Genomic DNA, 59,856 nt, shown 5'->3' with positions numbered 1-59,856 from the left:
GTGGGAGGGTCGCTCTCCGCTCGGTAGGATTTTCAAATACTTAGGCGAGTACAGGACTGCAGCTAAGCCCCCGAGTGGGAGGGTCGCTCTCCACTCGGTAGGATTTTCAAATACTTAGACGAGTACTGGACTACAGCTAAGCCCCCGAGTGGGAGGGTCGCTCTCCACTCGGTAGGATTTTCAAATACTTAGGCGAGTACTGGACAGCAGCTAAGCCCCCGAGTGGGAGGCTGGCTCACCACTCGGTAGGATTTTCAAATACTTAGGCGAGTACTGGACTGCAGCTAAGCCCCCGAGTGGGAGGCTGGCTCACCACTCGGTAGGATTTTCAAACACTTAGGCGAAATGGGTGAAAGTGCGTTATATCGACTAGAGGGGGGGTGAATAGGCGATTTTTATGAAAGTCTTCAAAACGTGGAAGTTATGAAGACAAACAGTAGAGATATGCCTATTACTATGCAGCGGAAGTTAGACTACACTAGGCAAGCCATGGTCAAGTATCAACAGAGTGAAAGCACAATGACAAATAGCTGTAGTGTAATTAGGATCAGGTAGGAAGATACTATGAAGCCAAACAGATCATACACTCACGTTGTGAAGACAAAAGATAGAACAGACACGCAATGACTTCACAATGAGTGATCAGTAAGTAAAAGGAAGTGAAGATGAAACTAGTGACTCGTTGAAGACAATGATGTGTTGGACCAGTTCCAGTTGCTGTGACAACAGTACGTCTGGTTGGAGCGGCTAGGTATTTAAACCTTAGGACACACAGTCCCGGACACCCAGTCCTGAACACGCAGCTCAGGACACCAAGTCCTCACCGTATTCTCCTTGAGCTAAGGTCACATAGTCCTCGCCCAATCACTCTGGTAAGTCTTCAAGGTAGACTCCCAAACCTTCACAGACTTCGTTCACTGGCAATCCACAATGTCTCTTGGATGCTATGAACGCGATGCCTAACCATCTGGGGATGCACAGTCCTCAAGTGTAATAAGTCTTCAGATCACACAGACAAGAAGACTTAAGTGATGCCCAATGTTCTCTGGCTCTGGGTGGTTAGGGCTTTATCCTCGCAAGGAATTCTCTCTCTCAAAGGCTTCGAGGTGAGTTGCTCTCAAACGACAAAAGTCGTACTCTCAATCTGAGTAGCTAACCGTTTATGGTTGTAGGGGGTGGGCTACTTATAGCCACTTGGCAACCCGACCTGATTTGTCTGAAATGACCCTGGGTCACTAAGGAACTGACACGTGTCTCAACGGTTAGATTTCGTAGTTTTTTTCCTCAATGATTCTGGCAGTGACTATGGCAGCAGAGGAAGAAAACTCAGAGTCTTCAAGAGATGGAGTCCCCAGCAGCACAGCTCTTCGAGGAGGTGTGGAGTCAAATTTGAATCTCTCAGTGAAGCCATCCTCTTGAAGATCAGCTTCAGAAAGCATCATCATTAGCCCTTTCCATGTGCGGCGACAGGTTTCATGGGCAACGGAAGCATTCTGGGTGGCAAGATTTCGGATGCGATTTACATCCACCAAGAGGCTTTTCATCTGTCTCTTCAACCAGTCATGATGCCTATCCTGCTTTTGATGAAGGGCCACAAGAATCTCTCGGTCGTTGAGAACACGAGCGCGCTTCTTGGGTCTTGAAGCAGTGGCACTGTCAGTGGCTTCAGTTGAAGCAGGGTGTGGTGCACGTGTAGTGCCAGCCAAAGGATACACCCTGGAGAAGGCTTCAACACCTTCAACGTTTTGAGTGAAGCTCTGGTGTTCTGCATTCTGAAGACTCAGAGGTTGCTTGGCAGGTTCAGCATAGATGGCTTCAGCAGAGGTATCCACATCAGGCAAGAAAATCCGATGGTTGCAGGCTGAGGGCTGATACGAGATGGCAGAGTGAAGTTTGATCACCCTCATTACCCAAGGAGCATAGAACTTTAAACCAAACAGATCTGAGCCTGATGCAGCTAGTTGGCGTATGAAGAAATCCTGTGCGTTGAAGCATTTGCCATGAAGGATACAGAATATCAGAGTCTTCATTGCACCCTCGATCTTGGCATTTGGAGAGTGTCCTTTAATGGGCCAGAGAGTCTTCCGGATGATGTGATAGATGGTCCTGGGCAGGTACTCAAGGTCTTCAACAAAGAACTCTGTGGGATAAGGAGCATCGTGGGGCAATGGCTTCATCATGGAGAGCATCTGACTCATATTTGGTTCAGGCCTCTGAAATATGCTCTCAATAGCTTCAGTGTGTAGCCGACGTCTTGCTCGAAGAATTCGCCTGGAGTGGGCAGGCCTGTGAGCTCAATGATATCAAATGCATTGCTTCATGATGAACGTTGCCGGTCATCCACTCCAGGACCCAAGTCTTCGGATCTCTGTTGTATCCTTTGATGTGCAGTGTGGCATAGAATTGTAGCAGGAGCTCTTCGTTCCAATGTTCCTCATCAGTAACAAACTGTAGCAGACCCTCTTGTTTGAAGCAATCCAACGCTTCCTCTAGACAGGGCAGACCAGCAATAGCTTCAACATCAAGGCGCTTGTGTGGGAAAATGCGACCTTGGTTGTACAGTATGCAAGAGTAGTAGCTGCGCCGAGGATAGCTCCAGAACCTATCTGATGAAATCCTTTCCCTTGAATAGGGGTTCTTGGAGCTATTGAAGAAGGTATTATCTGCCCTGAAGCCATTGATGTTGAAGGAGCCAGGTGCTGATGCAGAACCTGGAAACCTTGGCAGTCTGGGGATTGGCTTCTGGACCTGAGGCCTGTGCTCAACATGATAGTTGAATTGGAGACCTGCAGCAGACTCAGGAACAGAAGTTGTGGGTTCAGTGGCTTCGCTGTCTTCTGAAGCTGTTGCTGGAGAGGGCTCCACATTAGCTTCGTTGTTGGTTGTGGCAGCCTCAAGATTTTCATCCTCCGCTTGACTAGCTGGAGGGTCGGTCACAAGCACGTTCTCCTGGAGAACTGCTTCTTGGTGTAGCAGAGAAGTGGGCTCTTGTGGTGCTTCTTCTGCAGCTAATGCAGCCGGAATGTCTTCAGCACAGACTTGAGGCCTTGGACCTTTGCGAAGCCCGCGGAACACAGACGACGCCTGTGGGGTTGGAGTGGGCTGGGCCTCATAGTCTTCTTCCTCTTGAGGGCGATCCGCCCATGAAGCCTCCTATGCAATTGGCGTCAGTGGACGGCCAATGCTAATGAGTTCACTGTGTTCTAACTGAGGAAGGGCTGCATCATCTTCTACATTGTCACGATGACCAATGTCTTCAACAGCGATGGGATCAGCTGCTGGAATGTCTTCAACTTCAGGAGCCTCTGTGGAAGCAGGCTCATGAACCGTCAGTTGACGTTCTGCGTTAGGGTGAACCATAGAAATAGGTTCAACTATCAAGGGCTCTGTGGGAGCAGCCCGAGATTTCTTGGTCTTTCTCTTTTTCTTGCTGGGGGTAGTAGGAGAGGCTTCAGAGCTTTTCCTCTTCGTGGCTTCAGCCTCAGCAGTTCTTGTCTTCTTGAGCTCTGAAGCTGTTGACCGGCTCTTTGGCTTCGAGCCAGTCGTTGCAGTTTGGAAGACAAGTGGAACTGCTTCCTGTCTTGGTGCCTCTGGTTCAGCTGGAACAGTCTTCTTCTTTTTCTTTGCGGCCATCTTGGGGTCGATGCCAGGACGCCCAAGTGCCTTGCGCTTCTCAGCCTCATTGTAGGCTTGCACACATCTGTCCGCCAGAGACTTCATCCGCTCACGTGAACCCTGAGCTTCTGCGCGCTTCTTTAGAAAGTTTTCCTTTAGCTCATGCAACATGATCTTGAAGCTCTTCACTTCTTGCACGCTAAGCTTGGCCATATTCTTCTTGAACTGAGCCTTTTCATGATCAATTTTCTGCTTCAGTTCAACAATGCGCTGGGCAATGGCAAGTTTTGAAGCAATAGCGCCTTGGAAGGCGACGCTGAGGCCAACGGGCAGCTGTAGATCTTCAAAGTTGATGTCTGGTGTGGCAAACCACTCGTCAATGAAGTTGTGGATGATGGCGACATCAAAGAGAGGCAGATTGTTGAAGATTTCTGCTTCTTCTTTGCTCTTGATGAGTTGCTCAAGAGCGTCATCTCCAAGATCTTCATCACTTGACAGATCAATGGCTTCACTGCGCAGGATGGCAACAGCTGTGAGCTCTTTGCCAGTGTGAGACTGAGGCATCTTGGCCTTCTGATGCCTTGAGACGCGTGATAAATCTTCAGACTGCACACTGTCTTCAGGAGGTGCAGTCGCCAATGGCTTCGCCTTTGAGATTTTTGGTGAAGGGGCTGGCTTTGAAGCTTTTGGCTTCTTCAATTGCTTCGGCTTCGGCACTGCAGGCACTGCAGGTGCTTCATCAGACTCAGTATCAGCTGCAGGCTCATTCACTGCAGTCCCTTGAACCAAGATGTAGGTGATGAGGCCTTCAAGGTTGGCATACGGACCGATGACATTGGGTTCTGCTTCTCGTGTGCCATCTGCCCTTGGTGCTGAGGGACCAGGGTTGAAGTCTAACCCAAATTTCTTCTTGTTCTGCTTCGCTGAGTTTTGGGCGAACTGGAAGTTGCGCTTGAACAGATTGTCGTCACGACACCAGAGTAGTGACGACGGATGTGCATCATCAGGCTGTGGCCCACGAACCATGCATGGATAGAAGCTTTGGGCAATAGCTTCATCTCTGGACCTGGGTACAAGGTTCTTGTATAAGATGTCTCCCCACGGTCTTTTGATGGCACTTTTCTCAGCATACTCTTGGGTTGTGAAGCGGTATTTGAACCATTGTTCTCCCCAATAGCGTCGAATCCATTGGATTCGGGTCTTGCGCTGACCATAATTCTCTTTAGGATCTGTTTTATACATTTCTGCCAGTTCATCAGGCAGATCTTTGGATGTTCCTCCACGTCGCTGTCTGCCCCCCTTCCTTGCTGCTGTTTCTGAAGCCATAAACCTTAACTTGGAAGGCTTCAAGACGTTCAAAGGCTTCAAAGGCTTTCTTTTGCTGGACCAATAGGAACTGGCTTCATGAGAATTTATGTGATGCTGTAGGAATTCTGCAAATGAATGCAGACTATGAGAACCAAAGGATTCTCCCACGGACATGTACCTGTGACAGCATTAAGGTGCGAGGGAAGGCGAAGAGGTCATATGCATTCTCAGAAGATTTTGAAGATAAATCAGTTTAGAAGACATTGACCTCATCGTGCGAAGACATTCACTCATAGATAAGAAGTTGGTTCCAGATTTGTACGAATCCACAGATCAGTACAAGTGAGGAATCTAACAACTTTTTGAAGCACAAGTGAATATTCTAGGCATGTTATGAGATGCAGTTTGAGAGAGATCTAGTTTGTGTGAGCAAAAACTGCTTGTGGTAGAAAGTGACGGATCAATAGGATCAACGGTGCTGTAAAAAGGCAGTTTTATTTACCACATTGAGAACTGCTAGACGGAGCGAGTGATGAGGCCGAGCAGTTCACTCGTCCATGCCCTAACTTGGCGACGGAGGAGACCTACGGCGACGGCGGAGAGGACGATGTCCGTGGTCGGCGTGAAGACGGCGTCGGAGAGGTTGCGGCAGCGAAGCGCTTCGTCGCCGGCGTCGTCGAGAGCTAGCGGTGGCGCTAGGGTTCGTGCGAGGGTGGAAGAAGAGATAGTTACCGCAGTGAGTGTGTAATTATAGGCACAAGGGCGGCACTGTGCTATTACACAGGTGCCCCTGGCGACTCGCATCTGAGGAACGCGTGGCCAGTTTGCGGAAGTTTGGGGTTTGTTCCACGTCCCACGCACGCCTGGATTGTCGGGTGGTCGTTCCTGCTTCTCCGGATTTTATGTGGAGGAATGAGCATTGAAAACGGACTTTATGGTTGTCTCTATATCTTTTGCTGACAAGGACGCGGTGAAGACATTCGATAGTTCAATAGAATGCATATGACTTGGAGAGATAGAGTTTGAGATAGAAAGCATAGAGAAGTTGGGGTCCGATCACATTCACTTAGTTCAAAAGATTCAACACGAAGATATAGCTATAAGTGAATGCTGTAGAGGACAGAACACTAGCATATATATATATATATATATATATATATATATATATATAATCAACATAGTGAAGATAATCATGAAAATATGTTGAGTTCCAAGCCAAACCAAATGTGAAGACATTGCAAGGTAACGCCATGAGTGAAACACTTCAAAATAGAACGTTTGGTGGTGGCGTTACCCACCGTATAGGAAGTATTAGACCCAGATACGACGCACAATTATCGTGGCGCTCCGAAGTCAAATTCCACATTAATGTATTCACACTTAGAATGTATGTCTTCATTGATTGAAGATATACTTTACTTTGTGTGTTGCACATCTAAGTCATCATATGCATAAGTGTTAGGATGTGTGCCTGATCACTGGACATTTGAGGATTCCAGGATATTTAGCTCACACCGTAACTTGCAAAACCTCTTCTCATCCAAGGGCTTGGTGAAGATATCTGCCAATTGCTCTTCAGTGTTGACGTGTATGATATCAATGTCTTCCTTCACAACATGATCTCTGAGAAAGTGATGAAGAATTTCAATGTGCTTTGTCTTCGAGTGATGAACTGGGTTGTTAGCAATCTTGATGGCGCTTTCGTTGTCGCAGTAAAGTGGCACTTGCTTCAGATGAATGCCATAGTCCTTGAGTGTTTGCTTCATCCACAGAAGCTAAGCGCAGCAAGATCCAGCAGCAATGTATTCAGATTCAGCAGTGGAGATACACAGTTCTGCTTCTTTGAAGACCAACATACAAGTGATCGTCCCAGAAAGTGACATGTGCCTGATGTAGACTTACAATCAACTTTGTCACCAGCATAATCAGCATCCGAGAATCCAACCAAATCAAACTCTGAGCCCTTTGGATACCATAATCCTAGAGTTGGGGTGTGAGCCAAATATTGAAGAATTCGCTTCACAGCTAAGTGATGCGACTCCTTTGGTGCCCCTTGAAATCGAGCACACATGCAAACACTAAGCATAATATCTGGCCTAGATGCACATAAATAAAGTAAAGAACCAATCATGGAGCGGTATACCTTTTGATCGAACTCTTTACCATTGTCGTCAGGACCCAGATGGTGTTTGGCTGGCATTGGTGTTGTGAAGCCTTTGCAGTCTTGCATACCGAACTTCTTCAGGCAATCTTTGAGATACTTCTCTTGAGATATGAAGATGCCATTGCGTTGTTGTCGTATTTGAAGACCAAGGAAGAACTTCAGCTCCCCCATCATGGACATCTGATATTGCTCTTGCATCATATATCCAAACTCTTCACTGTACTTCTGATTGGTGCAGCCGAAGATAATGTCATCCACATATATTTGGCACACAAACAGTTCACCATCATATGTCTTCGTGAAAAGAGTGGGATCTAGGGAACCAGGTATGAAGCTTTTGCTCTTCAGGAAGTATTTGAGTGTGTCATACCAGGCCCTAGGGGCTTATTTGAGGCCATACAACGCCTTGTTGAGCTTGTATACCATGTCAGGATGTTTTGGATTTTCAAAGCCAGGCGGTTGTGCAACATACACTTCTTCTTCAATCTTGCCATTGAGAAAGGCACTCTTCACATCCATTTGATATAGAAGAATGTTATGATGATTTGCATAGGCCAGCAGTATGCGTATGGCTTCAAGCCTAGCCACAGGAGCAAATGTTTCATCGAAGTCAATGCCTTCCACTTGAGTATATCCTTGAGCAACGAGACGAGCTTTGTTTCTGACAACTTGACCATGCTCATCTTGCTTGTTGCAGTATATCCATTTGGTGCCTATTATATTGTGCTTCCGTGGATCAGGACGCTTAACCAGTTCCCATACATTATTCAGCTCAAACTGTTGAAGCTCTTCTTGCATAGCTTGAATCCATTCAGGTTCCATGAAGGCTTCTTCAACTTTCTTGGGTTCTGATATTGAGACGAATGCGAAGTGCCCACAGAAATTTGCTAGCTGAGTTGCCCTTGAACGAGTGAGTGGACCAGGTGCATTGATGCTATCAATTATTCTTTCAATCTTCACTTCATTGGCAACGCGAGGATGTACATGGCGAAGACTTTGCTCTTGCTGTTCACTGTCGTTGTTGGAAGGAATGTCTTTAGGCTGAGCAATGTCTTCATGTTGATCAGGTGCTGAAATGATTAGTTCTTCTTCAGGATGAGCTTCAGAAGGTATAATCTCTCCAGTTCCCATTAGCTTGATTGATTCACTGGATGGAACTTCATCTAGCACACTTGGCAGCTGCTCTCTTTGTGATCCATTGGTCTCATCGAACCACACATCCACTGTTTTAACCACTTTGTAATGAAAGAGATTGAAGACTCTGTAGGAGTGCGAATCCTTTCCATATCCAAGCATAAAACCCTCATGTGCTTTTGGTGCAAATTTTGAGGTGTGATGTGGGTCCTTGATCCAGCACCTTGCGCCAAATACTCTGAAGTAACTGACATTTGGCTTTTTGCCAGTAAGGAGCTCATAAGATGTCTTGTTCAAAAGCTTGTGAAGATAAACACGATTGATTGTATGGCATGCAGTGTCAATGGCTTCAGTCCAGAATTTTCTTGGAGTCTTGTATTCACCCAGCATCGTTCTGGCCATCTCAATGAGTGTTCTGTTCTTGCGTTCGACGACGCCATTCTGCTGTGGCGTGTACGGAGCTGAGAATTCATGTGTGATGCCCAAGGTATCAAGATATGTATCAAGGCCAGTGTTCTTGAATTCAATGCCATTGTCACTTCTGATGTGCTTTATCTTGGCGCCAAAATTGTTCATAGCTCGATTGGCGAAGCGTCTGAAGACATCCTGCACTTCAGTCTTGTAAAGAATTATGTGCACCCAAGTATATCTAGAGTAATCATCAACAATGACAAAGCCATAGGGGCAAGCAGTAGTAGTAAAAGTTGAGTAGTGAGTGGGACCAAAAAGATCCATGTGAAGCAGTTCGAAGGGTCGAATAGTGGTCATGATTGTCTTCGAGGGATGTTTTGCCCTCGTCATCTTCCCTGCTTCACAGGCACCACATAAGTGATCTTTCTTGAACTTGACGCCCTCGATGCCTATGACATGTTTCTTCTTCGCAAGGGTGTGGAGGTTCCTCATGCCAGCATGCCCAAGCCTCCGATGCCAAAGCCAGCATTCTGAAGCTTTTGCAAGAAGACATACTGCAAGTTGTGGCCCTGCTGAGAAATCTACCACATACAAATCATCTTTCCGATAACCTTCAAACACTAGAGACTTGTCAGATTCCATTAGTACCAGGCAACGATATTTTCCAAATATTACGACCATGTTCAAATCACAAAGCATTGAGACATACATTAAGTTGAAGCCAAGGGATTCAACAAGCATGACTTTATCCATGTGTTGATCCTTTGAGATTGCAACTCTACCTAGACCCAATACCTTACTTTTACTAGTGTCAGCAAATGTGATGTGGCTCTTGTTGGATGGACGTAAGGTTGAGTCCATAAGAAGGCTTCTTTTGCCAGTCATGTGATTTGTACACCCACTGTCAATAATCCATTCTGAGGACTTTGAAGACGCTGGTGTCATACCCTACAGTGCAGTTAGGGGGATAGGCTTCACAAAGAGAATTGTGAAGCAAAAACATTTGACGAACCAGTGGGTTATGAAAACTTAGGTCCAGATTAGGACTAATAGGGAGAGTAGCATGCGATTCAGGAACGAAGTACATAATGATGCCATTCGGGCATTTTATCTTGTGCCCTACAAGATTTTTAAGGTCCCCAGCAATAGCGTCTGAAGATTTTGTTTTTCTGCTGGAGACCTTTCCCTGCAAAAGAGAGTTAAGCTTTCTTAACCACCCACATCAAGGGTGGCTTAGAAGCAATAAGTCTAAGTGCAGCATCTGAGAATTTTGGTTTTAGAGCCCTAGCAAACAGTCTAGCAGGCGGACAATAGTACTCATAAGAATAGGTAGAATAGTTTTTGGTCATATGAACATGACGGTTTGATGAACCGCTCTTATATTCATATGCCTGAGTATGGTTTCCCTGCAAAACATTTGCGTTAGTGCGACTCAGGTGAGTCCTCTGTCTGTATGAAGCCTTTAGACCGTATGAAGCCTTTGGTATGAGGTTTGTCTTCTTCATGTGAGGTGTCATGAAGACATTCACAGGAAGATTTTCCAGACACTTTTTTCGGAACCCAGATCTTCTTCATAGGCGGTCCATTCCTGCAGTTAGTACCAATGTACCTGGCAAACACTACACCATTCTGATTTTTAAACAGTACATAGTTTGCATCAAAGGATTCATCAATGATAATGGGGTTAGCACAAGTGAAGCCACTTAGATTGGATGGATCTGCTGAAGGTTCCTTTGCAGCAACCCACATGGTTTTGGGGTACTGCTCAGGTTTCCAGTAAGAGCCATCTGCATTCATTTTCCTTACGAACCCAACACCCTCTTTCCTAGGGTTTCGGTTTAGAATCTGCTTTTTGAGGACATCACATAGTGTCTGATGCCCTTGAAGACTTTTGTACATCCCTGTTTCAAGCAATGTCTTCAACCTACCATTCACATCAGCAATAGCGGTGGTATCCTCAACAGAGGGGTTAGTTACCGCATCAACAGTTGAAGATATTGCAACAGCAGTAGTAGTAGAACATTCAGCAACAGAAGTAGCATTATCACGCTCAATGCATTTAAGACATGGTGGTTCAAATCCTTCCTGAGCGGGACTGATCTGTTTGGCGCGAAGTGACTCGTTTTCCGTTTGAAGATCTTCATGAACCGCTCTCAATTTCTCAAGATCTTGCTTCCTTTGAAGATAATCATAGGAAAGCTTTTCATGAGTTGTTGAGAGAGTTTCATGACGATTTTCAAGTTCCTGATATTTAATGTGAAGATTTTTTATGTCTTCAATTAAGGATTCAGATCGAGTCATTTCAGCACCCAACAGATCATCGCTTCTGTCTAACAGTTTTTGAATATGTTCCATAGCTTTTTGTTGTTCAGTTGCAATTTTAGCAAGTGTTTTGTAGCTAGGTTTTGAAACACAATCAGAGTCATCGTCACTAGATGTTTGATAGTGAGTAGTGCGTGTGTTTACCTTGGCACCGCGTGCCATGAAGCAGTAGGTGGAAGCGGAGCAGTCCTTGTCATTTGCATCGGTGTCGGTGATGAAGTCATTGTCTTCAATGTTGAAGATGGACTTAGCAACGTATGTTGTAGCCAGACTTGCGATGCCTGAGTCAGATTCCTCTTCAGACTCCACCTCCGCCTCCTCAGAAGCAGACTCCTTCTCTGAATCCATTTCCTTGCCAACAAACGCACGTGCCTTGCCAGATGAGCTCTTCTTGTGTGATGAAGACTTTGAGGAAGACTTGGAAGAAGACTTTGAGTATTTCTTCTTCTTCTTCTTGTCGTCAGAGTCATATTCCTTGCTCTTCTTCTTCTTTTTGTTATCATTGTCCCACTGTGGACACTCAGAGATGAAGTGGCCAAGTTTCTTGCACTTGTGACATGTTTTCTTCTTGTAGTCATGAGCAGGAGCTTCATCATTCCTTGAACTTGATCGGGAAGACTTTCTGAAACCTTTCTTCTTCGTGAATTTTTGGAACTTCTTGACAAGCATAGCAAGTTCCCTTCCAATGTCTTCAGGATCATCAGAACTGCTATCAGATTCTTCTTCAGATGAGGAGACAGCTTTTGCCTTCAAGGCACGAGTTCGCCCATAGTTTGGACCGTAGATATCTCTTTTCTCCGAAAGATGAAACTCATGTGTATTGAGCCTCTCAAGTATGTCAGATGGATCGAGTGTCTTGAAATCAGGACGTTCTTGGATCATCAGGGCCAGGATGTCAAACGAACTATCAAGTGATCTCAGGAACGTCTTGACTATTTCATGTTTGGTGATCTCAGTGGCGCCGAGGGCTTGAAGCTCATTTGTGATGTCAGTGAGTCTGTCAAATGTGTGCTGGACATTCTCATTGTCATTTCGCTTGAAGCGGTTGAAGAGATTGCGAAGGACACTGATTCTTTGATCTCTCTGGGGTGAGATGCCTTCATTGACCTTGGAGAGCCAGTCCCAGACCAGCTTGGATGTCTTCAAAGCACTCACACGGCCATACTGTCATTTGGTCAGATGACCACAGATGATGTTCTTGGCAGTAGAGTCCAGTCGAACGAATTTCTTGACATCAGCAACAGTGACACCTTCTCCAGCCTTGGGAACGCCGTTCTCGACGACATACCATAGGTCGACGTCAATGGCTTCAAGATGCATACGCATCTTATTCTTCCAGTAGGGATATTCAGTTCCATCGAAGACGGGGCACGCAGCGGAGACTTTAATTATCCCTGCAGTCGACATAGCTAAAACTCCAGGTGGTTAAACCGAATCACACAGAACAAGGGAGCACCTTGCTCTGATACCAATTGAAAGTGTGTTATATCGACTAGAGGGGGGTGAATAGGCGATTTTTATGAAAGTCTTCAAAACATGGAAGTTATGAAGACAAACAGTAGAGATATGCCTATTACTATGCAGCGGAAGTTAGACTACACTAGGCAAGCCATGGTCAAGTATCAACAGAGTGAAAGCACAGTGACAAATAGATGTAGTGTAATTAGGATCAGGTAGGAAGATACTATGAAGCCAAACAGATCATACACTCACGTTGTGAAGACAAAAGATAGAACAGACACGCAATGACTTCACAATGAGTGATCAGTAAGTAAAAGGAAGTGAAGATGAAACCAGTGACTCGTTGAAGACAATGATGTGTTGGACCAGTTCCAGTTGCTGTGACAACTGTACGTCTGGTTGGAGCGGCTAGGTATTTAAACCTTAGGACACACAGTCCCGGACACCCAGTCCTGAACACGCAGCTCAGGACACCAAGTCCTCACCGTATTCTCCTTGAGCTAAGGTCACATAGTCCTCGCCCAATCACTCTGGTAAGTCTTCAAGGTAGACTCCCAAACCTTCACAGACTTCGTTCACTGGCAATCCACAATGTCTCTTGGATGCTCTGAACGCGACGCCTAACCGTCTGGGGATGCACAGTCCTCAAGTGTAACAAGTCTTCAGATCACACAGACAAGAAGACTTAAGTGATGCCCAATGTTCTCTGGCTCTGGGTGGTTAGGGCTTTATCCTCGCAAGGAATTCTCTCTCTCAAAGGCTTCGAGGTGGGTTGCTCTCAAACGACAAAAGCCGTACTCTCAATCTGAGTAGCCAACCGTTTATGGTTGTAGGGGGTGGGCTACTTATAGCCACTTGGCAACCCGACCTGATTTGTCCGAAATGACCCTGGGTCACTAAGGAACTGACACGTGTCTCAACGGTTAGATTTCAAACTCTCATGGCAACTTTACTTGGGCTACAAGCAAAGCTGACTTGTCCGGCTCTGGAGAAGATTCGCTCTCATTGTGTTCACTCGAAGACATAGGTTTTTGGTTTAGGCATCACTTCAGTCATTCTGACTGGTTCTCCTGGACCCCACTTATCAGTACGGTGGTTCCTATGACTCAACACAAAAGAAAAAAAAACTACGAAAGATCTAAGTCTTCGAGCTCCATAGGCTTCATAACGTGTCTTCTTTTTTCATAGTCTTCAATGTGAATATCTTCATATACCACCTTTGGCTTCAATATCTTCATACATTTTTAAGGGTCATCTCTGGTAGTAAAACCGAATCAATGAGGGACTTCTAACTGCGTTATCCTGCAATTCTCACAAACACATTAGTCCCTCAACTAGGTTTGTCGTCAATACTGCAAAACCAACTAGGGGTGGCACTAGATGCACTTACAACGGGTTCGCAGCTAAGTCCCCGAGTGGGAGGCTGGCTCACCACTCGGTAGGAAATTATTTTTACAAACTTAGGTGAAACAGATTCGCAGCTAAGCCACCCACTGGGGGATTTCTCACGCAAACAAAAATAATAACAATCACTGGGAAAATTATAACGCTCTTGTCTTTGATAGATAAACTACATAAGTTTTTCTTATTACATCTCATCCGAGTGAGAATTCAAGTATAAAAGGGGCGGAGCAGCTCCGCATTCCAGGCTCGTGGCTCATCAATCTGGCGATCGACATTATAAAGGTGGTACGCTCCATTGTGGAGGACTCTGGTGACTATGAAGGGGCCTTCCCAAGTAGGAGCGAGTTTGTGTTGTTTCTGTTGATCCACTCGGAGGACCAAGTCTCCTTCTTGGAAGGCTCGACTCTTCACATTTCTGGCATGGAATCGACGCAAGTCTTGCTGATAGATGGTCGATCGGATCATGGCCATTTCTCTTTCTTCTTCCAGGAGGTCGACTGCGTCCTGCCGGGCTTGTTCTGCTTCATCTTCAGAGTAGAGCTCGACTCGGGGTGCGTTGTGAAGCAGGTCACTCGGGAAAACTGCTTTGGCTCCGTAGACCAGAAATTATGGGGTTCTTCCAGTTGATCGGTTCGGGGTTGTCCTCAATCCCCAAAGAACCGATGGAAACTCGTCGACCCATGCACCTGCTGCGTGCTTGAGATCGCGCATCAGTCGGAGTTTCAGTCCTTTGAGTATTAAGCCGTTTGCTCTTTCCGCTTGTCCATTCGACTGGGGGTGAGCGACTGAAGCGTAGTCGACTCATGTGCCTTGAGAGGTGCAAAAGGCTCTGAATTTGTAAGAATCAAAGTTTGACCCATTGTCAGTGATGATGCTGTGCGGAACTCCATATCTGAATATCAACTCTCTGATGAAACTGATAGCAGTGCAAGCATCAAGGTTCTTGATAGGCTTAGCTTCAATCCATTTGGTGAACTTGTCGACTGCTACTAGCACATGAGTGAAGCCGCTCCTGCCCGTTCTCAGTGGTCCAACCATGTCCAGTCCCCAAACAGCGAAGGGCCAGACGAGTGGAATGGTTTTCAGGGATGACGCGGGTTTGTGCGACATATTGGAGTAAAACTAACATCCTTCACATTTGTCGACTATCTCTTTCGCCATTTCATTCGCCCTTGGCCAGTAGAATCCCGCTCGGTATGCTTTAGCCACAATGGTCTGAGAGGACGCAATGATGACCACAGGTCCCCGAGTGGATATCATCAAGTATTATCTGACCTTCTTCTCGTGTTATACACTTCTGACTGACCCCAGTCGCGCTTTCTCTATACAACTGTCCCTTTATGACTGTAAAGGCCTTGGATCGACGGACGATCTGTCGAGCCTCTTCTTCGTCCTCTGGGAGTTCTTTCCTTAGTATGTACGCGATGTACGGTACCGTCCAGTCGGGAGTGATGACCAAAACTTCCATGATCAGGTCGACCACAGCTGGAACTTCAACTTCAATCGGATCCGTGGCACTTTTTGGCTGCGGGGCTTCTTCAGTGAAGGGATCCTCCTGAACTGATGGTGTGTGGATGTGTTCCAAAAACACATTGCTGGAAATGGCTTCTCTTTTAGAACCTATTTTCGCCAAATCATCAGCTGCTTGATTTTTCAGTCGAGGTATGTGATGAAGTTCTAACCCCTCGAATTTCTTCTCCAGCTTTCTCACTGCATTGCAATAACCAGTCATGGCCGGACTTCTGACGTCCCACTCCTTCATCACTTGATTAACCACCAAATCTGAGTCGCCATAGACCATGAGGCGACGGACGCCGAGTGAAATGGCCATGCGCAACCCGTATAAAAGTGCTTCATATTCTGCTTCGTTATTGGAGGAATCAAAGTGGATTTGAAGAACATATCTGAGCTTATCTCCTCGGGGGGAGACCAATACTACCCCGGCACCAGAACCATTCAGCATTTTAGAACCGTCGAAGAACATGGTCCAATGCTCCGAGTGAACCTGAGTCGGCAGTTGTTGTTCAATCCACCGTTGATTTTTTAACTCTTTTTTTGCACGCAGGTGGGATCGCGCGAGACGGTGATTTTTTTCCTTCGATCGATCATTGGTGTTACGAAGCGAAGCAAAACGAACACGGCGTATAGACTTCCTCCAATGGTAAGGAATAGTAGACATAATAGAGATTTAATAATAGGGACATGCAGAAGATAAAAAAGATATTTACCAGCATATCAATCTTCTAAGCAATGTGACAAGATATCAATAATCTTCATCAATTCTATGGATGCTTGCTTGCTGTAGAACTTTGTCAAAGAGAAACATGTAAGAACTTGTTGCAAAGGGAAATATATAATGTAGCCACAAATATGCCCGTGTTTTGCATGGAATATCAAAAAAAAATCATCATGTGAAAATTATTCTAATTTGGGAAATCATAGTCGAGCATGTATTTGACTTCCATTTATATAGCGACCAATGGAGATTCACTTTTCTTCTTGGCAGTCATCATGTCTCCGTAACCACACTCTCCTTGAAATTGTAAATGTCACAGTCGGTTTGCAATTCTAATGTTTTCGGTTGGCCCTCCGGGCGAGGTCCCTGTGCAACACTTTCTTTTTTGTGTTAGATTGAATAGCAATATTTCCACATTATGCACTGGATCTCATCATCTGCTGAGGTTCACCTCTGTTCTATATATAGATCTAAAGAGAATGAAATGTTGAAAGTGGGTGCATCAACTCTGTTTGTCATAGAAAATGCATGACGTACTGACATGCAGGCGGCGTCAGTATGTTTTGCTCATGCAATGGGAAACTATTTCCATTAAGGATAACTTATAGTTAATTTTGATTGAATTCCTATTGGAAGACAGGAGATTCGTATAAGAAAAGATGTCAATGCTTTTGAAACTAGCAAATATTTACAAAGTTAGTATCTTTCTTATCGATGTCATGGTCATGATCGTGGTCGTGGTCACGACGGGAGGTGTCGGGGTCTCCACACTGCCACCCCTCTCCTTCCGAATCTCCACCAAGTTCAGAGGTAGTGCGGTGGTGGCGGAACCGTCACCGGCCTTCAGGTCCGTCAGGTTTTACGCCGGCCAACTTCGGCCCAGGCTTCGATTTCAATGGTTGCACGATGGCCGATACCTCGCTCTCACTCAGAAAAACTGTGAAGGCCACCATTGACCATGCCCTACCCATTAGCATGGTCTCCATCGCTGGCATCACTTTCCAATCCAGCCCGTAGCTAGCCGCCGCCTCTCCCGTGACCCCTCCACAACTGTGTGGCGGGTGCAGCCAGCCAACCAGTGATGGAGGGCAGAGCTAGCCACAGAGGGGGAAAAGGGGGAGGGCCAATGGCAGCCGGAGCATGACTGGTGGCGGAGTGTGTGTGAGGAGGGGACTCATACGGGGCGGCGGCGTGAGTGAGGCGGCGGTGTGGGGATGGAAGATTGGAAGGTGTTGATTGGAGAAAGGTTGCTCGAGGAATCGAGGGTGGAGTCGGCATGCATGTGTGGGCTTCCACCGTTGATTTTTTAACTATCTTTTTGCACGCGGGTGGGATCGAGCGAGATGGTGATTTTTTTTCCTTTAATCGATCATTAGTGTCATGAAGCGAAGCAAAACGAACATGATGTTATATACTTCCTTCAATGGTAGGGAATAGTAGAGATAAGAGAGACATCTAGAAGATAAAAAAAGATCTTTATTAGAATATCATTCTTCTAAGCAATGTGACAAAATATCAATAATCTTCATCAATCTTATAGATGCTTGCTTGCTGTAGAACTTTGTCAAAGAGAAACATGTAAGAACTTGTTGCGAAAAGAAATATATAATGTAGCCACAAATATGCCCGTGTTTTGCATGGAATAACAAAAGAAAAATTCATCATGTGAAAACTATTCTAATTCGGAAATCACAGTCGAGCATGTATTTGACTTCCATTTATATAGCGACTGATGGAAATTCACTTTCCTTCTTAACCGCACTCTCCACGCAATTGTAAATGCCACCATCCTTTTGCAATTCTAATGTTTTCGGTTGGCCCTCTAGGCGAGGTCCCTATGCAACACTTTCTTTTCCGTGTTAGATTGAATAGCACTATTTTCACATTATGCATTGGATCTCGTCACCTCCTGAGCTTCACCTCTGTTCTATATATCCAAAGATAATGAAATGTTGAAAGCGGGTACATCAGCTTTATTTGTCATACAAAATGAACGACATGCCGACGTACCCGCGGCGTCATTATGTTTTGCTCAAGCAATGGGAAACTATTATCATTACATAGAAAGGATAACTTATAGTTAATTTTGATTGAATTGCTACTGGGAGACAGGAGATTCGTTGCACAACTTGGTAATATGGCACTAAGTTTGGCTCAATCTGCAGAACAAAATACTGATCCCTACGTAAACTAATATAAGATCTTTTAGATCACTAAAATAGTGATCTAAAAGATCTTATATTACTTTGCAGATGAAGTACTATTGTACATACCACCAAGATAATGTCAGCTATTATTGTATTGATTGATAGACCAATATATCTTGTTTAAGCAAATCATATTATTATGCACCCATCTTCTCAGAATAGTACAATCAATTTTAAATATTAATATCAATGCACCAATATTCACTACAACCTGCAAAACAAAATCACAATAGGAAAGAGATATAAGAGTAGTAGTCCAAGTTATCGAGGGATTATCAATGAAAAAAACCTCTGCAATTTGAGATTGCCTAAACAATGTGATTTATAGCCCTCATCTGCAGATATATACATGCACCAGATATATGTGAAGTTAGTAAGCAAAATTAGATTTGAGGTATGGATGACTGAAGCACGAACTCTGCATTTTGTAATCAAAGCGAACGAAAGGAAGCCACGGCAAATTGGTAATACAAACTTATTATAAACAGATCTGGAGCATGTATGTTAGCACACAGACTATCTAAAATTATTTTGCATCTTCTTGGAGAAAATTTTGCCATGCATAATCAGCATAAATTAAGCTACAAGATTGTATGTTGGCAACACACAGCCACATGTACCTTGGATCTTCTCCGAACTTTTCAAGCTAGCCCACCTACAGCTCAGGAATTAGGCCGGACGCCGCCTACACGACGCACACATCCTCTCTGCCACGACCACGGTCACCGTCTGCCTCCATCAAATTTGTCGCCAACGTCACGTCCCGGCCTTGCTGACGCGATAAAGCGGTGCAGCCCGTGCATGCACGCACGCTGGGCACGAACTGCACCTCCTTCTTGCCAGCGATATTGGCAAACACAGTTAAATAAATCTCAGGCCCCTGTCACGTTTTCAGTTATCTCAGTTAGAACTTCGGTTTTTCGTCAGGTTAGGCTCGAACGCTTTCTTTCTGTTAGCTAGTTTAGCTGGCGGGTCTAACAGCCTGAGCGACTCTCACGCCTCGTCGGTATGCTCGTGGATCATGACGGCAAAAGCCGGGTGCGTGAATCCCTGTTTCCGTTCTGTAAGTCCGAATAAATAGAAGAGAAATAGAACAGAAAAGCTCTGAAGTTTGTGAGCGAAAAATACATGTGTCTTCCTTCTTCCTCGAGCAATCTCTAGTTCGCGTGTGTTCGCTCGAAGGGCACTTCGGGTGCAGACAAACACGTCGGTGAACACATACACGTCGGTGTGCCGCATCTTGCTCCCCAGGAACTCGAAGTCGATTTCATCATGGTCGTCCCCCACAAACGATGTCTGAATTTGCAATCAATTGATGCACACACCGTTAGTATTATAGTCACCTTGATTGCAGTAAAAGCTCATCAGTAATTTGAAATTGGAAACGACGATGCACACACCTAGTATGTGCTGACAGTGACGGTGCCGGCGGGCGGCGGAGTTCCCCGGGACGAGCTTGATGTATGTAGAGAAGAGACGCTACCATAGATGAATTGGTTCTTCGTCAGGAAACTTCGGTCCGGTCCTGTCCAGACCGGTCGCGGCGCTCGGTCAGGGCGCCCAGACCGTGTCCACCCTGAGGAGGCCGCCGACCGCGTTCCCAATGACATCCACAGCCTCTCCCCAGCTCTTGGTCACGACTCACGACGCGGACAACATTCACAACCATGGTGCCGGCGCCACTCTTCGCGCTCCAACGATGCAGGCACACACATCCACTGCCCCATCAGCGTTGCCCCCGGTCAACCGCCCTATATCTCGATTTCGATCTGGAGAAAGAAAAGGGTGAGAGATAAACGACCCTGTGGGATAGACTTATACGGCCACCTTCTGCTTGCCGCCGCCGTCGTCCCATTGCTGGCACTCCCCTGCCGCTGCTGCTAGGAGGGAAGGGAGAGTAGGACTGGGGCGGCGGTGGAATAGATATCGTGTGTTTTCTTTTTCTTAACAGATCGTGCACGGGGCTCTGTACGAAAGAAAGGGGAGGAGGAACGGGTGGGGTGGGCTGATTTTCGGGAGTTCGCTTTGGCATAAAACCGAAGGAAAGATAAAAATGAGAGGTGGGCTATCTTTGGAAACCATCGATCGAGAGATCGGTCATTCGGTGGAAAGAAACAAACGAAACGAAACAAACAATTGAGCAATTTAAGGTAAGGTTAATTAATTTAGATTTGATCTTTAGAGAATGATTGTGATCGATTCTTTCACACAAAAACATTACTAAATAATTTGCGCCAGCATCGAAAGTTCTGATCCGTTCAATTTTTTTTATTGTGTGAGAGGGTGACACGAAACTAAACCGGTGGGGTGAGGGAGGGGACGAAAAAAACTAGTTGAAAGAAACCAGACGAAAGTGGTGGGACAAAAAAAACCTGGACGCAATCCTACCAACTGCTCCATTAGAAGTAGAGATAATTTGCGCCAACATGAAAAGTTCTGATCCGTTCATTTTTTTCGTTGTGTGAGAGGGTGATGCGAAACTAAATGGGGTGAGGGAGGGGACGAAAAAACTAGTTGAAAAAAACCAGATGAAAGTAGTTGGACGAAAAAAAATCTGGACGCAATCCTACCAACTGCTCCATTAGGAGTGGAGATTTGGATAATCTCTCAGGGTGGATCTTGAAAAGATATGAATGATGTCCCTCCAAACCGTGGGTACAACTTTTATCGAACATGGGTTTCTGTGGGATTCTATAGGGATCTATGACATTGAGTATGGCTAGCATTCTTGTGGAGTTATTACAGTATCAAATCTCTCCTCATGTACTATTTATGATTTGGATATAATCTGATTAGATCATTAAAGATAGAAAGATTTTCCTCCATACCGTATGTACATATGACTATTGTCGAATACTCCCTCCGTTCCCTAATATAAGACATCGTAACTATTACATTTGAATAAAGCTCTCAAATATTTCCCTGCAAAAAAAACTATTACAGAATATTGACTACATACATACTAAAATGAGTGGACATACATACTAATATGTGTCTAGATATACACGAATCAAGAAAAAGTTAAAAGGCCTTATATTAGGGAATGGAGGGAGAACCTTTTTCGACATAGTTTTTAGGGAGCTTGGCTACCCAGATTTGATTTGGTTGATCTCTCGATGGGCTTGCGGCATTGAAGAGAACGCGTTATCAATATTCGGTCTGGTCAAATCTATGGGCATTATTGCCCGTGCCCAAATCCACTATAAATCCCTCCGCTTGGCTGAGCGGCCCAACACATTCTCGGTTTGAGCTGAAGCAAGAGTGGAACAAATTCTCTTTGTTCCAACTGTTGTTCGCCTGCCGTGATGGAGTCACACGCCATGCCTTACCGGACCAGCGGTGGGTTTAGGTGGCGCGCATGCGCCGCCGTCTTGGCCATCTCGGCCGTGGCCGCGCTCCTTGTCGCCCACACGCTCACCGTGGCCAGGGTGTCCAGTGACGGGCATGTCAGGGCCCGTGTCCTGGCAGAGACGGAGAGTAGCACGGGGGAAGGTGGCGGCGGCAACAAGGACCGGTTCCCGTGGAGCAACGCCATGCTGCAGTGGCAGCGCACAGGGTTCCATTTCCAGCCGGACAAGCACTACATGAACGGTCGGTGACCAGTATTTCGGTTTATTTTTCTCAAGGTTTGATGTATCTATGGAGAACGAAGCTGACATGGCTGCTTTCTTGTTTGTCTGCTCACGGCCGGCGGCGTATGTACTCCGGCGACATGCATGCAGACCCCAACGGTTAGTACGTTCATCGATCATTTGCTCGCTGTCTATCTGTCTATCAGCTGTGGAACTATTACCTAATTCTAACACAACATGCAGCTCCGATGTACTACCGTGGATGGTACCACTTCTTCTACCAGTACAACCCGGGGGGTGAAACATGGGGCAACATCTCATGGGGCCACGCCGTGTCGCGGGACATGGTCAATTGGCGCAGCCTGCCCCTCGCCATGGTCCCCGAGCACTGGTACGAGAGCAACGGCGTCTTGACGGGCTCCGCCACCTTGCTCCCCAACAGCAAGGTCGTCGTGCTCTATACGGGCAACACGGACGACCTTGCCCAGGTTCAGTGCCTTGCCGAACCTGCGGACCCTAATGACCCCCTCCTCCGCACCTGGACGAAGTACCCGGGCAATCCCGTCCTCTTCCCACCCCCTGGGACCTATAAAAAAGACTTCCGCGACCCTATGACTGCATGGTTCGATAAGTTTGATAACACGTGGCGCACCATGATTGGGTCCAAGGACGACCATGGTCATGCCGGCATAGCCCTCATGTACAAGACGAAAGACTTCATCAACTTCGAGCTCATTCCGCACCCGGTCCACCGCGTTGAAGGCACTGGCATGTGGGAGTGCGTCGACTTATACCCCGTCGGTGACAGCAAGAATTCATCAGAGAAGGAGTTGTATGTCTTGAAGGCGAGCATGGACGATGAACGGCACGACTACTACGCGCTGGGGAGGTTCGATGCGGCGGCCAACAAGTGGACGCCCTTGGACCCGGAATTGGATGTGGGGATCGGCCTGAGGTACAACTGGGGAAAGTTATTTGCGTCCACATCCTTCTATGATCCTGCGAAGCGGCGGCGCGTGAGCTGGGGGTATGTCGGTGAGACCGACTCCAACCTTACCGACATCGCCAAGGGATGGGCAAACCTCCAGGTATCTTTATCGTACATTGATGTGATTGTTTTATCTTGTGTTTACCATCTATCAGTAGTTCTATTAGTCCGTTATGCATTTTTTTCCGATAAAGATCGGTTAGTTATGCATGCTCAAATAGATATATCATGCATTACCTCTTGAAGATTGAGTATATCACTGCATGCATATATCAATCGATCAATCAGTACATGTTAATTGAATACCTATCGCGTCTTCCAACAGGTTATCTTTTCGAGTCCGTGCTAACATGGCCAAATCAGGACATTTTCCTTCCTCCCTATCTGCTGCAGTATATGCCGCGCCATTGTTACTTATAAACAATAATCATTTTGGTCGTTTTTTTCCCAAAATATTATTGGCGTCAATGTGCATTCATACTTGAGGACATACTTGCTCGAAGAACTAACTAATGACTGGTGCATGTTGAGCGTGTAGGCGATTCCAAGGACAGTGGTGCTGGATGAAAAGACCCGGACGAACCTACTCCAATGGCCGGTGGAGGAGATTGACACCCTCCGCTATAACACAACCAATTTCGGTAGCATCACCGTCGGGACCGGCTCTGTCATCCCCCTCCGCCTGCACCAAGCTGCTCAACTCGACATCGAGGCCTTCTTCCGGCTCAATGCTTCCGCTGTCGCTGCCCTGAACGAGGCCGACGTCAGCTACAATTGCAGTACCAGCGGCGGTGCTACCAACCGTGGCGTGCTCGGACCCTTTGGCCTCCTCATCCATGCCACCAAGAGCCGCAGTGAACAAACGGCGGTGTACTTCTACGTGTCCAGGGGCCTCGATGGGGGCCTCCGGACCCACTTCTGCCACGACGAGTCGCGGTCATCTCGGGCCAAGGAGCCGGTGAAGCGGGTAGTTGGAAGCACCGTGCCGGTGCTCCATGGAGAGGCATTATCTGCTAGGGTGCTTGTGGATCATTCGATAGTGGAGAGCTTTGTGATGGGAGGGAGGTTGACTGCAACGTCGCGGGTGTACCCGACGGAGGCAATTAACGCGGCAGGTGGGGTATATGTTTTCAACAATGCCACTGGCTCCACAGTTACCGCCGAGAAGCTCGTGGTGCACGAGATGGCCTCATCGCCATTAAAGCCATATGTTGAAGGACGAGACTAAATTCTGAACTTTTTACTTTTTGAGTTTAGTGTCAAATTTGTTCCAGTTCCATCAGATAGATCTAGTTAGCAGATTACGATAGAGTTTTCATTCTCTTGAGTTTAATGTCAAATATGTTATACACACATTCGTGGTAATGTAATGGATCATTTGTATTGATATTATAGTACTTTGTGACATTTCCCAACAAGTATGCGAAACAATAAATACAACACCCAAGCACGCAATGTGGGCACACATACACTAGATTCCTTGTGGTGTCCAATATGTTTGTCAAATAATTTTTCTTTGGATATTTGGTATCATCGGAGTGCTATTTAATTGGAGTATTCATAACCTCTCGATTACCAACATTGTGGAGTAGTAGTTTTTTAACCTAAGTGCTAATTTTTATTACTAGGATAATCCCTGGGCTAACAAATTGCGATGTACTGTTTAAATGTATTCTTATTTTTTGTTTAGATGATCTCCCAGCTCAACATATTGTGGAGCACTATATATATAGACCTTTCGTGCCATCCCGCCGAAGCAAGATCCAAGCGCCACATTCTCTGTTTGAATTCTCCGCCGTCATGGAGTCATGTGCCACCCCAGCGGAACAGCGGACCAGAGGCGGCGTGCGTGTGCCGCCGTGCTCTCTGCCTTGGGCATGGTCGTGCTCCTCATCGCCCATGTTCTCGGAGGAGCCAGGGTGGACCCGGCCGGCGATATAGGCAGGCTGCTGTCACACCGAGGCTCCTGGCAGCGACGGAGAAGGCATCATTGGCGGCAGGGTGGCGGGCGCCCGCAAGCAAAGGACGGCGGCATCATTGATGGCGACGACTTCCTGTGGAGCAACACAATGCTGCAGTGACAGCGGACAGGGTTCCATTTGGAGCCGGCCAAGAGCTACATGTATGGACGGTGACCAATACCCCAATGTTCAATCGATTAATATTTGAGCCCCGCTTCAGTACATCCGCTCACAAAGCGTATAAAGGGCAATATAGACCTTTCATAAATTATATGGTAGTCTGTCATATATGTATTAATACATGCACGTAATAGTCTAGTTTTCGCTAAAGGTGGCCAGCAAACGGGCCGGCTCAATTCGAAAGAGCTGAATGAATGCCGGAATTTCCCGAAAAGTATAAAAGCAGTTGAGACGGGAGTTGAACTCACAAGCTCGTCATGCATGCAACCGATGCTAACTAGACGACCTAGTGACTTAGGACAGCTTAAAGGCAGCGCTAATGTTTAAAGTACTAATTAAAGCGGCAGATCCCTTTTTTTAATACTTTTCAATACTTTTTGCAAAACAATGTGAACAAAATTTCTTGAAAATGCGAACAATGTTTCTATGTTGTAAACAAATTTCGAATATTCTTTTCTTAAATGTGATTTTTAAAGTGAATTTAATATACAGACTGAACATTTTCTTAGTATATGGTGAATTTTATTCAAATACAAACTACTCCTCTGTCCCATAATATAAAAATGTTTTTATCACTATACTAGTGTCAAAAACATTCTTATATTATGGGACGGAGGGAGTAATTTTTTAAATATATGCTAATATATTTTGAAATGCACGCTGAATTAAATTTCTATACAGGATGAAAACTTTTTATACAAAGTGAACATTTTACCAATGTACGGTGAATAGTTTCTTCAATACGATGAAATACTTTTAACATGACTATCTTGGAAAATGAACAAATTGGAACTTTGAACTTTCAATGGAATTTGGTGTTCTGTACTTATTTTGAAACATGAATACATTTGAAAAACATGAACAAATTTTGAATATATGAGGAAATAAAAAGGAAATTCATAATTTTTTTTGAAAATTTTGAATTTATGGAAAACAAAAAGGAACCAAAAAAGAAACATTTCAAAAATATTTTGAAAATTCTGAAATTATGGAAAACAAAAAGGAGACGGAAATAACAAGGAAAAAAGAAGGGAAAAGAAAAGGAACTAAAATTAAAAACATGAAGAAAACCGGAAAAAGCTCATGGAACCTTCTAAAATGTTCCCAAAATCGATTGCTCGTTCAAAGTGTGCTGACTCGTATCATGTCGATCGCTCGCTTCACTTTGTATTTCTGGAGTTTTCTCAGTCAAAAAAGACCGATAAATGGTCGGATGTGTTGCAACTTGCATACAGTTTTGAAAAAATTTCAAACCTCGCATGGATACCTAACATGGGCATGCCCACCTAGCTGCAAAATTTGTTGTCAATCCTGAGATTTCCAAAAAAAAAATTATGTTCAACGGCGAGTGTTCGAGTGGGCGGGAAGGGTCTGTTTGGGAGCACCTCAATTCTCGACATCTCTTAAATGACCCCAATTCTTTTTCCTGTCCTTGTAATACCAATTAAAGGTACCATAGAAAATTCATTGGGTTTTCAACAAGTTTTGTATTTTCTGAAGTTTTCTTCATAGAAAAAGGCCGATAAAATGGTTGGACATGCTGCAACTTGCATATGGTTTCGAAAGTTGTTCGAACCAGGCATGGATTCCTATCATGGGATGCCCACCTGCTCGCGGAAGTTGGGTTCATTTGAAGGATGTCCAAAAATGGACCATGTGTAACGGATGGTTTCCAGCTAGGGCGAGAGAAGCGCCCGTTTGAAAGTAAGTTGAAATACATCAAATGGCCTCAATTTTTTCCACCAGCTTTCATGACCAATTCAAGGCATCATGCCAAGTTGTTCGGATTTTTGACAAGTTTTGCGTTTTCTGAAGTTTTCTCTGTGAAGAAGGACCGATAAATGGCCGGATGTGTCGTAACGTGCAAACGGTGTCAAAAGTCGTTCAAACCTGGCATGGGTGCCTCATATGTCTGTGCCAGGATGCTGCAAGAAGCTGGAGTTATTTAGCATAGTCCAAAAAACCACCAGTTAGAAGGAGTGTGCTAGACTAGGCCAGACAGGTGCATCCGCGAGCATATAGTTTTTCCTAATTTAAATGCTTCGGTTATTTGCAATGTCAGTCATTATTAATCAACATGAATGTTTTCTTATATCCTAACCATTTCTTGAAATTTGTCAACAATTTTGGAATTTTAAATTGTATGAAAATTTTATAAACTTGAGCTCTTTTTTACAATTTGTAAACAAATTCCCAACAATTGAGGTTGAACACAAATTACGAACCACATGATAACTATACTATAATAACCCCGATAACTACATTATGAGAAAGTTAATGACTATATCATGAGAAGCGTCATAACTTTAGCATGGGGCAGTGGTAACTTCACACTGGGGTATGTTTCGACAAATTTTTTTCTTGGATGAAAGTTACCATGGTGTTTAAACTTAAGTTATTAGGTCTGTGGTCTGCAAAATTACCATAAATTTACATAAAAATTACGGGAGAAGTTATGTTTCAACATTTTTTCCTCGAAGTCAAAGTTACCATGGTGGTTGAATGTAAGTTATGAGGTCCAGGGGCATAAACGACCATTGATATTTACACGGTAGTTACCGAGGCATGTTTCAACAATTTTTTCTCATGGGTAAAAAGTTATCAATGGGTTGTATGTAAGTTAGTGGGTGTATGTTGCATAAATTACCATGCTATTTACACTTAAATTTTCTGGGTATATTTCTGCAACCTTTTTCGCCTATGGTTAAAAGTTATCAATGTGTTTATATGTAAGTTATCAGGTCTATTGTGTATAAATTATCATCTAATTTACACATAAATTACCGGGTATGTTTCAACAACTTTTGGTGACTGGATAAAAAGTTATCAATTTGTTTGGATGTACATTATCATGTCTACAATGCATAAATTGTTATGATATTAACACAAAAATTTGCTGGGGATGTTTCAACAAAAGAAATCTCTGGGTGAAAGTTAACATGTTGTTTGTATGTAATTACACAAGAGTTGTCGAGGGTACGTTTAGAACAAAAAAAATCTCATTCCACAATTACCATGGTGTTTATACGTAAATTATCAGATGTATGTTTCAATAAAAAAATCCAAGACAAGAAAATTATGACGTCTGGGCTAAGTAAGTTATCAGGTCTATTGTACGTCTATACCAAGTTATTTATACATGAGTTACCGGGTGTGTTTTTCAAGAAAAAAAAATCTCCGGCTCAAAAGTTACCACGTTTCGGCTAAGTAAGTTATCAGCACTGCATGTGCAAATTATCACGATATTAACACAGTAGTTACCGGGGGTATGTTTTCAACAGAAGAAAAATCCGTTTAAAGTTAACACCCTTTTTGCATGTAAGTTGTTGGATTTGCGATGCGTAAATTATCATGCTATTCACAACAGAAAGTTGCGAAGAATGTTTTAACAAGTTTTTAAGGGTCAAAGTTATGACATGAGGACTTAGATTTGATTCTCACTCACCGCAACAATTTTTGTTCATTTAAAATCTGTGAAAAATATGGTAGAACGTATGAGATGCAGGCCTTAGTTTTTCTCAGAAAAATCATTCGAGGGCAGCGACTCGATCCATGTTGAAGGGGAGCAGAATCAACTTTTACAAATGTACAAAATCAACTTAAATACTAATCAACCACAACAACTACTTAGTAGATGGTTACTACACTACGTTTCCACTCATGAGGTCAAGGGAGCGAATCCTAGTTCTGTCATTTTTTGGCTTAGCGAGCGCGGAGAATAAAAATGACGGGAGCGGTATTGGGCCTGAATCTCGCCAAGCGAATGTGGGCGTGCGGGGAGGGAAAGGAGCGAATCCGACCAAGCGGGAATCATTCGTCTCTGTCGCTAATGTCGAGTTGACAGGAAGTAAGCTTTCTGGATATCAATATGCAGGTCTGATGTACTACCGTGGATGGTATCACTTCTTCTACCAGCATAACCCACATGGCGTGGTGTGGGGCCATGCCGTGTCCCGTGACATGTTCCACTGGCACCACCTATCCTTCGCCATGGTCCCCAACCGCTGGTACGACATCAACGACGTCTTCACGAGCCCCGCCACCGTGCTACCCGATGGCAAGGTCATCTTGCTTTACGCACGGAACTCCAACAACTCCACGCAGGTCTAGTGTCTAGCCCACCCCAATGACCCTCTCCTCCGCAACTGCACCAAGCACCCTACAAACCCTGTAATTCTCCCGCCATCCGGCGTCCACGAGTATGACTTTCGCGACCACACCACCGCCTGGTTTGAGAATTCCGACAAGACGTGGCGCACCATCATCGGGTCCAAGGACAACCATGTCCATGCCGACATCGCCTTCATGTACAAGACAAAAGGTTTCATCAAGTACGAGCTGATCCCCGGCTAGTATGGATGATGAAAGGCATGACAACTATGCTTTGGGGAGGTACAACAAGACGACTAATAGGTGGACGTCATTGGAACCGGAGGCGGATGAGATTGGCTGAGGTACAACTGGGGAAAGCTTTTTGCGTCCACAACATTCTATGATTCGTCCAAGCAGCGGGAAGTGTTGTGGGGTATGTCGGTGAGACCGACTCCAAGAGGAGTAACGTCACCAAGGGCTGGGCATCCCTCCAGGTACGTTTAGTAAGCATAGATATGATTGTTTTGTTTTACCTTGCATTTATCATCAATAGTTCCACTCCTGCATTATGCATGCTTGACAGATAGATGATACATCATGTGTCGCCATTATTACTTAAATAAGAATCATTGGAGTCATGTGTTTTTAAATTATTGATGTTAATGTGCATTCCTAATGAGGGATTGGATTGGTGACTTACCTATTCAGTCACTTTGGCACTGGCCATTCGAAAAATGATCGATGGACTTGCCTATCTTAACTATTGAACTTTTTTTTTGAAAATTAGCTTAACTATTGAACTAACTAGTTAATGATGTATGATTGCGGCAGATAATTCCAAGAACCATGACACTTGACGAGAAGACCCGAACGAACCTCCTGCAATGGCCGGTGGAAGAGATTGACACCCTTCGTCGCAATTCCATGGACTTCAGCAACATCACACTAGACACTGACTCCGTCTCCCCCACCTCCGCCAAGCTGATCAACTCGACATTGAGGTGTCACTCCGCCTCAACGCTTCTGCCATCTCCGCCCTCAACGAGGCCGATGTCAGCTCCAACTGCAGCAGCGGCAGCGGTGCTGCCAACCACGGCGCGCTCGGTCCCTTCGGCATCCTCGTCCTCAGCAATATTAGCCAGAGCGAATGACCTCATTTACAACCACATCGCCTACTTTCAAAACATCCGCAGATGGACCCGCAGAAAGTGACAGGCCTGCCCTCGAATGGCCCCATTTACAACCATACCTACTTTGAAACATCAACTACATGCATGTCGATCATCGTGGCCAAACAATGAGTAGTGCACACAAATACAAATAATTCATATTTAAGAATACATAATCGAACAATAGTGCAAGCATAAAAATTGTTCATAGTGCATAGTTGAAAAATTAAAAGCAAACTTTACTGATTTCTAGCATGGATTCATATATGCTCCACAAGATCAATCAGAAGTAGCATATGCACTGGTTGAGCTGCAGTTATCAATAAAGTTGGCAATATGCTCGCCCTCTTGTTTCGGGAGGCGGACCTGAACACCGGGCTTCTCAAAATCATGCGTGCGGGCTTCCCCTTCACCCTCATCGCCGGCAATTGAATAATTTTTGATTGCTCCATGCTATATTATCTACTGTTTTGGACATTATTGGGCTTTATTATCCACTTTTATATTATTTTTGGGACTAACCTATTAACCGGAGGCCCAGCCCAGAATTCCTGTTTTTTGCCTGTTTTAGGGTTTCGAAGAAAAGGAATATCAAGCGGAGTCCAAACGGAATGAAACCTTCGGGAACGTGATTTTCTCAACAAACAAGACCCAGGAGACTTGGACCCTACATCAAGACACAAAAGAGGAGGCCATGAGGTAGGGGGCACGCCCTCCACCCTCGTGGCCCCCCTGTTGCTCCACCGACGTACTCCTTCCTCCTATATATACCTATGTACCCCCAAATGATCAGATACGGAGCCAAAACCCTAATTCCACCGCCGCAACTTTCTGTATCCACGAGATCCCATCTTGGGGCCTATTCCGGAGCTCCGCCGGAGGGGGCATCGATCATGGAGGGCTTCTACATCAACACCATAACACCTCCGATGAAGTGTGAGTAGTTCACCTCAGACCTACGGGTCCATAGTTAGTAGCTAGATGGCTTCTTCTCTCTTTTTGGATCTCAATACAATGTTCTCCCCCTCTCTTGTGGAGATGTATTCGATGTAATGTTCTTTTTGCGGTGTGTTTGTTGAGGCTGATGAATTGTGGGTTTATGATCAAGTCTATCTATGAACAATATTTGTATCTTCTCTAAATTCTTTTATGTATGATTGGTTATCTTTGCAAGTCTCTTCGAATTATCAGTTTGGTTTGTCCTACTAGATTAATCTTTCTTGCAATGGGAGAAGTGCTTAGCTTTGGGTTCAATCTTGCAGTGTCCTTTCCCGGTGACAGTAAGGGAAGCAAGGCACGTATTGTATTGTTGCCATCGAGGATAACAAGATGGGGTTTTCTTCATATTGCATGAGTCTATCCCTCTACATCATGTCATCTTTCTTAAGGCGTTACTCTGTTTTCATTAACTTAATACTCTAGATGCATGCTGGATAGCGGTCGATGAGTGGAGTAATAGTAGTAGATGCAGGCAGGAGTCGGTCTACTTGTCTCGGACGTGATGCCTATATACATGATCATACCTAGATATTCTGATAACTATGCTCAATTCTGTCAATTGCTCAACAGTAATTTGTTCACCCACCATAGAATACTTATGCTCTCGAGAGAAGCCACTAGTGAAACCTATGGCCCCCGGGTCTATCTTCATCATATTAATCTCTCAATACTTAGTTATTTCCTTTGCTTTTTTTACTTTGCTTTTATTTTACTTCGCATCTTTATCACAAAAATATCAAAAATATTATCGTATCATATCTATCAGATCTCACTCTCGTAAGTGGCCGTGTAGGGATTGACAACCCCTTATCGCGTTGGTTGCGAGGATTTATTTGTTTTGTGCAGGTGCGAGGGACTCACGCGTAGCCTCCTACTGGATTGATACCTTGGTTCTAAAAAACTGAGGGAAATACTTACGCTACTTTGCTGCATCATCCCTTCCTCTTCGGGGAAAACCAACGCAGTGCTCAAGAGGTAGCAAGAAGGTTTTCTGGCGCCGTTGCCGGGGAGGTCTACGCAAAAGTCAATATACCAAGTACCCATCACATACCCTTATCTCCCGCATTACATTATTTGCCATTTGCCTCTCGTTTTCCTCTCCCCACTTCACCCTTGCCATTTTATTCTCCCTCTCTCTCTCTCTATCCTCCCTCTCTTTCTCTATTTGCCTGTTTTTGCCCGCTTGCTTTTTGTTTGCTTGTGTTTTAGTTTGCTTGCTTGTCACGATGGCTCAAGATAACACTAAATTGTGTGACTTCACCAATACCAACAATAATGATTTTATTAGCACTCCGATTGCTCCTGTTACCTATGCTGAATCTTGTGAAATTAATACTGCTTGGCTGAATCTTGTCATGAAAGATCCGTTTTCCGGCCTTCCAAGTGAAGATGCCGCTACCCATCTAAATAGCTTCATTGATTTGTGTGATATGCAAAACAAGAAAGATGTGGTAATGATATTGTTAAATTGAAGCTATTTCCTTTTTCGCTTAGAGATCGTGCTAAAGCTTGGTTTTCGTCTTTGCCTAAAAATAGTATTGATTCATGGAACAAGTGCAAAGATGCTTTTATCTCTAAGTATTTTCCTCCTGCTAAGATCATCTCTCTTAGAAACGATACTTTGAATTTTAAGCAACTTGATCATGAACATGTTGCACAAGCTTGGGAGAGAATGAAACTAATGATACGTAATTGCCCTACTCATGGTTTAAATTTGTGGATGATTATACAATTTTTTTATGCCGGATTGAATTTTGCTTCTAGTAATCTTTTAGATTCGGCTGCGGGAGGCACTTTTATGGAAATCACTTTAGGAGAAGCTACTAAACTCCTAGATAATATTATGGTTAATTATTCTCAATGGCATACTAAAAGATCTACTAATAAAAAGGTGCATGCGATAGAAGAAATTAATGTTTTGAGTGGAAAGATGAATGAAATTATGACATTATTTGCTAGTAAGAGTGTTTCTTCCGATCCTAATGATTTGCCCGTGTCTACTTTGATTGAGAATAATAATGAATCTATGGATGTGAATTTTGTTGGTAGGAACAATTTTGGTAACAACGCATATAGAGGAAATTTTAATCCTAGGCCTTATCCTAGTAATCCCTCTAATAATTATGGTAATTCCTACAACAATTTTTATGGAAATTATAATAAGATGCCCTCTGATTTTGAATCGAATATTAAAGAATTTATTACTTCGCAAAAGAGTTTCAATGCTATGATTGAAGAAAAATTTCTTAAGATTGATGAGTTGGCTAGGAACGTTGATAGGATTTCTCTTGATGTTGATTCTTTGAAACTTAGATCTATTCCACCTAAGCATGATATCAATGAGTCTCTCAAAGCCATGAGAATTTCCATTGATGAGTGCAAAGAAAGAACCGCTAGGATGCGTGCTAAGAAAGATGCCTTTATAAGAGCGTGTTCTTCTAGTTCCTATGAAAATAAAGATGGAGATCTAAAAGTTATTGATGTGTCCCCTATTAAATCTTTGTTTTGAAATATGAATCTTGATAATGATGGGACTGAATATGATCCACCTTTACCTAGAAGGCGTTCCAAGAATTCGAATTTTTTTGATCTTGATGCTAAAATTGATAAAAGTGGGATTGAAGAAATTAAAACCCTAGATGTTGCTAAACCCACTATTATGGATTTCAAGGAATTTAACTATGAAAATTGCTCTTTGATTGATTGTATTTCCTTGTTGCAATCCGTGCTAAATTCTCCTCACGCTTATAGTCAAAATAAAGCGTTTACTAAACATATCGTTGATGCCTTGATGCAATCTTATGAAGAAAAACTTGAATTGGAAGTTTCTATCCCTAGAAAACTCTATGATGAGTGGGAACCAACTATTAAAATTAAAATTAAAGATCATGAATGCTATGCTTTATGTGACTTGGGTGCTAGTGTTTCCACGATTCCAAAGACTTTGTGTGATTTGTTAGGTTTCCGTGATTTTGATGATTGCTCTCTAAACTTGCACCTTGCGGATTCCACTATTAAGAAACCTATGGGAAGAATTAATGATGTTCTTATTGTTGCAAATAGGAATTATGTGCCCGTAGATTTTGTTGTTCTTGACATAGATTGCAATCCTTCATGTCCTATTATTCTTGGTAGACCTTTCCTTAGAACGATTGGTGCAATTATTGATATGAAGGAAGGAAATATTAGATTCCAATTTCAATTAAGGAAAGGCATGGAACACTTTCCTAGAAAGAAAATTAAATTACCTTATGAATCTATTATGAGAGCCACTTATGGATTGCCTACCAAAGATGGCAATACCTAGATCTATCCTTGCTTGTTATGACTAGTTGGTGCGTTAAACGATAGCGCTTGTTGGGAGGCAACCCAATTTTATTTTTATTCCTTGCCTTTTCCTCCTGTTTAGTAATAAATAATTTATCTAGCCTCTGTTTAGGTTGTGTTTTTTGTGTTTAGTTAGTGTTTGTGCCAAGTAGAACCGTTGGGAAGACTGGGGGAAAGTCTTGTTACACTTGCTGTAAAAAACAGAATCTTTAGCGCTCACGAGAACTGCTGCCATTTTTATTTGGAAAGTGCTATTCGGTTAATTCGTTTGCATATGATTAATAGATAAATTCCACACGTCCAGCAATTTATTTTAGAATTTTGGGGTTCCAGATCTTAAGCTAGCTACAGATTACTACAGACTGTTCTGTTTTTGACAGATTCTGTTTTTCGTGTGTTGTTTGCTTATTTTGATGAATCTATGGCTAGTAAAATAGTTTATAAACCATAGAGAAGTTGGAATACAGTAGGTTTGGCACCAATATAAATAAAGAATGAGTTAATTACAATACCTTGAAGTGGTCTTTTGTTTTCTTTCGCTAACGGAGCTCACGAGATTTTCTACTTTGAGTTTTGTGTTGTGAAGTTTTCAAGTTTTGGGTAAAGATTTGATGGATTATGGAACAAGGAGTGGCAAGAGCCTAAGCTTGGGGATGCCCATGGCACCCTAATGATAATCTAAGGACACCTAAAATACAAATCTTGGGGATGCCCCGGAAGGCATCCCCTCTTTCGTCTACTTCTATCGGTAACTTTACTTGGAGCTATATTTTTATTCACCACATGATATGTGTTTTGCTTGGAGCGTCTTGTATGATTTGATTCTTTACTTTTAGTTTTCCACAATCATCCTTGCTGTACACACCTTTTGAGAGAGCCATACATGATTTGGAATTTGTTAGAATACTCTATGTGCTTCGCTTATATCTTTTGTGTTATATAGTTTTGCTCTAGTACTTCACTTATATCTTTTAGAGCACGATGGTGGATTTGTTTTAGAGAAACTATTGATCTCTCATGCTTCACTTAGAATATTTTGAGAGTCTTAAATAGCATGGTAATTTGCTTAAAATCCTAATATGCTAGGTATTCAAGATTAGTAAAATTTTCTTATGAGTGTTTTGAATACTAAGAGAAGTTTGATGCTTCATGATTGTTTTGAGATATGGAGGTAATAATATCAAAGTCGTGCTAGTTGAGTAGTTGTGAAATTGAGAAATGCTTGTGTTGAAATTTGCAAGTCCCGTAGCATGCACGTATGGTAAACATTATGTAACAAATTTGAAACATGAGGTGTTATTTGATTGTCCTCCTTATGAGTGGCGGTCGGGGACGAGCGATGGTCTTTTCCTACCAATCTACCCCCCTAGGAGCATGTGAGTAGTGCCGAGGTTTTTGATGACTTGTAGATTTTTGCAATAAGTATGTGAGTTCTTTATGACTAACGTTGAGTCCATGGATTATATGCACTCTCACCCTTCCATCCTTGCTAGCCTCTTCGCTATCGTCCATTGCCCTTTCTCACATTGAGAGTTGGCGCAAACTTTGCCGGTGCATCCAAACCCCGTGATACGATACGCTCTTTCACACATAAACCTCCTTATATCTTCCTCAAAACAGCCACCACACCTACCTGTTATGGCATTTCCATAGCCATTCTGAGATATATTGCCATGCAACTTTCCACCATTCCGTTTATCATGACACATTCATTATTGTCATATTTCTTAGCATGATCATGTAGTTGACATAGTATTTGTGGCAAAGCAACCGTTCATAATTCTTTCATACATGTCACTCTTGGTCCATTGCATATCTCGGTACACCGCCGGACGCATTCATATAGAGTCATCTTTTGTTCTAGTATCGAGTTGTAATCATTGAGTTGTATATAAATAGAAGTGTGATGATCATCATTTTCTAGAGAATTGTCCCAAGTGAGGAATTAGAAAAAAAGGGAGAGAAAGGACATATATAAAAAAAGAAAGGCCAAAAAAATGAGAGAAAAAGAGAGAAGGGACAATGTTACTATCCTTTGCCACACTTGTGCTTCAAAGTAGCACCGTAATCTTCATGATAGAGAGTCTCTTATTTTGTCACTTTCATATACTAATGGGAATTTTCATTATAGAACTTGGCTTGTATATTCCAACAATGGGCCTCCTCAAGTTCCCTAGGTCTTCGTGAGCAAGCAAGTTGGATGCACACCCACTTAGTTTCTTTTGTTGAGCTTTCATACATTTATAGCTCTAGTGCATCCATTGCATGGTAATCCCTACTCCTTGCATCAACATCAATCGGTGGGCATCTCCATAGCCCATTGATTAGCTTCGTTGATGTGAGACTTTCTCCTTTTTGTCTTCTCCACATAACCCCCTCACTATATTCTATTCCACCAATAGTGCTATGTCCATGGCTCGTGCTCATATATTGCGTGAAAGTTTATAGGTTTGAGATTACTAAAGTATGAAACAATTGCTTGGCTTGTCATCGGGGTTGTGCATGATGAGAGCATTCTTGTGTGACGAAAATGGAGCATGACTAAACTATATGATTTTGTAGGGATGGACTTTGTTTGGCCATGTTATTTTGAGAAGACATAATTGCTTTGTTAGTATGCTTGAAGTATTATTATTTTTATGTCAATATGAACTTTTGTCTTGAATCTTTCGGATGTGAATATTCATACCACAATTAAGAAGAATTACATTAAAATTATGCCAAGTAGCACTCCGCATCAAAAATTATGTTTTTATCATTTACCTACTCGAGGACGAGCAGGAATTAAGCTTGGGGATGCTTGATATGTCTCCAACGTATCTATAATTTTTGATTGCTCCATGCTATATTATCTACTGTTTTGGACTTTATTGGGCTTTATTATCCACTTTTATATTATTTTTGGGACTAACCTATTAACCGGAGGCTCAGCCCAGAATTGCTGTTTTTTGCCTGTTTTAGGGTTTCGAAGAAAAGGAATATATAACGGAGTCCAAACGGAATGAAACCTTCGGGAACGTGATTTTCTCATCGAATACAACTTAGGAGACTTGGAACCTACGCCAAGGCACGTAACAGGAGGCCACGAGGTAGGGGGCGCGCCCTACCATACTAGGCGCGCCCCCCACCCTCGTGGGCCCCCTGTTGCTCCACCGACGTACTTCTTCCTCCTATATATACCCATGATACGTCCATTTTGCATCATGCTTTTATATCGATATTTATTGCATTATGGGCTGTTATTTCACATTATGTCACAATACTTATGGCTATTCTCTCTTATTTTATAAGGTTTACATAAGGAGGGAGAATGCCAGTAGCTGGAATTCTGGGCTGGAAAAGGAGCAAATATTAGACACCTATTCTGCACAACTCCAAAAGTCCTGAAACTCCACGGAATACCTTATAATAAATAACGAAAAATCCTCGCCAAAGATGAAGACCAGGGGGCCCACACCCTTTCCACGAGGGTGGGGGGCGCGCCCCCCTAGGGCGCACCCCCCTACCTCGTGGGCCCCCTGGTGGCTCTCCGATGACCATCTTCTCCTATATGAAGTCTTTCGTCGAGAAAAAATAAGAAGCAACCTTTTGGGACGAAACTCCGCCTCCACGAGGCGGAACCTTGGCGGATCCAATCTAGAGCTCCGGCAGAGCTGTCTTTTCTCCCGGAGGGTGAAATCATTGCCATCGTCATCACCAATGCTCCTCTCATCGGGAGAGGGCAATCTCCATCAACATCTTCATCAACACCATCTCATCTCAAAACCCTAGTTCATCTATTATATCCAATTCTTGTCTCCAAGTTCGGGATTGGTGCTAGTAGGTTGCTAGTAGTGTTAATTACTCCTTGTAGTTGATGCTAGTTGGTTTAATTGGTGGAAGATCATATGTTCAGATCCTTTATGCATATTATTACCCCTCTGATTATGAACATGTTTATGCTTTGTGAGTAGTTACTTTTGTTCCCGAGGACATGGGAGAAGTCTTGCTATTAGTAGTCATGTGAATTTGGTATTCGTTCGATATTTTGATGAGATGTATCTTGTCTAGCCTCTAATGGTGTTATGTGAACGTCGACTACATAACACTTCACCATTATTTGGGCCTAGAGGAAGGCATTGGGAAGTAATAAGTAGATGATGGGTTGCTAGAGTGACAGAAGCTTAAACCCTAGTTTATGCGTTGTTTCGTAAGGGGCTGATTTGGTTCCATATGTTTCATGCTATGGTTAGGTTAACCTTAATACTTTTGTTGTAGTTGCGGATGCTTGCAATAGAGGTTAATCATAAGTGGGATGCATGTTCAAGTAAGAACAGCACCCAAGCACCGGTCCACCCACATGTCAAATTATCAAAGTACCAAACGCGAATCATATGAACATGATGAAAACTAGCTTGACGATATTCCCATGTGTCCTCGGGAGCACTTTTCCTTATATAAGATTTTGTCCAGGCTTGTCCTTTGCTACAAAAAGGATTGGGCCACCTTGCTGCACTTTATTTACTTTTGTTACTTGTTACTCGTTAAAAATGATCTTATCACAAAATTATCTGTTACCACTTATGTCAGTACTTGCAGAGAATACCTTGCTGAAAACCGCTTATCATTTCCTTCTGCTCCTCGTTGGGTTCGACACTCTTACTTATCGAAAGGACTACTGTCGGTGTCAAAACCGGCGGATCTCGGGTAGGGGGTCCCGAACTGTGCGTCTAGGCTGGATGGTAACAGGAGGCAGGGGACACGATGTTTTACCCAGGTTCGGGCCCTCTTGATGGAGGTAAAACCCTACGTCCTGCTTGATTAATATTGATGATATGGGTAGTACAAGAGTAGATCTACCACGAGATTGGAGAGGCTAAACCCTAGAAGCTAGCCCATGGTATGATTGCATGTTGTGGTTGTTGTCCTACGGACTAAAACCCTTCGGTTTATATAGACACCGGAGAGGGTTAGGGTTACACAAGGTCGGTTACAAAGGAGGAGATATCCATATCCGTATTGCCTAGCTTGCCTTCCATGCCAAGTAGAGTCCCATCCGGACACGAGACGAAGTCTTCAATCTTGTATCTTCATAGTCCAACAGTCCGGCCAAAGGATATAGTCCAGCTGTCCGGAGACCCCCTAATCCAGGACTCCCACAGTAGCCCCTGAACCAGGCTTCAATGATGATGAGTCCGACGCGCAGTATTGTCTTCGGCATTGCACGGCGGGTTCCTTCTCCGAATACATCACAGAAGAATTTGAATACAAGGATAGTGTCCAACCCTGCAAAATAAGTTCCACATTCCACCGTAGAGAGAATAATATTTTCGCAGATCTAATTTGCTGGCTTGTTTTGGCAGCATGACGTTATGTCATGGCCTGGTGATTATTCGAACCGTTTCCTTTAACCAGCCCCGCACATAACGCGAGGTAGCTTTTCGACACATCTTGTCAAAGCAGAGATCGTGTCCCCTTATTACGGGATTCTCATCAATACGGGCATGGGTAACCCAACCGCGCCATCAATTACGGCGCTTGGGGGATAAGCGAGTTTTACCAAGCAAGTGGGGACGCTTAGCTTCGTCCACCCATATAAAGGGATGAGGATTCACCTTTCTATCCACGCCTTCTTCCTCCTTCGCTAGTCCGTTTTCGCACACTCGAACTCTAGCGCCCAAGTCCGCTCTTTCCACCTCAACCTTCTCCAACCATGTCCGGAGCGGGAGGCAGGTGGATGGTCTCCTCCGTCACGGAGGGAGACATCACGAAGCTGCGCGGAGCCGGATACTTAGCCGCGAACATCGCGCATCGGCTGCCCGCTGCGGGGCAGATCGTCCCTACCCCGGAACCTCACAAGAGGGTAGTTTTCCTTCACCACTTCCTGCGCGGACTAGGATTTCCCCTCCATCCATTCGTCCGTGGTCTCATGTTCTACTACGGGCTGGACTTTCATGATTTGGCCCCGAACTTCATCCTCAACATTTCGGCATTCATTGTCGTGTGTGAGGCTTTCCTCCGCATCCGGCCCCACTTCGGCATGTGGTTAAAGACCTTCAATATCAAGCCGAAGGTAGTACGAGGCCAACAATCAGAATGGGGCGGAGCCATGGTGGGCAAGATGCCCAACATCACATGGCTCGAAGGCTCCTTCATGGAGACAATAAAGGGATGGCAATCGGCGTGGTTCTACATCACCGAGCCGCGCGACGCCAAATGGGCGGCAGCCCCTGAGTCTCGATCTGGATTCCCAACACGGCTCACTTCCTGGAAAGATAAGGGCTTGTCGTGGGGTTCATCGGTGGAGCTGGATGGACTCCAGAAATGTATCCGGAACATGGCGAGCAAGAAGCTCAAGCTTGTCAACATAGTCCAAGTTATGCTCATCCGCCGGATCCTCCCGTGTCATAAACGGGATTTTACCTTGTGGGAGTTCGACCCGGCCCAGCACCAGACTCTGAGCGAGCTCTTCGATACGACGCACAAGGACGTCTGGAAGGTGCTGTTCAAGGGCGCCGAGGTCCCCCCTTCTCTCGCCGAGGACCGCGGACTAAGCGCAAAGCGCCTAGCGCATTCGGTGAGTTCAATACGTCCCGTAGGACATTTATTTTCCCTAGCTTAATTATGCGCGGGGTCTAATCTCCATGCCTTTGATAGGACTGGGTGGAGATGTCAGGGCAGATTAACTGTCCGGCCCCTTTTCCCGAAGAGACTGCGGGCGCTCTCCTGACGGAGATGCTGGCTCCGGCTCCTTACATGGTGCCGGAGAAGACCAAGAAAGCCAAGGGAACTCGAAAGAGTTCCCGGCGCCAGGTGTTATCGGACTCATCGTCTGATAACTCTGTGGCACACTCTTCCCCCGAAGACGAGGAGGAAAAGAAGATGCTCCCCCTCTAGGCGGGGGAGACAAGAAAAGGAAGGCCGCCCCAACTGGGGAGGCCGAAGGGTCCAAGAAGGGAAGGACTCTCCTTCCGGATAGTTCCACTGCCGCTGATGAAGGCGAAGACAAGTGGTTTCCCAGGGCCAAGCCCCCGGGGAGATCGTAAGTATTCGGATACCAGAGTAACTCATAGAATTCCTTTGTCGCACTGTTTTCCCTGACGCCGAACATAATTATGCAGGCCGCCATGAGCCAATATCGAGGTATCATCAGACGGCTCCCTGGGCTCGTCGGACATGGACAGCGACCCAGTCCTGACCGCCACCTCCCCTCATCCTGCCGACGACGCCGAGGTGCTGTCTCAAGAGGCACCAGATCGAGGGGAGACAGTCCCGGAGGTGCCTCAAGGAGACCTTCCGGACTCCGGGAGCCGAGGGGACGGGGCCCCTGAGAGCTCTGAGTTCGGCCCTCAGCCAAACACTACGCCGGAACCTCCAGCGGTTCCAGGCTCAGGCAGGCGGCCTCCTTCTAAGAGGGGCCAGATGCCTGTGCCGGTGACCTCTGTCCATCCAGAGGCGCCGGACAATCTGCTAGAAGCGCTTCACAGCGCTTCCATCGACGAGGAGCACCGCACTATCATGAGTGCGGTGATCCAAAAGGTTCAGTCCGCCAAGAGCGGATTGACTGAAGCCTGTGCCAGCCTTCTAACAGGCTTTGAGGTAAGTGTTTTAAAATGTAGTAGAAATATTACCGCATAGACAGTAGCCCATGATGCTTTGTTCGGTGTTCACAAAGAAAAGACGAACAGAGGATCAAATAATATCGCAGGAGTCTAATATAAGTGTGTCAATATGCATATGCAGGCTTCGCTGCTGGCGTCCGCCGCACTGACTGCGGAGGTCGCTGTACTGAAGCAGGACCTCGAGGGGTCCAGGAAAGAGCTCGGCCTTGCCAGGAGCCAGCTCGAGGAGAACAAGGGTAAGTAATACCCTATCTATAGATATGTATATATAAAAGAAGATGTGATTGCAAAATGACAGGATCATCGCATATTTACCAGGGGCCACGACCGAGGTGGCTACCCTGAAGCAAGCGCTAACCAAGGCCGAAGATAAAGCGGCCAAGGAGCGCGCCGAGCGAGAGAAGCATGAGGCTCGGGTGGGCGAGGTGCAGTAAGAGCTCCAGGCTCTCGTGGTGAAGCACGAGGCATTGGAGCTTGACTCAAAGACGCGGTTGTCGGTGTAAAAACCGGTGGATCTCGCGTAGGGGGTCCCGAACTATGCGTCTAGGCCCGATGGTAACAGAAGGCAGGGGACACAATGTTTTACCCAGGTTCGGGCCCTCTTGATGGAGGTAAAACCCTACGTCCTGCTTGATTAATATTGATGATATGGGTAGTACAAGAGTAGATCTACCACGAGATCAGAGAGGCTAAACCCTAGAAGCTAGCCTATGGTATGATTGTATGTTATGGTTGTTGTTGTCCAACGGACTAAAACCCTTTGGTTTATATAGACACCGGAGAGGGTTAGGGTTACACAAGGTCGGTTACAAAGGAGTAGCTATCCATATCCGTATTGCCTAGCTTGCCTTCCACGCCAAGTAGAGTCCCATCCGGACACGAGACGAAGTCTTCAATCTTGTATCTTCATAGTCTAACAATCCGGCCGATGGAGATAGTCCGGCTGTCCGGAGACCCCTTAATCCAGGACTCCCTCAGTAGCCCCTGAACCAGGCTTCAATGATGATGAGTCTGACGCGCAGTATTGTCTTTGGCATTGCAAGGCGGGTTCCTTCTCCGAATACATCACAGAAGAATTTGAATACGAGGATAGTGTCCGACCCTGCAAAATAAGTTCCACATACCGCCGTAGAGAGAATAATATTTCCGCAAATCCAATCCGCTGACTTGTTTTGGCAGCATGACGTTATGTCATGGCCCGGTGATTATTCGAACCATTTTTCTTCAACCAGCTCCACACACAACGCGAGGCGGTTTCTTGACACGTCTTGTCAAAGCAGAGATCGTGCTCCCCCAATTACGGGATTCTCATTAATGCGGTCATGGGTAACCCAACCCTGTCTAGGACTCCTTGATTATAGGCAAGTCCTAAACGGCTATGGAGAGGACGCTTGATATTCACCCTCTTTATAAAGGGACAAGATTTTTGCTTTTTTCCCTCTCGTGCTCAATTGAACCCTTCCCCCGCCTCGAGTTCTAACACCCAAAGCCCAGGTTAGGTGCTCCGGATCTTCAATCATGTCCAGATCCAGCCTTCAAGGCCGATGTTTGCCCTCCTCCGTTACGGAAGAGGACATCAAGAAGTTGAGGGAGGCCAGATACCTGACCGCCGAGGTTTCGCATCGGCTGCCTGCTCGAGGGCAGGTCGTCCCTACTCCCAAACCCAACGAGAACGTCGTGTTCGTCTCCCACTCCTCCGAGGCCTAGGCCTCACTCTGGATCCCTTCGTCAGGGGTTTGATGTTCTATTACGGGCTAGATTTGCACGATCTAGCTCCGGACTCCTTTCTCCACATCTCGACATTTATTGTTGTGTGTGAGGCCTTCCTCTGCATTACCCCTCACTTCGGCCTGTGTCTCAAGACCTTTGAAGTGAAGCCGAAGATGATCGAGGGGCAACATGAAGCGTGCGGAGGTGCATCAATAGGCAAGATGGCAGGAGCCCCATGGCCGAAAGGTTCCTTTCGAGAGGTGTCTGAATTATGGCAACAGGAGTGGTTTTACGTCACGGCTCCCAGAAGTGCCAAGTGGGAGGCTGCCCCCGCTTTCCGCTCGGGCCCCCCACCATAACTGATGTCATGGATTAGCAGAGGTCTAAGCTGGGGTCCAGCCAAGGACGTGCCGATACTGCAAAGCCGCATTCGAGATCTCTTCGAGGGAGATTTTAATTTGGTTGTGGTAATACAAGTTATGTTGGTTCATCAAGTCCAACCTTGCAAACGCCGGCCCCTTCACTTGTGGGAGTTCAACCCACAGGGACCGCGTGCCATTCAAAGTTTCCTCGGCCTGATGCACGAGGAGATGTACAAGTCGTTCTTCTGACCTCAAGTAGAGTGTCCGGATATTACCGAGGACGTGGGCCTGAGCAGTAACCGCGCCGCCGAACAAGTAAGAAATCCTCCGGCCGAACACACTATCTTTTATTCATCATGAAGTTATTTCCGAGAGTTCGCTCTTTGACCAGGACTAGCTAACAAAGGCGAAGATGATTCGGTGTTTGGCCCCCCTCCCTGAGGGTTTGGAAAATCCGGTATTGGAAAAGATGCTCGAGGTCGCACCTTGCCATCGAAGGAAGATACGGGAGGGGGGGATAATACGGGCGGACGCGGGCCCCCATCGCTGCCAGTTCCAACCGAGGGAATGAGCGTCTCCATGAAGGAGGATAACCGGGGGAGAAAAAGGACTGCTTCTGAGGATCCGGAAGCCGAGGCCTCCAAACGGGAGAAGAAGTCTCCCACAGAGGGTCCTGCCTCGGGGGTGCTTTTGCCTCACAAAGTCCACGGGGGGATCAGCCCTCCAACGAGTCGTAAGTGATCCAAAATACTTTAATAGTGAAGGTATGCTATCTTTTTTCTGAGAAAATAACCACCGCATATATCTTGCAGTTCGGGCCTTAGCCCCTCTCAGCTGAGCTCGTCTTCGGGGGATCTTCTTCCAGAGATGATGGAGAGCGAAAAACGCCTCCCCCGGACTCCTCCGCTCAAGAAGCGGGCGACCCCGAAGTGTCGTCACGGAGGGCCTCTCCGGATCCGGTGAGGCCAGAAGATAATCCCATAGACCCCCGAAGTCCTTAGCGTCCGGCTCCCGAAGAGAGCAAACAAAAGAGTCCGGCACTGTCTGGTATGCGGTCGGACGTGCTGAGGGAGCTGGTGGGGCGAGCGGCCATCTCAGAAGAACACCGTAAGCTGATGGGTACGATGATGGAGAGAATTTCGTCCGCCGAAAGCGGATTACATGAAGCCTTTATGAGTCTACTGACAGGCTTTGAGGTACGTGAGATAATATGTGATAGTACTGCACATGTTAGGTGTGCCCTGTGTAGATAGTAGCCCCTGAGACTCTGGTTGTTATCGAGAACGGCGGTGAACAGAGGATCATAGTCCCAGGCAATAACCAGACTGCCCTTATGTGCAGGTGGTGGAAGCTCCGGTGGCTAGCCGGACTGGTGAGTTTGCCGAATTAAAACGGCAACTGGATGCGGCAGACGCCGACATCGGGCTTGTTAACAAGAGGCTTGACGAGGCACAGGGTAATGTGGCTGCTTTGAAGGCGGCCGAAGAGTTGAGAGCTGAGAAGGCCGCACATTGCGAGAGCCAAGAGAAGATGGCCATGATGGCCGTAGATTTAAAAGACACTGCCGATTGTTGCCGGCTCCTAGAAAAAGAAAACCGAGCGAAGGCAACGAACCTTGAGAAGGCCACGATGGCGGACAAAGACACCCGCTCTGCTATGAGAGTGAAGAAGGAGGAGATGCGGGAAGCCGGGGAGATTGCGGCTGGGAAGCCCTCCATGCTACGGAGGAAGTTCGGAGATCCACGGTATGCCCCTCTGGATCGACTGTGGAGTTCAACAGATGCGTATATGGACTTGGCGGCGAGCGCTGCCAATGCAGCCAAATACTTCCAAGGTCAAACAGATCGTGAAGTGGACAAGCTATTCGGGTCGCAATTCAATGTTCCAGAGCGTCCACTTCCATTGACTGATCAGCTAGCCGAATGGGCCGAACTAAATAGGTTGTCCGGACTCGCCATGAGGTGTGTCGTCGATCAGCTATGGCCGGAAAAGCCAAAGCCGAACAACTATCTCAGTTTAGTGCAGCGGTACCTTGGTGTGGTGCCACGCATTAATGCGATGAAGAGGTCGGCATGCATAGAAGGCTCACGGATGGCCCTTGCCCGTGTTAAAGCATACGGGCGGAGATGGACGCTACCACTATTGCGGCGCAGGGTTGGGCCATTGGCCGAGTGGCTGCCGAGCACTATTTCGAAGAAGTTCTCGAGGGTGCTCGTTTGATAGAGGCCCAGTGCTCGAAGAATATAATGTTTGAGTGATATGCTTTTATGAAATTTTATAAGGCTATGTTTATACCTTTACCTGAAAGTAGTATGATGCCTCCTGTGCGGCCATTTATGTATACATGTGTGTAACCTGAAAGATTGCAGCCGTCGGCTTCAACCCCCACGCATATAATGCGGAGGTGCTCGCGAAAAACGCGTGTTCACACTTAACCCAACGTCTTGGTCCTATTAAGGAGGTGATAGTGTAGCGAATGAGGCAACCGGACTATAATGCTTTAACACTTTCACTTAGCCATAGGAGTTTGACAGTGGGGCTACTAGATAGCCCCTGGTGGCTCCGCACTCTCCTGATCTCGAGGTGCGTACATGCCTGGCCGGAAAACGGCCCTTCGTTAAGGCGGAGGAATTCTAACATTCCGATAGGTCATCGAGTGGTTGACCAGTCTCACGCTATATCATGACAGTCAATTTTCGGCTTTCTCTACTGAGGTGCTCGTCCAGATGAACCAGGGCACAATCGCAGTAGTTCTCCTGGTGCTGCCTTAGCCGATAAAGCGGAACGTAAGGAACCAAAACACAGGAGCCGCGCAAACCCAACATTTGACCAAAGACAATGATTCGGAGCTGATGCATATAAGGCCAAACTCGCGACGCTGAACACTCCCTAAGGTATTCAGTCTTTATGGTATAAACCGGGCCTAAATAGTGCCATTTGTAAGAAGCCCCTTGTGTCCAGGTACGTGCATTATTCTGACGTGGCCACATGCCAAGACATCAGCATCCTTCTCAATTGTGCTGAGAATTCGGTGGATGTGTATCAACAAGAGACAGTAAAAAAGGTTTACACAGGGTCTTAATCTAAAAAGAATCCTTGGAACGGGTCCCTGTTGCACGTCTGCGCCTGTGTCTCCGTTGTGCCGTATCCTGGACGGGTGTAGCACGATGGTCATCTGTAAAAGAGAGGAATTTAGGTGAAAAAGTTGTCGTGCAGGGAGATAGTTTTTAAAGAAACCATGTATAACTAGAAATGAGTATAAATTGCCACTTGTTTGTGCGCATTGGGCCCCTTGTATTTGTAATAGGGGTGTGGCCATCAATCCGGTATAAATTACATATAGCAGCGCCGGACTCGTCTAACCGCGTCCGTGGTCTTGACGACCTATCAAATACTTTAGTTGGCGAGGCCGTTTTTGGTGTGCGGCTGCCAAGGCAGTCGCATTCTCTTCGGCACGCAAGGATCGCTTAATACTCCCGTTCACTGTAATGATGACGCGTGGACCGGGCATCTTGAGCGTCAGGGAAGCGTAATGTGGTATTGCATTAAAGCAAGCAAAAGCTTCGCGTCCAAGTAGTGCTTGATAGCCACTTTGGAACGGAGCAATGTGGAAGGTTAAATGTTCGCTACGGAAGTTATCGGGGAAGCCGAATATAACCTTTAGTAGCAGGGAGCCCGTGCAATGAGCCCCTGGGCCTGGCATTACTCCTTTCAAGGTAGTATTGCTATGGCGAATTTTTGTTGTGTCTATCCCCATTTCGCGGATTGTATCCTGGTATATCAGGTTTAGACTGCTGCCACCGTCCATCAGGACTCGCGTGAAGTGGTATCCGTCAATTATTGGGTCTAATACCAGGGCGGCCCCTCCTGCACGCCGGATACTTGCTGAGTAATCACGATGGTCGAAAGTGATCGTTTGAGATGACCAGTAGCAGGACTCCGCGGTGATAGGCCCTTGGGCAAATTTTTCTGGGAGTGCCGTTTTGTTTCTCCCCTTGATCATGTGCAACACGTTTACTGTTTTGACTTCTGGTGGAAATTTCTTGTGTTCCCCAGTGTCTTTCTTGAGAGGCTCATCCTCGTCTTCGCTTGGTGTATCCTCCCCCTTGTGTACGGTGTTGAGCTTGTACTAGTAGAAAAAGGGTCAAATGTGAAGCACATTAGTGCCGGTTTGAATTTGAGCCGGCACTAATGTGACCATTAGTGCCAGTTCCAACGGCTAGGCGGGCGGGCATCATTAGTACCGGTTCATGGGCAACCTTTAGTACCAGTTCATGCCACGAACCGGTACTAATGAGGCCAGTGCGGCTGTGGTCAGGCTGGGGCCCCCATGAAGACCTTTAGTACCGGTTCATGGCATGAACCGGTACTAGAGTTTCTTAGTAAGCTGATTTTTAGTACCACCTCGCCAAGAGAGAGGCAGTATGAGCGGTTTATAAGCCGTGAGTGCAGAGACAATGACAAAGAGGCGCAATGCTCACCTGCACGTTGATTAGCTTCAAGCCTTTCGGAATAGCATAGATTGCACTGAGCTATGTGCAGTGCAGTCTACACTATTCCGAAAGGCTTGAAGCAAATTAACCAGCATTGCACCTCTTTTTTTATTGTTAATAACTTATTTGAACTCTGGACTTCTTGTGTTCCGTATGCAGCATTCAAAGCGACATCATCAACTTCCAACATGTTCTGACATCATTTGTTGTTTTTCAGTCATTTACCGAATTGTTTAAAGAGCTAAATGACCGTGAAATTGAAAATCTCTACAAAATGAACTATGAAAATGTTCAAATTTAGCATGGTATCATCATTTCACCCGCATAGCATGTGCGAAAGAGTAGAGAGGGTCACGGCAAAAACTGGACGCACTTCGTGTACAAACTGGACAATCTCTTTCGGAGTATCAGGGTTTCGGACAAGAACTCATCTGTTACACGGGCACTTCAATGTTTTTAAACTTATTTGAACTCCGGACTTCTTTTGTGTTCAGTATGCAGCATTCAAAGCAACGTCATCAATTTCCAACATGTTCTGACATCATTTGTTGTTTTTCGGTCATTTACCTAATTGTTTAGAGAGCAAAATGACCGTGAAATTAAAAATCACCACAAAATGAACTCTGAAAATGTTGAAACTTGGCATGGTATCATCATTTCACCCGCATAGCATGTGCGAAAGAGTAGAGAGGGTCACGGGAAAAACTGGATGCACTTCGTGTATAAACTGGACAAACTCTTTCGGAGTATCAGGGTTTCGGACGAGAAATCATCTGTTACACGGGCACTTCAATGTTTTTTAAACTTATTTGAACTCCGGACTTCTTTTGTGTTCAGTATGCAGCATTCAAAGTGACGTCATCAATTTCCAGCATGTTTTGACATCATTTGTTTTTCAGTCATTTGCCGAATTGTTTAAAGAGCTAAATGACCGTGAAATTGAAAATCACTACAAAATGAACTGTGAAAATGTTGAAACTTGGCATGGTATCATCATTTCACCCGCATAGCATGTGCGAAAGAGTAGAGAGGGTCACGGCAAAAACTGGACGCACTCCGTGTACAAACTGGACAAACTCTTTCGGAGTATCAGGGTTTCGGACAAGAACTCATCTGTTACACGGGCACTTCAATGTTTTTTAAACTTATTTGAACTCCGGACTTCTTTTGTGTTCAGTATTCAGCATTCAAAGCGACTTCAACAATTTCCAACATGTTGTGACATCATTTGTTGTTTTTCGGTCATTTACCTAATTGTTTAGAGAGCTAAATGACCGTGAAATTGAAAATCACTACAAAATGAACTCTGAAAATGTTGAAACTTGGCATGGTATCATCATTTCACCCGCATAGCATGTGCGAAAGACTAGAGGGGGTCACGACAAAAGCTGGATGCACTTCATGTATAAACTGGACAAACTCTTTCGGAGTATCAGGGTTTCAGACGAGAACTCATCTGTTACACGGGCACTTCACTGTTTTTTAAACTTATTTAAACTCCGTGAAGGAAATATGCCCTAGAGGCAATAATAATATTATTATTTTATTTCCTTATATCATGATAAATTTTTATTATTCATGCTAGAATTGTATTATCCGGAAACATAATACTTGTTTGAATACATAGACAAACCAAAATGTCACTAGTATGCCTCTACTTGACTAGCTCGTTAATCGAAGATGGTTATGTTTCCTAACCATAGACATGTGTTGTCATTTGATTAATGGGATCACATCATTAGGAGAATGATGTGATTGACATGACCCATTCCATTAGCTTAGCACCCGATCGTTTAGTATGTTGCTATTGCTTTCTTCATGACTTATACATGTTCCTATGACTATGAGATTATGCAACTCCCGTTTACCGAGGAACACTTTGTGAGCTACCAAACATCACAACGTAACTGGGTGATTATAAAGGAGCTCTACAGGTGTCTCCAAAGGTGAATGTTGGGTTGGCGTATTTCGAGATTAGGATTTGTCACTCCGATTGTCGGAGAGGTATCTCTGGGCCCTCTCGGTAATGCACATCACATAAGCCTTGCAAGCATTACAACTAATGAGTTAGTTGCAAGATGATGTATTACGAAATGAGTAAGGAGACTTGCCGGTAACGAGATTGAACTAGGTATTGAGATACCGACGATCGAATCTCGGGCAAGTAACATACCGATGACAAAGGGAACAACGTATTTTGTTATGCGGTCTGACCGATAAAGATCTTCGTAGAATATGTAGGAGCCAATATGAGCATCCAGGTTCCGCTATTGGTTATTGACCGGAGACGTGTCTCGGTCATGTCTACATTGTTCTCGAACCCATAGGGTCCGCACACTTAAGGTTTCGATGACAGTTATATTATGAGTTTATGAGTTTTGATGTACCGAAGTTAGTTCGGAGTCCCGGATATGATCACGGACATGACGAGGAGTCTCGAAATGGTCGAGACATAAAGATTGATATATTGGACGGCTATATTCGGACACCGGAAGTGTTCCGGGTGATTTCGGAGAAAACCGGAGAGCCAGAGGGTTACCGGAACCCCCCGGGAGAAGTAATGGGCCATATGGGCCTTAGTGGAGAGAGAGAGGGGCAGCCAAAGGTGGGCTGCACGCCTCCTCCCCCCTGGTCCGAATTGGACTAGGAGAGGGGGCGCGGCGCCCCCCTTTCCTTCTCCCTCCCCACTTCTTTCCCCCTCCTAGTAGGAATCCTACTCCTACTAGGAGGAGGACTCCTCCTTGGCGCGCCATAGGGGCCGGCCGGCCTTCTCCCCTTGATCCTTTATATACGGGGGCAGGGGGCACCCCTAGACACAAGTTGATCCACGTGATCATATTCTTAGCCATGTGCGGTGCCCCCTTCCACCATAATCCTCGATAATATTATAGCGGTGCTTAGCCGAAGCCCTACGACGGTAGTACATCAAGATCGTCACCATGCCGTCGTGCTGACGGAACTCTTCCCCGACACTTTGCTGGATCGGAGTCCGGGGATCGTCATCGAGCTGAACATGTGCTAGAACTCGGAGGTGCCGTAGTTTTGGCGCTTGATCGGTCGGGCCGTGAAGACGTACGACTACATCAACCGCGTTGTGCTAACGCTTCCGCTGTCAGTCTACAAGGGTACGTAGATCACACTCTTCCCTCGTTGCTATGCATCACCATGATCTGTCGTGTGCATAGGAATTTTGTTGAAATTACTACGTTCCCCAACAGTGGCATCAGAACCTAGGTTTTATGCGTTGATGTTATATGCACGAGTAGAACACAAGTGAGTTGTGGGCGATATAAGTCATACTGCTTACCAGCATGTCATACTTTGGTTCGGCGGTATTGTTGGACGAAGCGGCCCGGACCGACATTACGCGTACGCTTACGCGAGACTGGTTCTCCCGACGTGCTTTGCACAAAGGTGGCTAGCGGGTGACAGTTTCTCCAACTTTAGTTGAACTGAGTGTGGCTACGCCCGGTCCTTGCGAAGGTTAAAACAGCACCAACTTGACAAACTATCGTTGTGGTTTTGATGCGTAGGTAAGATTGGTTCTTGCTTAAGCCCGTAGCAGCCACGTAAAACTTGCAACAACAAAGTAGAGGACGTCTAACTTGTTTTTGCAGGGCATGTTGTGATGTGATATGGTCAAGACATGATGCTAAATTTTATTGTATGAGATGATCATGTTCTGTAACCAAGTTATCGGCAACTGGCGGAGCCATATGGTTGTCGCTTTATTGTATGCAATGCAATTGCGCTGTAATGCTTTACTTTATCACTAAACGGTAGCGATAGTCGTGGAAGCATAAAATTGGCGATACGGCAACGATGCTACGATGGTGATCAAGGTGTCGCGCCGGTGACGATGGTGATCACGACGGTGCTTCGAAGATGGAGATCACAAGCACAAGATGATGATGGCCATATCATATCACTTATATTGATTGCATGTGATGTTTATCTTTTATGCATCTTATCTTGCTTTGATTGACGGTAGCATTTTAAGATGATCTCTCACTAAATATCAAGAAGTGTTCTCCCTGAGTATGCATTGTTGCAAAAGTTCTTCGTGCGGAGACACCACGTGATGATCGGGTGTGATAGGCTCTACGTTCAAATACAACGGGTGCAAAACAGTTGCACACGCAGAATACTCAGGTTATACTTGACGAGCCAAGCATATACAGATATGGCCTCAAAACACAGAGACCGAAAGGTCGAGCGTGAATCATATAGTAGATATGATCAACATAGCGATGTTCACCAATGAAACTGCTCCATCTCACGTGATGATCGGACATGGTTTAGTTGATTTGGATCATGTAATCACTTAGAGGATTAGAGGGATGTCTATCTAAGTGGGAGTTCTTTAGTAATATGATTAATTGAACCTAAATTTATCATGAACTTAGTACCTGATAGTATCTTTCTTGTTTGATTGTAGATAGATGACCCGTGCTGTTGTTCTGTTGAATTTTAATGCGTTCCTTGAGAAAGCAAAGTTGAAAGATGATGGTATCAATTACACGGACTGGGTCCGTAACTTGAGGATTATCCTCATTGCTGCACAGAAGAATTACGTCCTGGAAGCACCGCTGGGTGCAAGGCCTGCTGCTGGAGCAACACCAGATGTTATGAACGTTTGGCAGAGCGAAGCTGATGACTACTCGATAGTTCAATGTGCCATGCTTTACAACTTAGAATCGGGACTTCAACGACGTTTTAAACATCATGGAGCATATGAGATGTTCCAGGAGTTGAAGTCCATATTTCAAGCAAATGCCCAGATTTAGAGATATGAAGTCTCCAATAAGTTCTATAGCTGCAAGATGGAGGAGAACAGTTCTGTCAGTGAGCATATACTCAAAATGTCTGGGTATAATAATCACTTGTTTCAATTGGGAGTTAATCTTCGAGATGACTGCGTCGTTGACAGAATTCTCCAATCACTACCACCAAGCTACAAGAGCTTCGTGATGAACTATAATATGCAAGGGATGAATAAGACTATTCCCGAGCTCTTCGCAATGTTGAAAGCTGCGGAGGTAGAAATCAAGAAGGAGCATCAAGTGTTGATGGTCAACAAGACCACTAGTTTCAAGAAAAAGGGCAAAGGGAAGAAGAAGGGGAACTTCGGAAAGAACAGCAAGCAAGTTGCTACTCAAGAGAAGAAACCCAAACCTGGACCTAAGCCTGAAACATAGTGCTTCTACTGCAAGCAGACTGGTCACTGGAAGCGGAACTGCCCCAAGTATTTGGCGGATAAGGAGGATGGCAAGGTGAACAAAGGTATATGTGATATACATGTTATTGATGTGTACCTTACTAATGCTCGCAGTAGCACCTGGGTATTTGATACTGGTTCTGTTGCTAATATTTGCAACTCGAAACAGGGACTATGGATTAAGCGAAGATTGGCTAAGGACGAGGTGATGATGCGCGTGGGAAATGGTTCCAAAGTCGATGTGATCGCAGTCGGCACGCTACCTCTACATCTACCTTCGGGATTAGTATTAGACCTAAATAATTGTTATTTGGTGCCAGTGTTAAGCATGAACATTATATCTGGATCTTGTTTGATGCGAGACGGTTATTCATTTAAATCAGAGAATAATGGTTGTTCTATTTATATGAGTAATATCTTTTATGGTCATGCACCCTTAAAGAGTGGTCTATTCTTATTAAATCTCGATAGTAGTGACACACATATTCATAGTGTTGAAGCCAAAAGATGCAGAGTTGATAATGATAGTGCAACTTATTTGTGGCACTGCCATTTGGGTCATATCGGTGTAAAGCGCATGAAGACACTCCATACTGATGGGCTTTTGGAACCACTTGATTATAAATCACTTGGTACTTGCGAACCGTGCCTTATGGGTAAGATGACAAAAACACCGTTCTCCGGTACTATGGAGAGAGCAACAGATTTGTTGGAAATCATACATACAGATGTATGTGGTCCGATGAATGTTGAGGCTCGTGGCGGATATCGTTATTTTCTCACCTTCACAGATGACTTAAGCAGATATGGGTATATCTACTTAATGAAACATAAGTCTGAAACGTTTGAAAAGTTCAAAGAATTTCAGAGTGAAGTTGAAAATCATCGTAACAAGAAAATAAAATTCCTACGATCTGATCGTGGAGGAGAATATTTGAGTTACGAGTTTGGTGTACATTTGAAACAATGTGGAATAGTTTCGCAACTCACGCCGCCCGGAACACCACAGCGTAATGGTGTGTCCGAACATCGTAATTGTACTTTACTAGATATGGTGCGATCTATGATGTCTCTTACTGATTTACCGCTATTGTTTTGGGGATATGCTCTAGAGACGGCCGCATTCACGTTAAATAGGGCACCATCAAAATCCGTTGAGACGACGCCTTATGAACTGTGGTTTGGCAAGAAACCAAAGTTGTCGTTTCTGAAAGTTTGGGGTTGCGATGCTTATGTGAAAAAGCTTCAACCTGATAAGCTCGAACCTAAATCGGAGAAATGTGTCTTCATAGGATATCCAAAGGAAACTATTGGATACACCTTCTATCACAGATCTGAAGGAAAGACTTTTGTTGCTAAATTCGGAAACTTTCTGGAGAAGGAGTTTCTCTCGAAAGAATTGAGTGGGAGGAAAGTAGAACTTGACGAGGTAACTATACCTGCTCCCTAATTGGAAAGTAGTACGTCACAGAAACCTATTTCTGTGACACCTACACCAATTAGTGAGGAAGCTAATGATAATGATCATGAAACTTCAGAACAAGATACTACTGAACCTCGTAGATCAACTAGAGTAAGATCCGCGCCAGAGTGGTACGGTAATCCTGTTCTGGAAGTCATACTACTAGATCATGATGAACCTAGGAACTATGAAGAAGCGATGGTGAGCCCAGATTCCGCAAAATGGCTTGAATCCTTGAAATCTGAGCTGGGATCCATGTATGAGAACAAAGTAGGGACTTTGGTTGACTTGCCCAATGATCGGCAAGCAATTGAGAATAAATGGATCTTCAAGAAGAAGACTGACGCTGACGGTAATATTACTGTCTACAAAGCTCGACTTGTCGCAAAAGGTTTTCGGCAAGTTCAAGGGATTGACTACGATGAGACCTTCTCACCCGTAGCGATGCTTAAGTCTGTCCGAATCATGTTAGCAATTGCCGCATTTTATGATTATGAAATTTGGCAAATGGATGTCAAAACTGCATTCCTGAATGGATTTCTGCAAGAAGAGTTGTATATGATGCAGCCAGAAGGTTTTGTCAATCCCTTTAACAAAGTGTGCAAGCTCCAGCGATCCATTTATGGACTGGTGCAAGCCTCTCGGAGTTGGAATAAACGCTTTGATAGTGTGATCAAAGCATTTGGTTTTATACAGACTTTTGGAGAAGCCTGTATTTACAAGAAAGTGAGTGGGAGCTTTGTAGCATTTCTAATATTATATGTAGATGACATATTACTAATAGGAACTGATATAGAATTTCTGGATAGCATAAAAGGATACTTGAATAAAAGTTTTTCAATGAAAGACCTGGGTGAAGCTGCCTACATATTGGGCATCAAGATCTATAGAGACAGATCGAGACGCTTAATTGGACTTTCACAAAGCACATACCTTGACAAAGTTTTGAAAAAGTTCAAAATGGATCAAGCAAAGAAAGGATTCTTGCCTGTGTTACAAGGTGTGAAATTGAGTAAGACTCAAAGTCCGACCAATGCAGAAGATAGAGAGAAAATGAAAGATGTTCCCTATGCTTCAGCCATAGGCTCTATCATGTATGCAATGCTGTGTATCAGACCTGATGTGTGTCTTGCTATAAGTCTAGCAGGGAGGTACCAAAGTAATCCAGGAGTGAATCACAGGACAGCGGTCAAGAACATCCTGAAATACCTAAAAAGGACTAAGGATATGTTTCTCATATATGGAGGTGACAAAGACCTCATCGTAAATGGTTATGTTGATGCAAGCTTTGACACTGATCCGGACGATTCTAAATCGCAAACCGGATACATGTTTACATTAAACGGTGGAGCCGTTAGTTGGTGCGGTTCAAAACAAAGCGTTGTGGCGGGATCTACATGTGAAGCGGAGTACATAGCTGCTTCGGAAGCAGCAAACGAAGGAGTCTGGATGAAGGAGTTCATATCCGATCTAGGTGTCATACCTAGTGCATCGGGTCCAATGAAAATCTTTTGTGACAATACTGGTGCAATTGCCTTGGCAAAGGAATCCAGATTTCACAAGAGAACCAAGCACATCAAGAGACGCTTCAATTCCATCTGGGATCTAGTCCAGGTGGGAGACATAGAGATTTGCAAGATACAAACGGATTTGAATGTAGCAGACCCGTTGACTAAGCCTCTTCCACAAGCAAAACATGATCAACACCAAAGCTCCATGGGTGTTAGAATCATTACTATGTAATCTAGATTATTGACTCTAGTGCAAGTGGGAGACTGAAGGAAATATGCCCTAGAGGCAATAATAATGTTACTATTTTATTTCCTTATATCATGATAAATGTTTATTATTCATGCTAGAATTGTATTATCTGGAAACATAATACTTGTGTGAATACATAGACAAACCAAAACGTCACTAGTATGCCTCTACTTGACTAGCTCGTTAATCGAAGATGGTTATGTTTCCTAACCATAGACATGTGTTGTCATTTGATTAATGGGATCACATCATTAGGAGAATGATGTGATTGACATGACCCATTCCATTAGCTTAGCACCCGATCGTTTAGTATGTTGCTATTGCTTTCTTCATGACTTATACATGCTCCTATGACTATGAGATTATGCAACTCCCGTTTACCGGAGGAACACTTTGTGTGCTACCAAACGTCACAATGTAACTGGGTGATTATAAAGGAGCTCTACAGGTGTCTCCAAAGGTGAATGTTGGGTTGGCGTATTTCGAGATTAGGATTTGTCACTCTGATTGTCGGAGAGGTATCTCTGGGCCCTCTCGGTAATGCACATCACATAAGCCTTGCAAGCATTACAACTAATGAGTTAGTTGCAAGATGATGTATTAGGAAACGAGTAAAGAGACTTGCCGGTAATGAGATTGAACTAGGTATTGAGATACCGACGATCGAATCTCGGGCAAGTAACATACCGATGACAAAGGGAACAACGTATGTTGTTATGCGATCTGACCGATAAAGATCTTCGTAGAATATGTAGGAGCCAATATGAGCATCCAGGTTCCGCTATTGGTTATTAACCGGAGACGTGTCTTGGTCATGTCTACATTGTTCTCGAACCCGTAGGGTCCGCACGCTTAAGGTTTCGATGACAGTTATATTATGAGTTTATGAGTTTTGATGTACCAAAGTTAGTTCGGAGTCCCAGATGTGATCACGGACATGACGAGGAGTCTCGAAATGGTCGAGACATAAAGATTGATATATTGGACGGCTACATTCGGACACCAGAAGTGTTCCGGGTGATTTCGGAGAAAACCGGAGAGCCGGAGGGTTATCGGAACCCCCCGGGAGAAGTAATGGGCCATATGGGCCTTAGTGGAGAGAGAGGGGCAGCCAAAGGTGGGCCGCACGCCTCCTCCCCCTGGTCCGAATTGGACTAGGAGAGGGGGGCGGCGCCCCCCTTTCCTTCTTCCTCCCCACTTCTTTCCCCCTCCTAGTAGGAGTCCTACTCCTACTAGGAGGACTCCTCCTTGGCGCGCCATAGGGGCCGGCCGGCCTTCTCCCCTTGATCCTTTATATACGGGGGCAGGGGCACCCCTAGACACAAGTTGATCCACGTGATCATATTCTTAGCCGTGTGCGGTGCCCCCTTCCACCATAATCCTCGATAATATTGTAGCGGTGCTTAGGCGAAGCCCTATGACGGTAGTACATCAAGATCATCACCACGCCATCGTGCTGACGGAACTCTTCCCCGACAGTTTGCTGGATCGGAGTCCGGGGATCGTCATCGAGCTGAACGTGTGCTAGAACTCGGAGGTGCCGTAATTTCGGTGCTTGATCGGTCGGGCCGTGAAGACGTACGACTACATCAACCGCGTTGTGCTAACGCTTCCGCTGTCGGTCTACAAGGGTACGTAGATCACACTCTTCCCTCGTTGCTATGCATCACCATGATCTTGCGTGTGCGTAGGAATTTTTTTGAAATTACTACTTTCCCCAACACTCCGGACTTCTTTTGTGTTCAGTATGCAGCATTCGAAGCGACGTCATCAATTTCCAACATGTTATGACATCATTTGTTGTTTTTCAGTCATTTACCTAATTGTTAGAGAGCTAAATGACCGTGAAATTGAAAATCACTACAAAATGAACTCTGAAAATGTTGAAACATGGCATGGTATCATCATTTCACCCGCATAGCATTTGCGAAAGAGTAGAGAGGGTCACAAAGAAACTAAATGCAGAAAAAAACTACTCAGAAATAAATAGAAGAAAATATATAAAGCAGAAAAGAAAAAACTATATAAAAAAATTACTCAAAAATAAATAGAAGAAAATAAATAATGCAGAAAAGAAAAAAACTATATAAAAAAATTACTCAAAAATAAATAGAAGAAAATAAATAATGCAGAAAAGAAAAAAAACTATATAAAAAATTTGTTCGGGCACTGCCTAGTGGGCCTGCCAGACCTAGGGTGTGCAAATGCAGGCCCAGAAGGGCCAGCAGGCTCACAGGGCAGCGCGCCATAGTTAGGCCTAGAAGCCTGCTATATAGAGAAGTTCGAAGGAGTAGCCGCCGCTGGGTTTATAAACTAGTGCGGCTGCCCTTCGCTCGGCGAGGTGGGACTAAACATTGTGCACCGCCGGTGGCAGCGCACAACCATTAGTACCGGTTGGTGGCTCCAACCGGTACTAATGATTGGGCCTTTAGTACCAGTTCGTGGCACGAACTGGTACTAAAGGGGCCGTTTCCCGCCCCTTGGCCTGGCGAAAATTGGCCTTTAGTACCGGTTGGTGGCTCCAACCGGTACTAAAGACCCCACCTATATATATGGCACTTACGAAAAATTCAGTTTCATTGACCACCACTTCTTCTCGATCCAACTTCTTCGTGCGACATCGCCGCCGTCGCCGCGCCCGTTGCCCATCGCGCGCCGCCCTCGCAGGCCCCGCCGCCCTCGCCGCCCCCGCCGCCCGT

At 45.0% G+C, this 59,856-nt stretch overlaps 1 protein-coding gene and 1 pseudogene across 1 annotated transcript; both read left to right on the top strand.

Annotated features, from left to right (window-relative positions):
- Positions 1–21,567: 21,567 nt before the first annotated feature.
- Positions 21,568–24,050, top strand: LOC119331227 (sucrose:sucrose 1-fructosyltransferase-like). Its single transcript, XM_037604402.1, has 4 exons — positions 21,568–21,853; positions 21,985–21,993; positions 22,078–22,922; positions 23,361–24,050. Exons 1-4 carry the CDS (start codon positions 21,568–21,570, stop codon positions 24,048–24,050), a joined length of 1,830 nt encoding a protein of 609 aa, XP_037460299.1.
- A 4,573-nt stretch (positions 24,051–28,623) lies between these two features.
- LOC119329877 lies at positions 28,624–30,206 on the top strand (annotated as a pseudogene).
- Positions 30,207–59,856: the final 29,650 nt, after the last annotated feature.

The sequence above is a fragment of the Triticum dicoccoides genome, chromosome 7A (genome assembly GCF_002162155.2).
Source record: "Triticum dicoccoides isolate Atlit2015 ecotype Zavitan chromosome 7A, WEW_v2.0, whole genome shotgun sequence".
NCBI lineage: Eukaryota > Viridiplantae > Streptophyta > Magnoliopsida > Poales > Poaceae > Triticum > Triticum dicoccoides.
The sequence above is the reverse complement of the archived record's forward strand: the minus strand, read 5'-3'. Positions and strand labels throughout refer to the sequence as shown.

Excerpts from the sequence above, each read along its gene's own strand:
- LOC119331227 (XM_037604402.1), top strand. The coding sequence starts at position 21,568 with ATGGAGTCACACGCCATGCCTTACCGGACCAGCGGTGGGTTTAGGTGG. Across the intron at positions 22,923-23,360 it reads AGGGATGGGCAAACCTCCAG|GCGATTCCAAGGACAGTGGT; the intron begins GTATCTTTATCG and ends TTGAGCGTGTAG.